We start from the raw sequence: 67,195 nt of genomic DNA, 5'->3' as shown, positions 1-67,195 counted from the left end.
CATAAGTAATGCAGATGATTACTTCTTGAATGCAAGGTTTACTTTCATCATTTATGATTATGATAACTACCTTCAGCAAAAGTCAAACGGTGGCACAGTGGTTAGCACTGCTGCCTCTCAGCACCAGGGATCCAGGTTCAATTCCCAGCTTGGGTCACTGTCTGTGCAGTCTGTATGTTCTCCCGTGTCTGCATGCGTTTCCTCCCACAGTCCAAAAGACGTGCTGGTTAGGTGCATTGGCCATGCTAAATTCTCCCTCAGTAAACCTGAACAGGTGTTGGAGTGTGGTGACTAGGGGATTTTCATTGTAGTGTTAATATAAGCCTACTTGTGACACAAATAAATAAACTTTAATGGATTTTAATTATTTCTTAGTAACCTGCAAAAAGTTTCCAGAATCTATCTATGATGGGAGTCAATGAAAAATAAACTACTTGCTCACTTTGTTGTTATCAGAATTCTTTCATTTGCCTCAAGGACTATCCATTAAGGACTTATGGATTTTTCACTGAAAACACTTACAATCTTAGGTTTTCAAAGCTTGCAGAAGGATTTGGACCAGCTAGAAAAATGGGCTGAAAAATGGCAGATGGAGTTTAATGCAGACAAATGTGAGGTATTGCACTTTGGAAGGACATACCAAGGTAGAACATACAAGGTAAATGGTAGGACACTGAAGAGTGCAGTAGAACAGAGGGATCTGGGAATACAGATACATAATTTCCTAAAAGTGGTGTCACAGGTAGATAGGGTCGTAAAGAGTGCTTTTGGTACATTGGCCTTTATACATCAAAGTATTGAGTATAAGAGTTGGAATGTTATGGTGAGGTTGTATAAGACATTGGTGAGAGCAAATTTAGAGTATTATGTGCAATTTTGGTCACAGGATTACAGGATGGATATTAATAAAATTGAAAGAGTGCAGAGAAGGTTTAATGGATGTTGCCGGGACTTGAGAAACTAAGTTACAGAGAAAGGTTGAATAGGTTAGGACTTTATTCCCTGGAGCATAGAAGAATGAGGGGAGATTTGATAGAGGTGTATAAAATTATGATGGGTATAGATAGAGTGAATGCAAGCAGGCTTTTTCCATTGAGGCTAGGGGAGAAAAAAACTAGAGGACATGGGTTAAGGGTGAAGGGGGAAAAGTTTAAAGGGAATATTAGGTGGGGCTTCTTCACACTGAGAGTGGTGGGAGTGTGTCATGAGCTGCCAGATGAAGTGGTAAATGCGGACTTACTTTTAACATTCAAGAAAAACTTGGACAGGTACATGGGTGAGAGGGGTGTGGAGGGATATGGTCGAGGTGCAGGTCAGTGAGACTAGGCAGAAAAATGGTTCGGCACAGCCAAGAAAGGCCAAAAGACCTGTTTCTGTGCTGTAATGTTCTATGGTTCTATGGTTCTAATCTCTGATCGATACATACAACAGTCTATATAAAAACTGTAATAAACCACTTCCTGTTACAAATTAAAGACCACTCAATCTCAAATTTCTAAGGATTAGAAAGAACAAGGGTTTATGCTTTTGAGAATGGCACATGGAAAAGGATATTGAAAGTATTATTATAAAGGCAACTGACCCAAAATGATGCTGATTCTGCATTATTTTCCTCTTTCATACAAGTACTCAGGATTGGAACAAATGAATTGAACTCCCACCACAACAGACTCCCAAATTCAGTACTTGTTTTGAAAGTTGACAATAAAAAACTTAAAACTTCCTGTTGTATAAAATGGGCAGCAAGCATAAATGGATCATCTTAGTATGGGAAAAGTAATGAGTGGAGTGCCACAGGGATCAATTTACAATCTATATCAATGACTAGGATGAAGGGATCAAACTTTCTAAATTTGCTGATGACATAATGATAGTAGGAAAGTAAGTTGTGAAGAGGAAATAAGGTGTCTGCAAAGTGATATGGAAAGGTTAAGTGGATGTCTATAAATTTGGCAGAAAACGTTCTCAGAATTCTAAGGAAGTTTGGCATGTCCGCCACGACTCTCACCAACTTATGCAGGTGCACCATTGAAAGCATTCTTTCTGGTTGTATCACAGCTTCGTATGGCTCCTGCTCTGTCCAAGACTGCAACAAACTGCAAAGGGTCGTGAATGAAGTCCAATCCATCACATAAACCAGCTTTCCATCCATTGACTCTGTCTATATTTCCTGCTGTCTCAGAAAAGCAGCCAGCATAATTAAGGACCCCATGCACCCTGGACATACTCTCTTCCACCTGCTTCTGTTGGGGAAAAAGATACAAAAGTCTAAGGTCATGTATCAACCACCTCAAGAACACCTTCTTCCCTGCTGCCATCAGATATCCGGATGGACCAATCTTGCACTAAGTTGATCTTTCTCTACATCCTAACAATGACTGCAACTCTACATTCTGCACTGTCCACTTTCCTTCTTTATGAACAGTATGCTTTATCTGTATAGCATACAAGAAACAGTACTTTTCACTGTATACAAATACATGTGACAATAATAATAAATCAAATCAAATCACATCAAAAGATGGAGTATTGTGGGGGAAAATGTGAACTAGTCCACTTTGAAAGAAAGGATTAATAAAAGCATATTATTTAAATGGGAAGATGGGAAGAACTCAGATATAGAAGGATCTGGGCGTCCTAGTACATAAATCACAAAAAGTTAGCATGCAGGTACAGTAAGGAATTAAGAAGGCAAATGGAATGTTGGTGTTTATTGCAAGGGGAAGGAAATATAAAAGTAGAGATATTTTGCGACTGTTGTATAGGATATTGTTGAGACCACATTAGAGCACTGTGTAGAGTTTTGTTTGTCTTATTTAAGAAATTATATAATTGCATTGGAAGCAGTTCAGAGAAATTCACTCGGCTGATTCCTAGGATAAAGGTTGGACAGCTTGGGCCTGTATCCACTGGAATTTGAAAGAATAAGACATAAAGGTGGGATTTTATAGCTTTGCTTGTCCCGAATTTGTAAAATCCCACCCGAGGTCAACGGACCTTTCCATGATCTGCCGCTTGCCTGCTTCCATTCCTGTGGTGGGTGGGACAGTAAATTTCATAACATCCTGAGGGGACTTGACAGGGTGGATGTTGAAAAGAAGTTGCCCCTTGTACAAGGGCTAGAAATAAGGGACACAGTTTTATAAATAAGGATCTCCATTTTAAGATGGAGCTAATAAAAATGTTTTCTCTCAGATGGTCATGAGTCTGTGGACCATTCCTCCTCAAAGAGCAGTGGAGGTAGGATCATTGGATATTTTAAGGCAAGAATAGATTCTTGGATGACACCGGAATCTAAAGATATAGGAGTAAGAAGGAAAGTGAAGTTGAGGCTACAATCAGACCAACTGTGATCTTATTGAATGGCTGAACAAGCTTGAGGGGCTGAATGGCCTACTCCTGCCCCTACTTTGCATGCTTACAATGCCGTTTAAGGGAAGAAAATCTGCTGTCCTTGTCCAATAAAGCCTTTTCATAGCTGGCCTAGAATTTCAGATTATGTACAACTGAGAGCAACTGTAAACAAGTAACAAACAACAGCTTTGCCCATGACTCCCACATCCTGAAAATATATTAATTCCAAAAGACAAATTCATCTGTTTCCATAACAATATGAAACCTGCTCCTTAGGTAGTCCTTCTTTAAGTTGACTGTAAAAATCAGAATGTTAACATTGTGATTAATATCAACAAATGAAGATAGATTCTGGTCAACCTGGGGTCTGAGCCGAGATTCCATTTAAATGAGGATTTGTCACAAAAATCTCAAGTTTGTTAAAGTAGTAGTTTTTAAACACAGAAACAGAGAGAAAATGAATGTTGCATTTTAAGGAGGTTTCCTCTCATGTTTCAAGAGCTACTGAATTAAGAGGTGCAGTTGTAACCCAGTTAGATCTGCCACAATCCTATGAAGTACCGAAATATGGGTTAGGTTCCATTTAGGGAGTAACACAGTTGTTATAGCTCACCTGAATTCAAAACAATGACAATTCAGACAACAGAACTGATACGTCTTTATGAATGCCCCTTATGGGTGGCACAGTGGTTAGCATGGCTGCCTAACAGGGTCATGGGTTTGATTCCATCCTCGGGAAACTGAGTGGAGTTTGCACATTCTCCCCTTGTCTGCGTGGGTTTCCTCTGGATTCTCTGGTTTTCTCCCGTAGTCCGACAGATGTAATGGTTAGATGCACTGACCATGCCAAATTCTCCCTCCATGTACCCAAACAGGCACCGAAGTGTGGCAACTAGGGGATTTTCCAGGTTAGGTTGATTGGCCGTGCTAAATTGACCCTTAATGTCAGGTGATTAGCAGGGTAAATATGTGATGTTACAGGGACAGGGTCTGAGTGGGATTGTTGTCAGTCCAGGCTCGATGGGCCAACTGACCTATGTAGTGATTCTATGATCCTATGCCTTTCCATTAAAGGGTAAAAGAGAAGATCAGATAAATTCAGAAATAGCCACTTATTTCTTTTAACTTATTGATATGTGTATTCTGATTATTAGTGGTAGAATTACAAGAAAGGAACTTTTATACACATAATATTATTAAGGTGATAAAAATAATGGTAATAAAGAGCCAAGGCTCTTATCAGGAGCATTATAAAACCAAATTTGATGTCAAGCTAGAGGAGGAAATATTGGGACAGGTCATCAAAAGCTTTGTCAAAGGGGTAGGTTTTTAGGAGTTTTTTTCAGCTTAAGGAGAGATGCTGGGGGAGAGAGGTGTGGTTGACTGATTAAAATGGGAGATGCTCAAAAGGACAGAATTAAAGGAATGCTAATGTGTCAAGGGATTATAGGACTACAGAGAAGGCCTGAAGATCTATGAAAGCAGCAGTATTTTGGTGACTTGGAGCTATGGGCTGTTGCGGCAAATGTAATCCTTTGGACTGTAGTATTCTGCTCAGCAGGGCCAAAGAGTTGAAGTTGTGCCTGTGTGTGGTGCTGGACAGTAGATTTGAGAATCCAGGGAGACGAGATTGAAACCCTGCAAGGTGGGTGGCTGTTGACACCATTTGAGTTGGAATAACCTGTGGAGAGAATTCCAATGTTATATCTTTTTTTTATTCATTCGTTCATGGGACATGGGCGTCACTGGCTGGGCCAGCATTTATGGTCCATCCCTAGTTGCCCGAGGGCAGTTGAGACTCAACCACGTTGTTGTGGCTCTGGAGTCACATGTAGGCCAGACCAGGTAAGGACGGCAGATTCTCTTCCCTAAAGAACATTAATAAACCAGATGGACTTTTCTGACAATCAAGAATGGTTTCATGGTCATCAGTAGATCCTTAATTCCAGATATTTTTAATTGACCTCAAATTCCACTATCTACCGTGGTAGGATTCGAACCTGAGTCCCCAGGACATTTGCTGAGTTTCTGAATTAGTAGTCTAACGATAATACGACTAGGCCATTGCCTCCCCATTACGATCCCAGCTAAAACTACTGCTGACGAGCCAGGATGTAACCCTGGCTTGATAGAACCTAACCTTTATTTTTTGTTTAGAGACATGGGAAGCAGCTACTGAACAGAGGCACTGGAATGCGGATGAACTTTTAACAGAAGAATACAACATTAATTAAACCAGAAAAGATGAATTATAATGCACTACTCCTTCAGCCCACTGTATGGTTATAGGTATACACAGATTTATAAGGATAACACGTTACAAAATTTATCTTAAATTCTAATGCTCTTAGAAAGTACCAAGTCCATGTTAAACTATGTGTGGAGTTTGCATGTTCTCCCTATGTCTGCATGGGTTTCCTCCGGGTACTCTGGTTTCCTCCCAAAGTCCAAAGACGTGTGGGTTCGGTTGATTGGCCATGCTAAATTAACTCTTACTGTCAGAGAGATTAGCAGACTAAACATAAGAGGTAAAGGGAATAGAGCCTGAGTGGAATTATTGTTGCTGCAGACTTGATGGGCCGAATGGCTTCCTTCTGCACAGTAGGGATTCTATGATTCTAGAAATCATAGAAAGCCTAGAGTACAGAAGGAGGCCATTCAGCCTATTGGGTCTGCACCGACCACCATCCCACCCAGGCCTACCTCCATATCCCTATATACTTTACCCAATAATTCCTCTAACCTATGCATCGCAGGACACTAAGGGGCAATTTTAGCATGGCCAATCAACCGAACCCACACATCTTTGGACAGTGGGAAGAAACCGGAGCACCTAGAGGAAACCCATGCAGACACGAGGAGAATGTGCAAACTCCACACACAGTGACCCGAGCTGGGAATCGAACCCTAACCACCGTGCTACTGTGCCACCCCTAAGCACAGTAACAATTCTAATAGGCAAACTGTGGTCAGACAAACCAAAATCTGAAACCAACTGACAGACACTACCCACAACGTCTATGGATTTTTCATCAATTCCCTCCATATGCTTGGCACACTGAAACTTTTGCCTTCCACACAAAAGTTTCTACTCTCCGCTCTCGAAGAACACATCTTGGAATCTTATTCCAAATGATGCTTTTTCATGGATGTCTTTACCAAAGATCAACTCCAGTGTTTCAACCTTCCCTTCTGGTATTCCTCTGATCACCAAATGCTTTCAAGGTTCCATGCAGTCTGACAGATACCCAGCCACTAATTCACCACTGCTTCATAGGTCCTGTTAAGGTATCCCCAGGCTTTGGGTCACCTCAGATCTTGACTTCCCCTCTGCTTCCATGGGTAGCACAGTGGCACAGTGGTTAGCACTGCTGCCTAACAGGATCAGTGCTAGGTCAGGGAACTGAGTTTGATTCCCGGTTTGTGTCACTCTCTGGTAGTTTGCACATTCTCTCTGTGTGGGTTTCCTCCCACAGTCCAAAGATGTGCAGGTTAGGTGAATTGGTCATGCTAAGTTGTCCCTTAGAGTCAGGTGGACTAGCTACATTAAGTGCATGTGTTTATGAGGATAGGGCTTGGGTGGGATTGTGGTCAGTGCAGACTCAATGGGATAAATGGCCTCCATCTGCACTGTAGGAGTCTATTATTCCTTCAGATTCACTGTTTAACTTGGAGCCTTGCTCCTCACTCTCAACTTCACTGAATTTCCTGATTTCTGTTCTGTGTTCCTTTGACTTCACAATTTTCCTGAAACTCTCTTCTGTCCCATTCCCTGGTTTCTGGGACTTGCTGTTCTTTAGCTTGGGACCTGTTCTCTGTATTTTCTTCTTTTGTCTTGCCTGTTCGATCAGTCTTGTGAGGAGTGCTTCCTCTTGGGTTATCTTCCTTCAACTGAACTAACCACTTCTGCTTTTGTGTGTGGGCCCCTGGCTGCTAAACATCTGCCAAGTTTTTTTTTAATACCCTATGTCTGGGGTTGTAAAAACTTTGTTAAAATGCAGGCATCTAAACAGATCCACAGGCAATTTTTTTCAAAAAATGAATCCAAATTCAAGTCCTTAACCCTTTCATAACACATAATTTAAGCACCACAAATTCAGCTTCAACTTAAAGTCATACCTTACTGTGTACAGTTTTGGTCCTTTTACTTGAGAAAGGATATACTGGCACAGGAGGGTTGCAGAGGGGATTCATTAGGTTGATTCTGGCATTGAGAGGATTAGCTTCTGAGAAGACACTGAGGATATTGGGACCATACTCATTGGCATTTAGAGGAATGGGGGGGATCTTATAGAAACATATAAAATTATGAAGGGAATAGATAAGGTAGAAACAGGGAAGTTGTTTCCACTGGTGGGTGAAACTAGAACTAAGGGGCATAGCCTCAAAATAAAGGGGAGCAGATATAGGACAGAGTTGAGGAGGAACTTCTTCACCCAAAGAATTCCCTGCCCAGTGAAGCAGTTGCGGCTATCTCGTTGAATATTTTTAAGACAAAGTCAGATAGATTTTTGAATAGGAATGGAATGAAGGGTTATGGTGAGTAGGCGGGTAAGTGGAGCTGAGTCCACAAAAAGATCAGTTATGATCTTATTGAATGGCAGAGCAGGCTTGAGGGGCAAAATGGCCTACTCCTGCTCCCAGTTCTTATGTTCTTATTCATAACACCCACAAATACAAATCTAACTTAATTAAAATGATATCATTTTATAACACTTCCAAGATGATGACTGGACTCCCTCATCTAAGAGCATTAGAATTTAAGATAAATTTTGTAACATGTGTTATCCTTATAAATCTGTGTATACCTATAACCATACAGTGGGCTGAAGGAGTAGTGCATTATAATTCATCTTTTCTGGTTTAATTAATGTTGTATTCTTCTGTTAAAAGTTCATCCGCATTCCAGTGCCTCTGTTCAGTAGCTGCTTCCCATGTCTCTAAACAAAAAATAAAGGTTAGGTTCTATCAAGCCAGGGTTACATCCTGGCTCGTCAGCAGTAGTTTTAGCTGGGATCGTAATGGGGAGGCAATGGCCTAGTCGTATTATCGTTAGACTACTAATTCAGAAACTCAGCAAATGTTCTGGGGACTCAGGTTCGAATCCTACCACGGTAAATAGTGGAATTTGAGGTCAATTAAAAATATCTGGAATTAAGGATCTACTGATGACCATGAAACCATTCTTGATTGAATGAGATTGATTGACTCACAATGTTTACTGATGTCTATGTGCTGGTTAAGAAATCCATGGAATCTGTTTTGGTTACGTCTGCCATTTATTTGGTATATTCGACCACAGACCAATTCACATGCACCTCATTTTTTATCCTGAATGTCAGAGACATATTGTAAGTTGTTTTATCTGTCTGACTGTATATCATAAAGATTATTTTTCTTTGTTCAAAATCATGTAGAATCTTGTGGTTTTATTCTCTGAGCAGGTGTCTTGATTCTCAAACTTTGTCTAACCTGATCTTACAGGGAAAAAACTAATATAACCCATTCCATCGTGCACACCAGTCTCCCATCCATTGACACTGTCTACACTTCCCACTGCCTCGGGAAAGCAGCCAGCATAATTGAGGACCCCATGCACCCTGGATATAAGAACATAAGAACTAGGAACAGGAGCAGGCACCTGGCTGCTTGTGTCTGCTCCGCCATTCAATAAGATCATGGCTGATCTTTCCGTGGACTCAGCTCCACTTATCTGCCCGCTCATAGGAACATAGAAGATAGGAGCAGAAGGAGACCATTTGTCCCTTTGAGCCTGCTCCGCCTTTCATCAGGATCCTGGCTGATTATCCAACTCAATAGCCTAATCCTGCTTTCTCCACACAACCTTTGATCCCATTCACCCCAAGTGCTATATCCAGCTGCCTCTTGAATAAATTCAATGTTTTGCATCAACTACTTCCTGTAGTAATGAATTCCACAGGCTCACCACTCTTTGGATGAAGAAGCATCTCCTCACCTCTGTCCTCAATGATCCACCCTGTATCTTCAGACTGTGACCCCTAATTCTGGAATCTTTTATAAGTCTCTATGACATCCCCCCTCATTCGTCTGCACTCAAGCAAAGACAATCCTAACTAGTCAAACTTTCCTCATACATAAGTCCCGCCATCCCTGGAATCAGCCTGATAAACCTTCACTGCACTCCCTCGAGAGCAAGAACATCCTTCCTCAGAAAAGGAGACCAAAACTGCACACAATACTCTAGGTGCGGCCTCACCAAGGCCATGCATAATTCAACAACACATACCTGCTCCTGTATTTGAAACCTCTCGCAATGAAGGCCAACATACCATTTGCCTTCTTTATCGCCTGTTGCACCTCCATGCTTAACTTCAGTGATTGGTGCACAAGAACATCCAGAACCCGCTGCATACTCCCCGCTCCCAATTTACAGCTATTTAGGTAGTAATCTGCCTTCCCGTGTTTTGCTTTCAAAGTGAATTACCTCACATTTATCCAAATTACACTGCATCTGCCATTGATTAGCCCACTCACCCAACCTGTCCTGATTGTTCTGAAGGATCTCTGCATCCTCATCACAGTTCACCTTCCCACCCAACTTGGTATCATCTGCAAGCTTTGAGATGTTACATTTTGTTCTCTCATCCAAATCATTAATATATATTGTGACTAGCTGGGGTCCCAGCACTAATCCCTGTGGCACCCTACTAGTTACTGCCTGCCAATTTGAAAAACACTCATTAATTCCTACTCTTTGTTTCCTCTCTGCCAACCAGTTTTCCATCCATCTCAATACACTTCCCCCAATCCCATGCGTTTTAATCTTGCACAATAATCTCTTGTGCGGGCCTTTGTCAAATGCTTTCTGAAAGTCCAAATATACCACATTTACTGGCCCTCCCTTGTCAACTCTATTAGTTACATCTTCAAAGAATTCCAACAGATTTGTCAAGCCTGATTTCCCTTTCATAAATCCATGCTGATTCTGTCTGATCCTGCCACTGCTTTCTAAATGCTCCGTTATCAAGTTCGTGACAATGGATTTAAGAATTTTCCTCACTGCCGAAGTTAAGCTTACTGGTGTAAAATTCCCTGTTTTCTCTCTATCTCCCTTTTTGAATATTGGAGTGACATGAGCTACCCTCCAATCTGCAGGGACTGTTCCAGAGTCTATAAAATCCTAGAAGATGACCACCAACGCATCCACTGTTTCTAGAGCCACTCCTTGAAGTACTCTGGGATGTAGATTATCAAGTTCTAGAGATTTATCCATCTTCAATCCCATCAATTTTTCCAGCACAATTTCTCCACTAATATTGATCTCGCTCAGTTCTTCCCTCTAACTAAATCTTGCATTCTCCAACATTTCTGGCATTTGATTTGTGTCCTCTTTTGTGAAGACAGAATCAAAGTATGTATTCAGTTGCTTTGCCATTTCTTTGTCTTGTATTTTACATTCCCCCGTTTCTGTCTGTAGGGGGCCTACATTTGTCTTCACCAACCTCTTTCTCTTCACGTATCTAAAGAAACTCTTAGTGTCAGTCTTTATGTTCCCTGCAAACTTACTTTCATACTGTATTTTCCCCTTCTTAATCAATCCCTTGGTCCTTCTTTGCTGAATTGTAAACTGCTCCCAATCCTCAGACCAATTATTTTTCTTGGCCACTCTATATGCCTCTTCTTTAGATCAGATTTTTTTTCTCTAATTTCCTTTGTAAGCCATGATTGGCCCTCTTACATAAGAACATAAGAAATAGGAGCAGGAGTAGGCCATCTAGCCCTCCGAGCCTGCCCCGCCATTCAATAAGATCATGGCTGATCTGAAGTGGATCAGTTTCACTTTCCTGCTTTCCCCCCATAACCCTTAATTCCCTTGTCTATCAGAAATCTACCTACCCGTGACTTAAATACATTCAACGAGGTAGCCTCCACCGTTTCAATGGGTAGAGAATTCCAGAGATTCACCACCCTTTGAGTGAAGAAGTTCCTCCTCAACTCTGTTCTAAACTGCACCCCCCCCCTTACTTTGAGACTGTGTCCTCTAGTTCTGTTTTCCTTTCTAAGCAGGAAGAATCTCTCTACCTCTGCCCTATCTAGCCCCTTCATTATCTTATATGTCTCAATGAGAACTCCCCTCAGGCTTCTAAACTACAACGAGTACAGGCCCAGTCTATTCAATCTCTCTTCATAAGCTAACCCCCTCATCTCCAGTATCAGCCTGGTGAACCTTCTCTGTACTCCCTCCAAGGCCAATATATCCTTTCGCAAATAAGGGAACCAAAACTGCACACAGTACTCCAGTTGCCAGTGCCCTGTACAGTTGCAGCAAGACCTCCCTGCTTTTATATTCTATCCCCTTCGCAATAAAGGCCAACATTCCATTTGCCTTCTTGATCACCTGCTGCACCTGCAGACTGAGTTTTTGTGATTCGTGCACAAGGAGCCCCAGGTCCCTCTGCACTGTAGCATGCTACAGCTTTTCACCCTTTAAATAATAATCCCTCCTACTATTATTTCTACCAAAGTGGATAACCTCACATTTGCTAACGTTATATTCCATCTGCCAGGTCCTCGCCCACTCAGCCTATCCAGATCTCTCTGCAGACTTTCCATGCCCTCTACGCAATTTGCTTTTCCACTCATCTTTGTGTCATCAGCAAATTTTGTTACCCTACATTCAGGCCCCTCCTCCAAATCTTTTATGTAAATTTTGCTTTTGTGTAATTCCTTTGCTGTTCAAAAATCTATCTTTGCCTTAAAAACACTCAAAGTAGTATCAACTGCTTCACTGGGCAGGGGATTCCATAGATTCACAATCCTTTGGGTGAGAAAGTTCTTCCTCAACTCAGTCCTAAATCTGCTCCCCCTTATTTTGAGGCCATGCCCCCCCTAGTTCCAGTTTCACCCACCAATGGAAACAACCACCCTGCTTCTATCTCATCCATTCCCTTCATAATATTATGTGTTTCTATAAGATCTCCCCTCACTCTTCTGAATTCCAATGAGTATAGCCCCAGTCTACTCAGTCTTTCTTCATAAGCCAACCCTCTCAACTCCAGAATCAACATTTCCACCATCTTCAGTCAGGAAAAAGATACAAAAGTCTGAGGGCACATAGAATCATAGAAACCCTACAGTGCAGAAAGAGGCCATCTGGCCCATCGAATCTGCACTGACCACAATTCCACCGAGACCCTACCTCCATATCCCTACATATTTACCTGCTAATCCCTTTAACCTACACATCTCAGGACACTAAAGGCAACATTAGCATGGCCAATCAACCTAACTCGCACATCTTTGGACTGTGGGTAGGAAGAAACCGGAGCATTGGGAGGAAACCCACGCAGACATAGAACATAGAACATAGAACATTACAGCGCAGAACAGGCCCTTCGGCCCACGATGTTGCGCCGACCAGTTACAAAAACAATGACCCACTAGCCTATACCAATCCCTTTTCGTCCATAAACCTATCCAGAGATCTCTTAAACGCCCCCAAACTAGACGCATTTACAACTGCAGCAGGCAGGGCATTCCAATCCCTCACCACCCGCTGGGTAAAGAACCTACCCCTGACATCCGTCCTGTAGCTACCCCCCCTTAATTTAAAGCCATGCCCCCTCGTGCTAGCTTTCTCCATCCGAGGAAAAAGGCTATCACTATCCACCCTATCTAAACCTCTAATCATCTTATATGTTTCAATAAGATCCCCTCTTAGCCGCCTTCTTTCCAACGAAAACAACCCTAGATCCCTCAGTCTCTCCTCATAGGACCTCCCCACCATACCAGGCAACATCCTAGTAAACCTCCTCTGCACCCTCTCCAACGCCTCTACATCCTTCTTGTAATGCGGGGACCAGAACTGCACACAGTACTCCAAGTGCGGCCGCACTAGAGTAGTGTACAGTTGCAACATTACACTGCGACTCCTAAATTCAATCCCCCTACCAATAAACGCCAAGACACCGTACGCCTTCTTGACAACCTTATCTACTTGATTCCCAACTTTCAGGGATCTATGTACACACACACCTAGATCCCTCTGTTCATCCACACTATTCAAAGTCCTCCCGTTAGCCCTATACTCGACACATCTGTTGCTCCTACCAAAGTGAATTACCTCACACTTCTCCGCATTAAATTCCATCCGCCACCTCTCGGCCCAGCTCTGCAACCTATCTAAGTCTCCCTGCAGACTATGACACCCTTCCTCACAATCTACCACACCTCCAACTTTGGTGTCATCAGCAAATTTACTAATCCACCCAACTATACCCTCATCCAGATCATTAATAAAAATTACAAACAACAGTGGCCCCAAAACAGATCCCTGAGGCACACCACTCGTAACTGCACTCCATGATGAATATTTACCATCCACCACCACCCTCTGTCTCCTATCTGATAGCCAATTCCTGATCCAACTTCCTAGATTACCCACAATCCCATACATCTGCATTTTCTGCAGAAGCCTACCATGGTGAACCTTATCGAACGCCTTACTAAAATCCATGTATACCACGTCAACTGCCTTACCCCTATCCACCTCTTTGGTCACCTTCTCAAAAAACTCAATAAGGTTAGTAAGGCACGACCTACCTGCTACAAAACCATGCTGACTATTTCTAATCAATTCATTACACTCCAAATAACTATAAATCCTATCCCTAATAATTTTTTCTAAAACCTTGCCCACAACAGAAGTAAGACTCACCAGTCTATAATTCCCGGCAAAGTCTCTGTTCCCCTTCTTAAACAATGGGACAACATTCGCTATCCTCCAATCCTCCGGGACTACACCAGAGACCAATGACGACCTGAAGATCTGAGCCAGAGGCTCTGCAATCACCTCTCTAGCCTCCCAGAGAATCCTAGGGTAGATCCCATCCGGACCAGGGGACTTATCTATTTTCAGCCCCTCAAGAATTTCCAGCACATCCTCTTTATCAACCGTAATACTGTCTATTTTACACCCCTGCAACCCAATGTCCTCCTCAGCTATATTCATGTCCCCCTGCGTGAACACCGAAGAGAAATATTGGTTCAATACTTCTCCAATCTCCTCCGGTTCCACACACAACTTCCCCCTGCTGTCTGTAACTGGCCCTAATCTTGCCCTGACCAACCTTCTGTTCTTGACATACTTATAGAACGCCTTAGGATTCTCCTTAATCCTATCAGCCAAAGTCTTCTCATGTCCTCTTTTAGCCCTTCTCAACTCACTCTTCAACTCCCTCCTAGCCAATCTAAAGCTTTCTAGTGCACTATCTGAGCCCTCCAATCTCATCCGAACATAAGCCTCCTTTTTCTTTTTAACCATCGACTCAACTCTTTTAGTGCACCACGGTTCCCTAGATCTACCAAATCCACCATGCCTGACAGGGACATACCTATCAAGGACTCGCAGTAGCTGCTCCTTGAAAAAACTCCACATTTCAGACGTTCCCAGTCCCTGTAATCCCCTAATCCAATCCATGCGTCCTAATTCACTCCTGATAGCCTCATAATCGCCCTTACCCCAGCTAAAATTGCTGACCCGAGGTTCATGCCTATCTCTTCCCATCACTAAGGTGAACGTAACCGAATTGTGGTCACTATCACCAAAATGCACACCAACTTCCAAGTCTAGCACCTGGTCTGGCTCATTTCCCAGCACCAAATCCAATATAGCCTCACCTCTAGTTGGCCTGTCTACATACTGAGACAAAAAACCTTCCTGCACGCTTTGTACAAACACTGACCCCTCTAGCGAGCTAGAACTATAGCAACTCCAATCAATATTCGTAAAGTTAAAGTCCCCCATAACAATTACCCTATTACTTTCACTCCTAACCAGGATTGTCTCCGCAATCCTTTCCTCAACCTCTCTAGAACTTTTAGGAGGTCTATAAAAGACTCCCAACAGGGTGACCTCTCCTCTCCTATTTCTAATCTCCGCCCATACTACCTCAACTGACAAGTCCTCATCAAACTTTCTCTCCGACACTGTGATACAGTCCTTGACTAGCAATGCTACCCCACCCCCCCTTCTACCTTCTTCTCTACTCCGACTAAAGCATTTGTACCCCGGAACCTGCAACATCCATTCCTGACCCTGCTCTATCCATGTCTCAGAAATGGCCACAACATCAAAGTCCCAGGTACTGATCCACGCTGCAAGTTCATCCACTTTATTGCGAATACTCCTCGCATTAAAGTACACGCATTTCAAACCCTGCTCCGCCCCACCCCCACTATGCCGTGCCCTGCATTCCCCAACTATGCCCCCCTCACTTTCACCCCCTTTCCTCACTATCCCTCCCCCCCTCCGAATCAGTTTAAACCTTCCTGCATCGCTTTTGCAAATTTACCCCCCAGGATATTGATTCCCCTCTGGTTCAGGTGTAGACCATCCCTCTTATAGAGGTCCCACCTTCCCCAGAATGAGCCCCAATTGCTCAAGTACCTGAACCCCTCCCTCCTGCACCATCCCCTCAGCCACGAGTTCAAACTTTCCCTCTCCCTATTCCTCTCTAAACTATCCCGTGGCACAGGCAAGAGTCCAGATATAACTACTCTTTACATGAAGTGAATGTGCAAACTCCACACAGACAGAGACCCAAGCTGGGAATCAAACCCAGTTCCCTAGAACTGAGAAGCAGCAGTGCTAACCACTGTGCTACCCTGCCGTCCATCACATACCAACCTAGTCAAGAACAGCCTCTTCCCTGCTGTTGTCAGACTTTTGATAGGACCTACTTTGCATTAAGTTGGTCTTTCTCTGCACCCTAGCTCTGGCTGTAACATTACATTTTGCTCACTCTCCTTTCCTTTTCTATGAACGGTATGCTTTTTCTGCTATAGTGTGCCAGAAACAATACGTTTCACTGTATGCTAAATACATGCGATTAAAGTTCTGGTCCAGGATCAGAACAGTTGAGCAACTTAGTTGAGCATCCAACCCTCACTCGGTTCTGCTCGGGCACTGAGTCCTTGCTCGGCGCCGCTCGGATCGGCTACCGGACGCGCGCATGCGCACACTGAAAATAGAGGCGGGGTGATCGGCCGTCGGCGGCGCGCATGCGCACAATGGGAATTGAGGCGGTAGTGATCGGCTGCCGGAGGAACGCATGCGTATGGTAGAACGAGTAGGCAGCGATTGGCTGCCGGATGGGCGCATGCGCACACTGGGAACAGGGGAGGAGGGGCGGATTCGGCTGCCGGAGGCGTGCATGCGCACCTTATGGAGGATTGGGGGTGTCGCGGGTGACGCTCTCGGCTGGATCCAGTTCCGGGTCGTTGGCCGTTAGGGGGCGGGGGGGAGGGGGCTGCTCTGTATGTGAGGCCTGGGCAGCGACAGCACCGGGTGTGGGGGTGATGGGGGGCGGGCAAGTGAGCAGACAAGAGGGGGTGAAAATGTGAGGGGGTGGGGGGGAAGAGAGAGAGAAAAAAAATCACCCACCCGAGTGAGCGAGCCAGGCAGGCAGCCCGCAGCACGGCAGAAGGCGGAGTGAGTATGGAATGAGGGGACGGGCGGGCGGTAAAGCGAGCTGCGGGTCTGGGCGAGAGCAGGGCCGGGCCCGGCCTCCATGTTGTGTGTGAAGTTGGGAAGCAAGTAAGTGCTTGGCTGAGTTGTTAGCGCTCGGACTCCACTCGCTCACACACACGCACACAGGGATAGGCTTCTCCATAAGACAACTTTCACCTCTAGTTTTCTAACAAACTCGCTCTTTTATTTCAGTCACACTTGCAGCCTTGTTTTTTTTTAATTGGTTGTCTCTCTTCACTCCCCCCCCCCCACCTCCTGTCACTTCAATATCCCCCTCCCCATGCCAATTCCTAAGTTAAAAACTGTTTGTTGTTTCGATGTCACTTGTGTCCCCTCCGCATGCTGATACTTTAGTTAAAAGCTGTTGTTTTTGTGCATTTCAATGTCACTTCAATACCCCCCTTCCCATTGCCAATTCCTAAGTTAAAAGCTATTTATTTATTTCGATGTCGCTTCAATGTCCCCTCCGCATGCCAATTCTTTAGTAAAAGCTGTTCGTTTATTCTTTATTTCAATATCCGCTCCGCATGCCAATTCCTAAGTTAAGAGCTGTTTGTTTCAAGTGTTTTCATGCCCGGTGAGAGTTTTGAATTGCAAATCAACGTAACAATCGGTGCGAGTTAAACAACAAAAAGGGATTGTTCATGACGCTCTCTCCTCCTTTATGAGCAAATGTTGACAGCAGTTTGCAATCTGTTTTATTTATATATAAAGCAAACTGTCCCGCGGTTTACAATGGGGGCTGGGTGGATAGGGAAATAAACCACCCGAAAGGTACTCTTCCTTTCGTGCCAGACATGTCCTTCAGGGAAGTTCTCCAGCTCTCTGGTAAAAGCAAATGGTTTAGTCACATCTCCTCGATTACTAGCAGGCTTGTTGGCAATTCTGTTTTAACCTAATGACTTAAAAGTTGCGGAAGGTACTGTGTGGAAGTGAAATGCTAGAACAGTTGCTGACTATGGTGTGTACACGGTCTGGCTGAAATCAAGTCTCCCCCAACTGCTGCCTCCATCTCGTGTTTAAATTAGCTCTTGTGAACACTTTCCCCACACTGTATCCGTAAGACTGACCTTGTAATCCCAGATTACTCAAAACACATGGCCCTTAACAGCTCCGTTTTAAATGAAGGATGGGGTTCGTGGCTGGTAAAAATCATGTAAATACATGCACATTTTTTGTGCTTACGAGGTGAAGGCATGTTTGAGTTTCTTTTTGGCTTCATGCCCAGATTTTGAAAAGATTTTGAGGACATTAGTAGAAAACATCTAATCAAGGTGGGATTCTCAAGTGGCAGTTGCATGAGAAAAACATCATTTTTGCTATTTCGTGTTTATGGGCTAAAATTCACAATGTAGAGATTACAGTGTTAAATTGTGGAAGTACAGATGAGTAAATATGATCACCTCAAAGCAAAATGTGACTTTATTGCTTCCATCCGAAGTGCCTTCACCTTTGACCCCATGTTGAGAAATTCAGTTATTAATTTTTTTATTGTGGACTGAACTGATTTCAGAAAAATCATAAGCTCCCTGTGAACTTAGTGACATTGTTTTGCATTATTCACATAGTTGAACTTTCAGAATTCTGATTAGTACTATAGAATTTTATGGTGTATAACAGGCATTCACCCCATCAAATTTTTGCTGATGTTTTCCTTCACATTACACATCTTGTCTAATTCTGTAGGCCTACACTCTCCTTATAACACAGAATGTGCCCTTTAATTTTTTTCCCCCAATCCTAAAACACAATGCCAGTTGGGTTCTGAACAATTCTAATCAAAATGATAAGACTGAATAGTGCAAATGTTGATGAATTCTGAAATCAGTGATAACTGTGCAGCAGCCCCCATCTTTTACCTGGTAAAATGCAAGTCTGGTTTATATGGTTGAAAACTTGACCTTTTTGATTTACTATTTGCCTATGATCGCACATAATAAATACTGCTGGTTGTAGTTTGAGCCACCATTTTGATTGACTTCAGATGCTAAAGCTATTTAGCCCTGTGCGTAGATCTTTATTGCAAATACTTTAAAAAGGATAATTATAATCCACCCATTTTCAGTACTTTAATAATTTTTTAAAAGTTTTTTGGTTTTATAGGTTTGCCTGCCTTCTACTCCTCCCCCTGCCCTGCTTCTAAGTATGTTCCATCATTCTTTTGCCCTTGAACTTCTAATAGTACATAGCTTTTGCATTCTGGTGAACTGTGGTAGTAAAATTCCACCTTTGACTTTGTTTTGCTGGAGCTGCAGTGTTTTGCTATTTGGAGTTTTAACTTATGAGGTTATGCTCTCAATTTCCCTCTGTCCGCTCCTCATGTTAGTCCTTAATGGTTAGGTGTATGGAGGCTAGTGCTTTTCCATGGTGGGAACATTTGATGTGTCACCACATGCAGGCTGTTCTCTGGCAGCTCCTGACATCAGGTTACAGCACAACATTTGACGGGGATTAAAATGCAGATCATCTACCTATCCATCCACTTACAACATAACTCAGGCAAATCAGAAAGATGGGGAACGTAGAGAGGAAATGAATATGTTGAGATTACAGAACACATAGATTTGTAATTGCATGTTGTAAAAATAAAGCACAGGTGTTCCAGTACACTATACTATATCTTTGTGATTCTCCATGTGTGGTGTTCAAGTCTTCACGTTTCCATAATTTCAGTGACATGGCAGGCGAGACGCAGCTTCCTCGCGGTGAGATAGTATATTGGTGGGCAAGTCACTGTGCTGCCAGTAGGCCAACTTTTAAGAGCAGGATCAGCAAAAACTTAGGAACTGGTTCCTGAAATGTTCTTTTGAGTTGGGAATTGCATTTCTAACTTGAGATGAAACATTTTTTGAGGTTGGTGTTTAACCAAATGCTTCTATTTTCACCATTCTGCCATCAGTTAAATGCTTGGGAAATTTAACATTTGGCTGTGACCTAGAAGCTAGGATGTAAGTATAGGAGTGTCAGAGGCGAAAAGCTTCTGACTGTTCTGTTGAACACTTCTTTGCTAAAGCTGTTCAATCTTCAATCATTCTGAAATACAGAAATAATACCCTGGCTTTCTTTCGTTCAACTCTGCTTAAAGTCCCTTACCACCTCCGTTTCCAACGAGCGCAGAGAACTTTTGGATGTTTTTAGGAGTAACATTGCAACTATTCATTCAAACTTTGCTGTCATTTTCCTCCCTTCCCCTTGCTCATCAGTTAAAGATGATCCAGTTTCTTTCCTTTCTCCACCTGTCCTCTGAGAGATCTTATCCATTATTTCCACTTCAAGCTCTTGATCCTATTCACATTAAATTTTTGACCATCCAACTTTCCTTCTTTTCTAGCCCCTCTGTTAGATGACCCTGTAAACAGGTCTCTTTCTCACCCCTCGGGTACTGGCCCCCTCCCTTTTAAATCCTGTTACTATCTTCTCAAAAAATAAATTCCTGACTTTTCTGTCTTGGCGAGTTATCAACCAGCTCAAATCACTTACCTCTCAGGTCCCTTTTTTTGTAACTCTACATTTAAGATCAGACTTCCACTACTGCTATAATGTTGAAATGGCCCTCAAAAAAGGCACAAATAATGCCCTCCTTGGTCTCTTCAGCCTTTGACATGGCTGGCTTCACAATCTTCTCAAGTGTGCAATATTTTGGCAGTTTATCTGGCATCCTGTACTGGATGTAGGGCAGTTTCTGATTGCTTTCTCCTTCCCAATTGTTGTATCAGACTGAATCGAATTATTTGAAACTTCAGCATTCTCTAAGCTGAGTTTCCAAGAACATGTCTTCAACATCCCAAAGATCACCACCTTCCAATTTTTTTTAACATCTCCTGTCTCCATCTCTTCCCTGCCCATCTGCAGGTGAAATCCTCATAATACGACAGTTTACTCCAGACTCAGCTATTCCAATGCCTGCCCAGTTAGCCTCCCATCTTCCACTCTATAAACTAGAGCACATCCAAAGCTCTGCTGCCTGTGTCCCAACCCACACTTAAGTCCTAATCACCAATAGCCCTGTACACACTGATCTATATGCCACCCATTCCAATAACACTGCAATTTAAAAATCACATGATTGTCTCTCAGTAGCCCCATAACGAAGAAAAGTACAGCGTAGGAACAGTCCCTTTGGCCTTCCAAGCTACGCTGATCATGATGCCTTAACTAAACTTAAAAACCCGCCTTTACTCACGTCGTATCCCTCTATTCCCTCTCTATTCATGTATCCATCCAGATGACTCTTAAATATTGCTAATTTGCCTGCTTTCACCATCTCCTCAGGCAGTGTATTCCAGGCACCCATTCACAACTTCCCCCGCACATCTCCCTTAAACTTTCCCTGCTCACTTTGAACCTCTGCCCCCTTGTAATTGACACTTCCACCCTTGGAAAAAGCCTCTGACTATCCACCCTGTTGATGCCTTCTTGTATTCCTTGGAGGGATACAAGAATTCTTGTATCCCTCCAAGTCTGGCATCTGTCACATCCATCACTAATACAGGCCATGTCTTCAATCAACTGGGTTCTATGTTCTGAAATTCCTTCTGTAAACTCCTCCACCAAGATTATCCTTGCAACCTACTTGTTTCGGTAAGCTTTCAGTGACCCCTCCTAATATTCCCATCTTTGGCTCTGTCACTTCTCTGATACTCCTATGAAGCATGTTCAGATACTTCCCTGTGTTAAAAGTGCCATATGAATCTAAGTCCTCCCATTTGGTATATCATATCAATTTTTGATGCTGGCAATTGCTGACATAATTTTGTCACCCGTATGAGTTACATGATGTCTCTTGTAAATAGGGGAAAATGGATTTCTTGCTGAATTATCAAATCATAAAGGCAGGAGTGCAGCTCAAATAATTTATGTTCATCCTGTACATCCTGAGATTAGATTATTGCCTAAATTCACTGAAGTGTCTGTTACCATTTACTATCTTCAAAGTTGTAAATCTTTTTGGTTATTTTCCTTGATTTTGTGATGCTGTATATTTGCTTTGCTTTCCCATTTAAAGGAACAACATGATTTGGGACAGAAAAGAATGTTGAATTTGGCATAGGGTCTCTTGAAAATGTGCTAAACATGTGATGTAGCACCTAAAGCATTGAAGTGGTGAATAACAGGAAGATTCACAACCTGGGATAAAAATATCACAGGATCTTTCTGAAGTATCTGCAATGTCTTGCGTACGGAAATGAGGTTGAGCCATTATAAGTGAAATTTTGCCATGCAGCAATGTGATGAGGTTAATTATAGCAGTGATGAAGCGTGAAAGGCCTAAGAGTCAAGAACGCCATGGCCCAAGTTTATTTCAGATCTGTTATGCTGTGGTTTTCTTATCAATTTTGATGGCAATTTTTATTCTTAACTGATTTAAAGGAAAGATCCTGATAAGTTTATTTGATATAGTTCATTTCACATTTTCAGGATGTTCCCAAGAGCGTTCGTGGCTTAATGAAGTATAGTCACTCTTTTAGCAAAATTCAGCAATCATTTGGGAAACAGCAAACTCCAACAGATATGATTGAGATAAATAACTAGGCAATTTGTTTTAATTGAAGAATAAATATTATCCAAGTGACCTGGAAATCCTTTGCTCTGTTTGAATTGAGCTGCAGGATCTTTTAGGTCCAGCTAAGAAAGCAGACATCGTTACCTAAAGTCAGCGCAGCAATCTTTCACTGCTGTATTGATCCTTGATTATGTACTCAAGGCTGGAGTGGGATTTGAACTCACAACGACCTTGACCAGTTGAGAGTGCAAACATAGTCGAGATTGGTGTTAACTATGGACGTGCTTATGCAGTGCTGTAATTTTAAGATTGGTGAATTTCACTGCTGCTCACTTGTAAAATGAGTAGTGGAAGCAAATTCATACAGATATACCTTTTGCATTTTACAACACAAGCTTACAACTGAGCTTCCATGGCAGCCAGATGTCCAAAGCTGAGATATTGGACAGGTTGAGAGGGCATAAATCATATGTATTAAACTATGTTGAATGTACTTTTCCATTAGCGAATCTTTAAGTAAACTGTTCCTGGGCCTTCGATAGTCCAGTTAAAAAGTGTGGGAGAGATCAAACAGATTGATGCTCCTGTCTTAGTGGATAGATTTCTATTTGGGGTCTCCTGTTAACAGTTGATCAGTGTTGTGGAGACACCAACATCCTATGACTCTCCAGTGCATCAGAATGATCTATGTACTGTTATTTATTCTTTCATTCTGGGGAGAGCTCTAGACTGGCAGTCAGTGCTTGTGTTTGAATGTAAGCCCAAGATCCGCAATCTGCCATGTGTCGAATCGGATTTAAGCTGTTACCACGCTATAATGAAACAATCTCTTTCCCCACATGTTCCAGATCTTGGTTTTAAATGGCTCTGGTTGTTTTGCTGTTATGGCTTCACAATGTTTTAGGGGAAATGTAATTCAAAGTAGGTTAGGAAATGTTTTCCACTTTGTAAGAGTACCTTTGGTCAGTACACTTCCCTTTATTTGCATTATACTGTTCCCAAGATTGAACCAGTAAGGTTTTTAATACAGCAACAAAACGTAACTAAGCATTGAACTACAAGCCGATAAGACTGAAACTATATCAGATTGGACTGTTTATCCATGATGTTATCAAAAAGATATATAAATGCTGCTATGCTTCCTAGGTTGTCTGAAAAGGAGGAAATGCTGGTTAACTTGTTTACATATTTTCTTCTCATACCTTATATAGGGGAGGTGCAATGACGATAAAATGTAGTAACAGGGTAAGATTGCAGTATGCTTGCCTAAAGGGGAGATATTATCCAGCATGAACAATATCTTTCTATGGGAGCGTAGGGTTCCCCTTTAGTTCATTTATGTGGGCTATAAACTGAAATATTTTCCATGCACATTTGAGCTAATGAACTACAGGGAGTGGGAGTATTTTCTTTGTCTGGCTCACCTGATAGCATTGCTCATTGGGGAGATTAAATATACTAAGACCTGCATTTCATCATGCTGTTTTATAAAGTTCCTGATTCTCTCCAACAACACTTGTGGTGGTATCAAGAAGCAAGGCACAATCTCAATAACGGGTCACCGATTTAAGACAAATGAGAAGAAATTTCTCCTGAGACTTGTGGGCAGAGAATTCCAAAGATTCATGAGAGCTGTGGGGGTTGATATTTCATATACTGAAGGCTGAGATTTGGCAGTTTTTGAAATACAGAGGATTCATAAGTTATGGGAAACAGGTAGGAAGGTGAAGTTGAGACCACGGTCAGATTTGGCTTGAGGGGCTGTATAGAATCAGAAGCTTGCAACATGGAAACACGCCCTTCCGCCCAACTCCGTACAGTCCCGTTTTTAACCACTAAGCTAGTCCTAATTGTCTGCATTTGGCCCATATTACTCTATACCCATCTTACCCATGTAACTGTCTAAATGCTTTTTAAAAGACAATCATACCCACCTCTACTACTGCCTCTGGCAGCTTGTTCCAGACACTACCCTCTGTAGAAAAAAATTGCCCTTCTCAACCCTTTTGTACTTCTCCCCTCAAACCAATGCCCTCTAGTTTTTAAACTCACCTACCTTTGGGAAAAGATGTTGACTAACTAGCTGATCTATGCTCCTCATTATTTTATAGATCTCTATAAGATTGCCCCTAAGCCTCCCACACTCCAGAGGATAAAAGTTCCAGTCTAACCAGCTCTCCTCGTAACTCAAACCATCAAGTCCTGATAGCATCCTAGAAAAGAAAATCTTTCTTTAATAATATCCTTTCTGTATAGGGTGATTAGAATTGCACACAGTATTCCAAGTGTGGCCTTATTAATGTCCTGTACAACTTAAATACAACATTCTAACTCTTCTATTCAGTGTTCTGACCAATGAAACCAAGCATGCTGAATGCCTTTTTCACCACCCTGTCCAGCTGTGACTCCACTTTCAAGGAGCTGTGAACCTGTACTCCTAGATCTTTGTTCTATAACAACCACCACCCCCCCACGTCCTACCATTAACTGCGTAGGTCCTTCCCCGATTCGATCCACTAAAATGCATCACCTCACATTTGTCTAAATTAAACTCCATTTGCCATTCATTGGCCCACTGGCCCATTAATCAGATCCTCTTGCAATCCTAGATCATATTCACTGTCCCCATGCCACCAATCTTGGTGTCAACTGCAACCTTACTAACCATGCTCCATAAATTCTCATCCAAATCATTAATATAAATAATAAATAAGTGGACCTAGCACTGATCCTGGAGGCACATTGCTGGTCACACTCTTCCAGTTAGAGGGTAGTTGTAGAGGGCTGTCTCTCAGTCTTCTGCCATAAACCTGTTGGACTTTAACCTGGTGCTGTGAGACTTCTTATTCTGTCATCAAACCAATTGTGTATCCAGTTTGCCAGCTCATGCTGGATCCCATGAGATTTAACCTTATGCAGCAACCTACCATATCAAAGGCCTTGCTAAAGTCCACATAGACAACATCGACTGCACTTCATCTACCTTCTTCGTTACCCCTTCAAAAAAACTCAGTCAGTTCATGATACATGATTTTCCATTCTCAAAGCCATGTTGACGGTCCCTAATCAGTCCTTGCCTCTCTAAATGCCTGTAGATCTGTCCCTCAGAATGCCTCCTAACGACTTACCCGCTACAGACATTAGGCTCACCGGTTTATAGTTCCCAATCTTTTCCCTGTTGTCCTTATTGAACAAAGCCACAGCATTTGCTACCCTCCAATTTTCAGGCACCTCATCTGTGGTGGTTGATAATTCCAATATCTCTGCTAGGTGACCCGCAATTTCCACCCCAGCCCCCTGCAATACATTTCATCAGGCCTTGGGGATTTATCCACCTTGATTTACTTTAAGACTTCCAGCACCATCTCTGTAATATGTACACTTAAGACAATACTGTTTATTTCCCCAAGTTCCTTAAAGTCCATGCCCTTCTCAACAATAAATTCTGATGAGAAATATTCATTTAGGATCTCACCCATCTCTTGTGGATCTGCATGTAGATGACCTTGTTGATCCTTAAGAGGCCCGACTCTCTCCCTAGTTACTCTTTTGCCCTTTGTGTATTTGGATTCTCCTTTGCCTTATCTGCCAAAGCAATCTCACGTACCCGTTCTGCCCTCCTGATTTCTCTCAACTCTACTCCGATGACTTCTATACTGTGCAGGGGATCCACTGATCCCAGCTGCCTATGCATGTCATATGTCTCCTCCTCCTCCTCTTTGACAGGGCCTCAGTGCCCCGAGTCATCCAGGATTCCTACTTCTACCAGCCTTGCCCTTCACTATAAAAGGAATGTGCTTACCCTGAACCCTGGTTAACACACTTTTGAAAGCCTCCCATTTACCAGATGTCCTTTGTCTGCCAACAGTCTCCCCGACCAACTTTTGAAAGTTCCTATCTAATACCATCATAATTGGCCTTACCCCATTTAGAATTTTTACTTTTTGGCCAGACCTATCATTCTCCATAGCTATCTTAAAACTAATGGAATTATCCTCACTGGTCCCAAAGTGACTCCTCACTAATATTTCTGTCACCTGCCCTTATTTCCCAAGAGGAGGTCAAGTTTTGTCCCCTCTCTCTAGTCAGGCCATCGACATGCTGAATGAGAAATTCCCCCTGAATACACTCAACAAATTTCTCTCCATCCAAGCCCCTAATACTATGGCTGTCCCAGTCAGTGTTGGGAAAATTAAAGTCCCCTACTATTACCACCCTATTTTTCTTGGAGCTATCTGTAATTTCCTTACATATTTGCTCCTCGATTTCTCTCTGACTATTTGGGGGCCTGTCGTACAATCCTATCAAAGTGATCTCTTATTTCTCAGTTCTACCCATATAGACTCGGAGGAGGAACCCTTGGATATATCTCCCCTCTACTGCGGTGATGTTCTCCCTAATCAAAAGTGCAACACACACTCCCCTTTCATCTCCTGTTCTATCTTTTCTATAGCACCTGTACCCTGGAATATTGAGCCTGTCCTGCCCCTCCCTTAGCCACATTTCAGTAGTAGTTATGTCCCAGTCCCATGTACCCATCCTTGGCCGTCAGGCCTCTTGCATTGAAATAAATGCATTTTAATCTAGACTTCCCTTGCTGTCTGCCCTGCTTTCTCAGTCCATTTGTCCTGGCATGTTTTGTACACTCTCCCTATGTTTTATTTCTCTCAGTCACTGAGTTCTCCAGTCTCTTTATTCTGAACTGTGACCCTTTTTTGATTTTTGTCTTTGGTTTCTTTGCCTTCCATTTTTCCTCTTACTGTCTTTTGTTTCTGTCCCCTCTTTACATTCCTCAGACTTCCTGCATTAATTCTCATCCCTCGCCACATTAGTTTAAACCCTCCCCAACAGCACTAGCAAACATTGCCCTTAGGACATTGGTTCCAGTCCTGCCCAGGTTCAGATCGTTTGATTTCTATTGGTCTCACCTCCCCCAGAACCGGTTCCAATGTCCTGGGAATTTGAATCCCTCCCTCTTGTACCATCTCTCAAACCACCCATTCATCTTAGCTATCCTGACATCCCTACTCTGACTAGCATGTAACACTGATAGCAATCCTGAGATTACTGCCTTTGGAGGTAAACCTTTTTAGTTTAATTCTTAACTCCCTAAATTCAGCTGGTAGGACCTCACCCCATTTGTTACCTATACTGTTGGTGCCTATATGCACCATAACAGCTGGCTGTTCACCCTCCCCTCTCCAGAATTTCCTGCAGCTGCTCCCAGACATCCTTGACCCTTGCACCAAGGAGGCACCATACCATCCTAGAGTATTATTTGCATTTGCAGAAATGTCTGTCTATTCCCCTTAGATTTGAGTCCCCTATCACTATAGCTCTGCCAACCTTTTTTCTGCCCTCCTGCACAGCAGAGCCAGCCACAGTGCCATGAAACTGGCTGCTGCCATCTTCCCCTGGTAAGCCATTTCCCCCAATAATATCCAAAATGGTATATCTGTTTTGGAGGGAGATGACCATAGGGCACCCCTGCCCGGCCTTCCTACTCTTAGTCTGGTGGTCACCCATTCCCTATCTCCCTCAGTAATTTTTAACTCATTGACCGTGCTATCCATGATTTCCTCAGTATCGTAGATGCTCCGTCATGCAGCTAGCTGCAGTTGGGCACCTTGCGCATGAAGGAGCCAGGGACACCAGAAGAATCCCTGAATTCCCACATCACACAAGAGGAGCGTGACACAGGTCTGGGATCTCCTGCCATAACTTAACCTATCGCTTGCTCGCACTTCTATTTCAACATTTACAATGGTCCATTGAACTTAAAGTTAACCAAAATTAAATCCAATTTTGAGTTTATAAAACCTCTGGACATCACCCACCCACCACACCACCCCCCCCCCCCCCCCCCCCCATGTACTTGAGTTTAGGGTTAGGGTTTAAGTGGCAAATCTCAGTTTTTCATGTGCATTCGTGTTTTCCTCCACATCGTTGAGGCACTACCAAGTGCTTCAAAACGTGGGGAACTAAATGCCTGTTACATACCTAACAGCTCTTTTCAGATGGCAGCGAGAGAGTCAGGTTGCAGGCAGTGTATTCTGTAAAGTTAAGAATTGATCCTGGCTGAACTAGATTCCATGTACTGTTGTAGCAATGGAGAAGATATTACGCTCGACTACCTTTTGTATGGCTAAACTAAGTAGACCGGGATGATTCCAGCCTTGATCCTGTTCACCACTTGGTCAATTTAATCCCGGCTGAGGCGGTAACAGAAAGGATGCTATAAAATAACTCAGTGGTTCTGGGTAGGGCAAGGGAAAGAGTCAAGATTCAGATTCTTCATGTGCTGCTAAAATTGCATGCATCTGGGACTAGGTGGTGAAAGAATTTCGCTCTGACGTAAACTAGTCTGCTAATGTTTAGTGTTATGAAGAATTTGGCTGAGGTATGCTGTTAGTGAGCTGTCCATCAGTTATTTCACATGAGAACATTGGGAAGCAGAAGGGGAAAATGGATTGGAGTTGTACTCTTTTCTAAAGCAACTGCACATGGCAATTGACAGACATGCCAGTTTTGTTACTGAATATTTTCAACCAGTTTTGTTTTCTTCTCCCCTTTTCCACTAAGTACAGTTTGGACAGGTAGAAGTCATATGGTTTTTCCTTTGTAAGCAGAAATGTGCATCAGGGTTCAATTTGAGTTTAGTGTATATTTTGACAACTAAGACTTGTATTTTGAACATTGGGAAGGCAAGTACATTGCTTTCTACAAGCAATGTTTCACATGACTAAATGTCATGTTTATCTCATGCTGTGTTGCAGACATGACTTGTGCTGCTGCCTAAGTTACATTCCAAGTTTACAGACAAGGCACAACATCGAAGTGTGATAGGAAGATGCCCACAATTTGAATGTTGGAGAGTATTGTGATGTTATTGAAAAAGACAGAATGCTCCCATTTCTCCTTATCGCATCCTTTATTTTGTTTAGTTTTCATCATCCCTTCTGACTTCACCTCAGTGGCTGTGATCTGCCCTTGGCAAAGACCTCAGATTTCCTTACCGCAAATGAATTTTGAGCTCAGTGTGGCTGAGCCCCTCTTCCACTGCCTTCGTCTCCATGTGTGTTTTCCCCAAGTTTCTTTTCTCCCTTTCCCCATCGTGCAGCAGATCCTCTTCAAAATTGTCATTCCTCCTGTACCACTCACATGGCCTTTTACTCAGGATCATTTGATTGGAAACTGGCATAATATCCACTGACACAATTTTTCTACTCCAGTCATTCACACTAAGCTCCATCCCCCTCAGTGTGCAGTATTTTGTTCTCGGGTCTAAATCTAAAATCTTAAATTCGCTGACAAGGGTGGTGGTGGTGTTTGGCAAACGGATGTCTATCAGCCTACTATGTGGAAGCTGAATAGCACTGTTCTGACACTCCCATGTTCTTTCCTAGGACCATGAACCATCACAGGACTTAACTGTCATTGGTCTCATCTCTGGAGATGTCCTCCCATTGGCCTCCATTCTCAAAGCTGTCCAAACCCAAGCAACCCTTCCTTCCTAAAATTCTGCCCTGGTAGTACTGTTTGTGACCCATTATTTCAGCTGTTCTTGCCTCTCAGAACCAATGTTTTTTAACTTTTTTCCACTTACCCAGTCTCTTCCTGCCTACACCTGCGACACTGTCAGTGCCATCCACTACAACTGTTTCCTGGTTTTGATACCTTCATTCACCATGGACATCCAATCCTCTGAAGCTCTGGCCCTCACCAGGACAGTTGAAAGCTGCTTGCTTCCTTGACTGGAGCCTAGTCTTTCTCTATCCACAACCACCCTTCTCCTTCGAATAACTTTTCCTTTCGCTCCATTCATTCCTCAAATAAAAGGTGTTTAACACCTTTTTGGTCCTAACTGCTTTTTGTGGAATATAGGGATTTGTTTCAATCCCATTTAGACCTCTTGCCTCTTTATGGTACGCTAACAAATATCGGTGCAATTTCCAGCTTTCATCCTAAATGGACAAATGCCATCAAATTTATCTACAGTTTCCACCTTTCCTTAGCATCTTTTGGAGTTGACATTTTTATTTGCGGCAAAGACATAAATGAAAGTGAAGTTTTGGTCAGTGCGATGGGTGAGAATACTTCACAATCTTAGTTGCAGATTGTCTGTCTGTCTGTCTGTCTGTGTTTCTCCACCACCCCCCCCCCGCCCCACCACCACCGCCACCACCACCATCTTGTTTTTGTGCATTCTTAAAGCCTGTTGCATTTCTCCCAGTTTTGGTGAAAGCCCATCAATGTGAAAAACTAACTTGGTTTCTTTCTGCACAGATGCTGTTGCACTTAGTGAGACTTCGCAGCATTTTGTGTTTTGCTTCAGATTTCCAACATCTTCAGCGTTTTGTCTTGGCACTGATAAAGGATCCTCTTTAAGGATTGAAACATAGCATTTTCTTGAGCCAATATGTGAAAATGACTACAATGGTGGCATTGTACATCAAGTGAAAAGTGCTCCATGTTTGTGTGGAATGTCAAGCATGCACTGTAATAGTCAGCCTGTGATCTAATCTGTAGTCTTAAGGCTATACAGCCAAGATGCAAGAATACTAATTTAATATAGATTTGCATCCAGGCATGCAAAATGGTACCTTTTTAAAAAATATATAATTAACCATCACGTTTCCATGCTCAGTTTGGAGAGTGGGAAGTTGGGGTGGAAGTGGGTGGCAAGAATCACATAGTTGTTGAAAAGAAGCAATATAACTTGTAAGATGTGTGCCATTATTTTGCTGTTTCATTACTTGCTAAATTTTGGCTGTAGTTGAATTAAACATGTTCATTTTCCAGCCCTTTAAACGATCCAATTCCAGGAAGTGTCAATGAATTGGCACAGAGCTTTAGAATCCTAGAACCTTGCAGTACAGAAAGCAGCCATTCAACCTCGTGCACTGAAAGTACAGTCCAATTTAGTGTCTGACCCCAGCTTTTACCCCCATAACTCTGCATGTTAGTCCTCAATATATAATATATATATGTCCAATTGCCTTTCCAACATTCCTGAAAAATCTGCTTCTTTCTCTCTCTCAGGTGGTGAGTTCCATTCCATAACTGTGTAGAAGTAAATTTTGATCAGCTCCTGTCTAATTCTTCTGCAGATTTTGCAGGTGGCATCTTTTGGAGTTGGTTTTTATTTGCTGCAAAGACGTAAATGAAAGTGAAGTTTTGGTCAGTGCAATGGGTGAGAATACCTCATAATCTTAGTTGCAGATTGTTCTCCTGACAGCATCCTGTGCAGAAAGCAAGTTGACTTGCTCCCCGTGACAGCGCTGATGTAATTTAAGGTGGTGTAGCAAAAGCTGTGGAATTCCTTGGGATTACCAGAGAAATTTTACTTAAAGTAACAAAAGGCCTGTATATTCCAAGGCTATGCACATGAAAGAAAATTACACAGAGGATGGGAAGTAGCAAAAATGCCCATGGCAATACAGATATTGCATCAGACGTCTGCAGTTTCTGGTTGTCAAGACTTTTGGGGCATGTATTTTGTGCCCACACTTAACTTGTTCTACCAACTTTTCCCATTCAGTTTTGCTGAGCTGGTTGTCACAGTACGGTTGTGGGTTCTGATCACCAGATTACTCTTTTTGGTGTTGTTTTCTCACGTTTCTTTCACCTTACCTTCCTTTAAGCTAAGGGCGCATTTTTATAACTGATTGTGGGCAATGCCACTGTTTATTAGCTTGTTTTTTTTAAAAAATACAGCTCATTAGAGAAGATATAGAACACAGCAATGGTGGAAAGTGCGAATTGAGTATGTTTTTCACAAAAGAATATCGTAATGGAATGAGAGGGTGTATGAGGAGATCTACAGATAAGGAAGTAAAATTGAAAAATTGAACAAAGCTAAAAATTGTCATGCTCAAGTGATATACATGCTTAGGATGCTAAGGGAAGTTGAGCACCCCCCTTCAAGCATTTTCATAAACAAAAGTTGTGTCGGAGGCCTGCAGTGTTTCTAATGTAACACCTCTGCTCAAAAAGAGAGATAAATCAGGTAACTTCAGGACACTCGGTCTGCCATGAGTACTTAATGGTAAGCGAGGGGCCAAAAGTGTAGGATACAATGAATGCTCACCTAGAAATGTGGTAGTTAAGGGTGACTATCATAAATTTGACAAAGGGAAGTCACGTTCAACTATTTTAATAGAACTGTTAGAGGAAATGGCAGAGTGCATCGACAAAGGAAATGAAGCAGTCATTTCAAAGGACATTTGATAAGACGAAGCTTGTTTCTTTAAAAAAAATCAGGTGCATGCTTTTTAAGAGAATCCAGCACCAAGATTAAGAAGCTAGTTGAAGGAGAAAGAAGAGTGGTAGCTAATGGACTAGAGGGATTTAAGCTGTTTTCCCCCATTTCCCAGATCACTAGAGAATACTATCATTAGTAAACTAACTGTACTTTGATGCATTTCTTATAGAAAATACAAGTGAGAATGACTAGAGAGAAATGTAAGGTGCTTGAACGTGAAGTGAAATTTGTTGCAGTTAAATATGAATGAAAGCTTTTGGGAGGAAAAGAGGATATGCAGTACGTGGTTAGGCAGTACATGACTCGGGGTTCAGAAACTCCAAATTTTCAATGTAGCAGGGCAAGTGAGCATTTTAAAAATAATGTATAAATGGGACAGAGGAATGCAAAAGCAGAGGCCAATATAAAATCTCCAAGTAATTGTTTGTACCACAGTTAGAATATCGTCCAGTTTTAGGTGCCCTACTTTCAGAAGGATGTCAAGCCCACAGAGAGGGTACTTCACTTATAAGGAAATGCTGGAAAAAAAACTAGGGCTCTTTTCATTGGAACAAGGTTAAGAGGCGACCTGAAAAGTGTTCAAGATTGTGAATAGTTTTGATAAGGTAAATAGGGGAAAGCTGCTTCTACTGGTCAGTGATTTGGTAATTAAATTGCTCATGTTATGCTTGAGCGCTGTGATGTTTCTGTGTTCAAGATCATTACCAAAGGAGAGGCTAGGAGAAAAACTCTTGCACAAAAGGTTGCAAGGAATTGGAAACAGTGGAAAATGGCAGAAGCCGAATGTGCAATGTATTTCAGAAGGGAAGAGGTTAAATATTTGAAAAGAAAAATGTGATTGTATGGGGAATTGGATTGTGTGCAAATCTTTAAGAGTTGGTTTGAGTAGAATGGGCTGAATGCCCTTGTCTTGTGGTGTTAAATCTGATTTTGAGTACCACTAGCACAAAAACATTCATTTTACTGTAAATTTAATTCCTCTTAAATATGCAACAATTCCTCGAAAGCACAGACTTGATGAAAATTATTGGATTGGTGAAAAATTAGCATCGGAACTTGTCTTTTCAACAAAACATAACAAAAGCCTTCTGTCTTGAAACATGGACCTAAAGTTGCATGCTAATCGTGCTGTTTCCACTTCGGTTTCAAGCTGTAGCTCAATCCTGGATTCTCATTTGGAAATTAAATTTTGCATTTCTAAAGACCTTTTGCTCTCTGTGAGCCATTGTTTCATGACAGCAGCTAACACAGTACTTTTTTGTGCCTCTTGTCAAGATGATTATTAATTTACAACAAATAAGAATTCAATATATCTTGCTTTTGTTGGGTGGTTAGAAGCACAGTGGTTAGCACTGCTGCCTCACAGCGCCAGGGACCTGGGTCCGATTCCTGGCCTTGGGTCACTGCCTGTGTGGAGTTTGCATGTTCTCCCCATGTCTGTATGGGTTTCCTCCAGGTGCTCCGGTTCCCTCCCACAGTCCAAAGCTGTATGGGTTAGGTGGATTGGCCATGCTAAATTGACCCTTAGTGTCAGTGGGTGGGGGGGGTGTGGGCACCTAGGGTAAATGCATGAGATTATGGAGATACGGACTGGATGGAATTGCGGTTGGTGCAGACTCAGTGGGCCAAATGGCCTCTTTCTGCACTGTATGATTCTATGAATTGAACTATACAAAAGGCAAATTTACGTGGGCAATGAGTTGTATCAATGGAGAAGCAACACCTTTCGTTCCTGATCAAATCTTTCATGTGATAAATGTAGCAACAAGTAAACTAACAGGTGGAGTGACTTTGATCTAAATGTCTTAAAATATAATTGTACATAAAGATCAACATTTATTTAAATGCAATTTTAATATTTTTTTCTTTATCCTTAACATGCTGGGTAAGGAAACACTAACATTATTAAACAGTGGAGGCACCAATTCCTTACAAGGTGCACCTATTTGTTTTTCCCTCTCCTTAGTCAAGGGGTTTTGAGTCTTACTATAGTACTTTGCAGGTGCTTATGTATTTTCTATTCATTCATAGGATGTTGACCTTGCTGGCTTTCTGTTGCTGCATTCCAAACTGCCCTTGAGAAGGTGGTAATGAACTGCCTTGACCCACTGGAATCATATAGTGTAGGTATACACACACAGTGCTGTGAGGGAGCAAGTTCCAGGATTTTGATCCAATGATATATTCTCAAATCATGGCTTATAGGGGAACTTCTAGGTGGTGGCGTTTCCATGCATCTACTGCCCTTGTCCTTCTCGATGCAGAGGTCGTTGGTTTGGAAGGTGTCGTCTAAGGAACCCTGTTGTGTTCCTTCTCGTGCATCAAAATTCCTAGCCTCTGATCAATTCTTGTAGCCACAGTATTTGTATAGCTAGGCCAGTTCAGTTTTTGGTCAGTGGTAACCTGCCAGGGTGGTGTTAGTGGGAGATTCAGTGATAATGCCATTCAATGTCAATGGCGAAGCTAAGATTCTTTCTTGTTTTAGATGATTGTTGCCTGGCACTTTATGTAGTGCAGATGTTACTTGCCACTTGTCAGCTAAAATTTGGATATTGTGCAGGTCTTGCTGTATTTGGACATGGAGTGCCTCAGTATCTGAGGAATCGCAAGTGATGCAGAACATTGTGCAACTATTGGCGAACATCCACACTTCTGAACTTATGGAGGGAAGGTCATTGATGAAGCAACTGAAGATGGTTGGGCTGTAGACACTACCCTGAGGAACTCCTGTAGTGATGTCGTCTTGTATTAGGTTGGTTTCACCTGTTTCCAGCACTGCAGATTGTATATAGCTGGCTACAAGTTAAATATAAAACTAAACGATGCTTAGAGCATTTAAATGCAAACTGGTTACTTTTTAACTTTAGTTATAAAAATAGAGTTCATTTTCTTCCCAATTTTCTTTTTCCTGCTTGCAAGATGCTGATGTTTTCCACACATTGTTGCTTTTGGTACTTCACCTGAGTGGTCATTCTCTGTCAAGCACGATGAATAAAAATTGGTAGGATGCTTTATTGTGCATCCTGATGTAGGTCAAACCAGCTTGGCTCATCGCCCAAGTTTCATATGTATACTTTCCAATGAGGGACGCTGATAGTTCTTCTTTCTTAGGATGTGGGTTGCTTGGCCATTTCAAAGGGCATTTAAAAGTCAACCTCATTTACCTCACTGCTGTGGGTCTGGAGCCACAGGTAGGCCAGGTAAAGATGGTAGATTTCCTTCCCTGAATGGCTTTTTATTAACAATCAATGATTGTTTCATGATCACAATTGCTGAGACTAGCTTTCAATTCCAGATTTTATTAATTGTTTTTAAATTTCACCAGCTGCCTTGTTGGGATTTGATCGTGTCCCTAGAGCACTAGCCTGGACATCTGAATTACTAGTCTAGTGACAATACCACTATGCTACGTTTTCCACATCGTGATGTGGAGATGTTGCTATTGGATTGAGGTGGGCATAGTAAGAAGTCTCAGAACACCAGGTTAAAGTCCAACAGGTTTTTTTGGTATATTGAGCTTTTGGAGCACTGCTACTTCATCAGATGAGTGATGAAGGAGCAGCACTCCAAAAGCTCGTGATACTGAATAAATCTGTTGGACTTTAACCTGGTGTTCTGAGATTTCTTACTATTTACCATGTCATGAGCAATAAAATTTTAATTAAAATTTGTTTTCCATTTCCTCAGTCCATAGGGACTTGGGCAACTATAACAACCTTAAGCAGTGCTCCATCTGAGATAAACTAATCTGGAACAAAGGTGAGGTCTTGAATGAGGTCTTTTTGACTAGTGTGGCTGACAAGTGCACTTTGTTGAGGCCCACAAAGCTATGGAGAAAGAGCCAAGCTAATATTCCAGTATGTTGCTTAGTGATATGTGCCTCGTGGTACTGTGCTATAAATCTGCTGTATGTGGATTTTACTTCTGTTTAGTGTTCCCATTACTGAGTTATAATCTCAATCAGTCTGTTGGGATGGAAGGGGTGAGGGGAAGGAATTGCTTCCTCAGGAGGACAGGTCAAAGGCATGATTTTGTGGCCAATTGTTAACTGCCTGCCATTTTAAAATGAAGAAAAAAATTGATACCGGAGAAGTTTTTTAAGTGACTTGATGTGCAATATTTGTTCAATTTTATAATTTGTCTGATTTCTCACTTCAGTAAAACAATGGGGATACAAAATACACCCATTCTTAAATTGCAAATTAAACGTGTTTTCTCTGAATGACGACTGGCAGTGGAAGTACTGTATTTTTCTTTGTATAATTTCTGTCCAAGTTATATTTCTAGCATTGGTATTCCAGTTGCTTTAATACTTTTGCTATGCACTGTAAGCTGGTGTAGGAAATACAGGTCTCTAAATTTATTCACCTAATGTTCTGATATTTTATCTGAAGTGTTAAAGACTTGAGTTAAAGTGTTAACTATCTCTTTGGCTACAGCTTACCTGGGGAAGTATTAACTATTGGAAAAGTTATTCCTGATTTAGTTTCAGTACAATTATATTGCTTCAGTTTGGACATTTGATGTATCTAAGTTGCTGACAATACAAAGCTAGTTAAGAATATAAAGGAGAGCACAGCGGCTACAAACGGATGAGGACAAGTCAAGTGAGTGGACAACAAGGTGACAGATGGAGTGTAATATGAGGAGTCATAGAGGTTTACAGCATGGAAACAGGCCCAGTGTATTCATGCTGCCTAGTTTTTACCATTAAGCTAGCCCCAATTGCCCACCTTTGGCCCATATCCCTCTATACCAGTCTTACCCATGTGATTGTCTAAATGCTTTTTAAAAGACAAAATTGTACCCACCTCTGCTGCTACCTCCAGCAACTCTTTCCAGACATACTCAACCTTCTGAAAATATTGCCCCTCTGGACCCTTTTGTGTATCTCCCCTCACCTTAAACTTATGCCTTTTAATTTAGCAAAGTGTAAAGTTATTCAATTTCATCTTAATAAAAAAGTAGAAAATTTTTAAAAGACATGAAACTTGGAAATATTGTTGTTTGGCATGACTTGGATTGTTCAAGGGACTCAAAAGTTAGGATGAGGTACAGTGAGCAGTTAGGAAGACACATATGGCAAGGTGGTCTTTGGAGTGCCAGGGTAAGGAAGCTTAGCTACAATTATACAAATCTTTGGTGAGACCACATCTGGCATACTCTGCTCAGAGTTTTGGCCTCCATATCTGAGGAATGATATATACTTGCCTTAAAGCTGGTATAGCAAAGGTTCAGTAGATTGGCTCTTAAGATGCGAGGGTTGCTCAAATATGAGGGTTGTCATAAGGTGAGAGACTGAGTAAATTGGGCCTGCACTGACTGGAGTTAGCAGAATGAGCCACCATCTCATTGAAACATATAGGATTCGGAAGAGGCTTGGCAGGGTAGACAAGAGGTTGTTTCCCAAGTTGTGGAATCTAGATCACAGTTTCCAAATAAAGGACTGATCATATACTGAAATGAGAAATCTCTTCAGGCAAAAGGTTATGAATCTTTGGAATTCTGTACCCGAGAGGATTTGGGATGCGCCATCATTGAATATTTTTAAATCTAATGTAGACAGCACTTTGCATCTTCAGGGAATCGAGGCTATGGGAAGCAGGTGAAAGATGGAGTTGAGGCAGAAGTTCAGCTGTGATTGTATTGAATGGTGGAGCAGGCATGAGGGGCTGTCACGTCTACTGCTGCCCAATTTCTCATGTTCTTATATGGAATAAATTTACTGAGATGGTACCAAGGATGAGACTTGAATTCCATGAACATACTGGAGAAGAGTTTCTTATGTGAGGTTGATTGATTTTCTGGATATTAATGAGATTAAGGAGCATGGGGCTACTGGGGAAAATTAAATTGAGGTCGAAGGTCAACTGTAACATGTTGATTGGTGGAGCAGGCACGAAGGGCTGCGTAGTTTACTCTTATGAACTGTCGTCTTGACCTTTTGGTCGTTGTTCACTTCTCCGGTTGATTTTGTTGAAGGAATTTTTTTTTACGTTTCTCAGATTAAGCCTGTCCTGAGAATAACCTCAAACTTGAAACACTGCAATGAATAAAAGCTTTCCAAAAGGGAACATTTTCTAGATGGTACAGATTTGGCCTGGGAACATGTATGGTCAAAGCTGAAATTACTGTACTTAATTTGGAAAAGCTGCCGCCAGGCAGTTGCAAATTGATTTGAGATTGCCTGGTGCTATTTCACTAGGGCCCTGACTGCTGAAGTGTGACATTTTTCCCCTCAGTCTAGATGTATTCCTGTTAGCTGACACCTTGCACAATGTAATCTTTGTACTTCCCATCCTGAATGGTAAACTTTCAGAAATGAGCTATACAAGTGAATATTTTTTATTTGCTAGGGGAACGATGTAAAACATTTTGCTGCAGTCGATCAGTGCACAGCCTTAAAATAGTGCTGCTTTAGCAGTGAAGATTTCCCTAAGGCCCTGGTACCTCCTGTTAGATTTTTAAGTGTGCTGTTCCTGGAGTGCTGGTGTGATGCTAATAGAAACCATGCCATAGAGTTCATTTTGTATTTTGCGCTCCTTTGCTGTAGCAGAGTTTTTTGTGGTGCTACATTAATGTTTAGTTGAATTAATCAGACTCTGTCTTAGACCGCACAGGAATAATAGCCAAAAACCATGTAAAAGATGGCTCACTTTCCCAACTACTTCGCACAAAAAATATTTCCCTGGCTTTATTTCTTTTCAGGCTTTATTTCCTTTCAATTGAGGTTTGTCTCAACACCTTTAAAAGTACAGGAATCTGATGTTATTTGTGTTAAATAATGTTGCAGAAAACAAGTTAAGCTGTTCCTGATATTAAAAGAGCCAAAATTTGCATACTTAATTTCTTGCGCCACTGCTTGAAGTGTCAAATTGCTTGTGTGACAGTGGCAAGGCTAATTTGTACCATGCTATATATAGCTCAGAAATTATTTGCAGCATTGTAAATATTCCGAACGCTTCACTTCAATATCCAAAATTTTGATTTGGGAAGTGGGCAAAAAGAATTGACTGACAAAAATAGTCAATGTTCACTTGCAAAGATTAGCTTCATTTTGGTGCTAAACAGACTGCTGAAAAACAAGGAGGGAATAAGAGTAAATTGTTTTACTTGTGTGTTAGGAATGGAATATGGATCTAAAGTCTCTGAAAAAGTAATGTTTCAATTCAGCTTTCTTCCTAGTTTTGTGCCCGATCTTCATTGGCATTTGTTAGTTGCTTTTAAGTACATTTTATGCAGTTTTGTACATGTTTTGCAGTTTGCTGCATAACATGTTTCCTCACGTTCCAAAGAAGTAATCTTGGACTCAATGTTTCTTCTTTTACAGATGCTGCCAGTGTGGCTGAGTTTTTCCAGCACTCTTTTTAGGTCAGATCTCCAGCACCCACAGTGTTTTGTTTCTATTTTTAATCAAGCTTTAGTCTTTGTTTGGCCCCTTCATCCTTGTAATACAGTTCCTTCCCAGATACATTGGGTGGGATTCTCTGGCTGTTTGCTGGTGGCGGGACTCTCTGATCCTGCTGGCAGCACACCCCCGCCTGCGGGTATTCCAGTGGCATGTGGTGGCTTCAGTAGGAAATCCCATTGACAGTGACGGGATCAGAGAATCCTGTTGCTCACGGACACCATGTCACCACCTGCTAAGAAACATGTGGCTAGGAGGCCAGAGAGTCCCATCCATTGCCTTTTCTTTGGTACAAAGAACAGTACAGCACTCCAGCCCTCCAAGCCTGTGCCGATCATGATGCCTGCCTAAACTAAAACCGCATGCATTTATGGAGTTCGTATCCTTCCATTCCTATCCTAATTCATGTATTCGTCTACTTGGCCCTTAAATGCTGTTATCATACCTGCTGCCACCACCTCCCTGGGCAGCACGTTCCAAACATTCACCACCTTCTGTTTAAAAAAAATCTTGCCTCGCACATCTGCTCAACTTCTTCCCATACATCTTAAATCTAGGTCCCCTAGTACTTGACTTTTCTATTCCAGGGAAGAGAATCTGACTCTCCACTCTGCCTTAAATAAGGTTAAGCCACTCATAATCTTGTTAACGTCCAGGTTGCCCCTCAATCCCTATACAAATTCCAATTGTGTGGGATTTATTGGAGCTGAGTGGTTAGTTTGCATGAATGGCATACAATTGTGTACCTTTTGATCTTTTGTCATTACTGCAGTGAAGTCACATGCTCTATGTGTAACTAATTTCCATTCAGTACAAGATAAGTATCTGAAATTCTTTCCTATAAGGATTGGTTATATTTGTTTCATTTTGTGACCCTCACAGGTTTTCAAGATTGCCCATAGAAGAAATGGATAACGGTGGTTATATCCAGTTTGATGTGCCTGAGTACAGCAACTGTGTTCTGAGCCAACTTAATGAGCTACGCTTACAAGGAAAGTTATGTGACATTATAGTTCACATTCAGGGCCAGCCATTCAGGGCCCACAAGGCTGTCCTCGCTGCCAGCTCCCCCTATTTCCGTGATCATTCAGCACTGAGCACCATGAGTGGTTTATCAATATCAGTTATTAAAAATCCAGATGTATTTGAACAGTTACTTTCATTTTGTTACACTGGAAGACTATCGTTGCACTTGAAAGATGTTGTTAGCTTTCTTACTGCTGCAAGTTTTCTGCAGATGCAGTGCATAATTGACAAATGTACTCAGATCTTGGAGAGCATTCACTCAAAATTCAGTATTGTGAGTATTGACTCTGTAGTTGTCAGTACTGAAGATAATCAGGGAAATCGCAATGGGGTTAGGGAGAGCAATAGCCGCTTCTTGAACCCAGTTGAAATCTCTCCGCCATATTATGGCCAAGTACGGCAGACGACGATTGCTAACGAGGCGCGTATGGAGGTCACACCAAACCGAGGTTTTCAGAATCGGACTATGGAAGAGCGGCACTCTGATCCTGGAAGCAGTGGTAGCATTTCTGAGCACGAAATCCAAATCGAGGGGGATCCGGAGCAAGCAGAGTTAATCGTGAGGGAGAGCAATCCAGTCGGTGCTCAGATTACAGAGGTCAAGATCAAAATGGAAAAATCTGACCGGCCAAGTTGCTCTGATAGTTCGTCAGTGGGTGACGACGGTTATCACACAGAAATGGTGGATGGGGATCATGTGGACAGAATGGTGGCTGTGAATGTCAGCTCATACGGACCAGTATTACAGCAAGCTTTCTCACTGTCTCAACCGGCCTCTCAGTCAGCTGGCTTATCAACCACCTACGGCTGCCTCACAAATTCAAGCCCCTCTAGATCTATGCTTAGTAATTTTAGAGGTCGTGGCCGACTGAAACGGAACATACAAATACAGAATGAAGGGCAAAATGTGATTAGTCAATCCTCTGATGGCGACAGTGGGCCAACCAGGCAAAGTTTTGAGAGTAATCCCCATGACCACGAAGCAAGGGAACACTGGTTTCCGTACAATCAAAGGTTAATCTGTATCTACTGTGGAAAGTCCTTCAACCAGAAAGGCAGCCTCGACCGACACATGCGGCTCCACATGGGAATAACTCCTTTTGTCTGCCGCTTCTGTGGGAAAAAATATACGCGGAAAGACCAACTTGAGTATCACATTCGGGGACACACAGATGACAAGCCATACCGCTGTGAAATCTGCGGTAAATGTTTCCCTTTCCAAGGCACTCTGAACCAACATTTGAGGAAAAACCATCCTGGCGCAGCCGAGATTAAGGGTCGAGTTGAGTCACCTGACCGAACAGACACACACACAGAACAAAAAGAAGGTGATGAACCTTCTCCCTCAGAAGAAACCAACATGGAGACTGCAGTGCAGGATGTTCTTCCATTGTCTCATATTTCTGAATGAGTAGCTTAGGCGTAACAAAGCCAGAAGCACACAAACCTAGAAATGATGCTACAATATTAGTATTTTGTTTTTGTTTTGTAGCACCGTATTCAACATTTATATAATGTTTCTGGTTATGAAACTACTATTTTTCCCCAATCAAGTTCTATTTTTTCCTTGTATCAATTTTCCCTGAAAGTTGATGATTTTGAATACTTCAGAAAAGATAGTGTTGGCCTGATTAAGGTACATACAGTGTATAATATAAATATGAAAATAAATAAATGATCGTATTCAGGAGAAGGATCAGGATAATTAGTTACGGTAACAAGTAATGTGTGTGATAATACAATTATGCACGACCACAATAACTAAAGATCAATGTGGCAACCCTAAACATCCATTCATGCTTCACACAGCAGTGAGAAATAATATTCCAGTCCAGTGATTTATTTCATGAATGGTCTCATCGTTGAAGGTTAAGACATTTTATTTTGCCTGTCCTAATGGTGTAATGGTATAAAGTTTGAATTGAACTCTTCAATGGACAGCATGGAAGCCTGGCAGAGATCAGGTTTTAAAGTTATATTATGCTATTTGTGATGAGTTTGGGGTTTTTAACCAGCAACTTGGTAAATGTTAATTGGATGATCCCAGCCTCTGAAGTGTCTTGACATATTATGAGCACCCTCTACTGTTCAGTCCATGTGTAACATTCTTCCAGAAATATCCCAAAGCTTTTTCTCGGGTCAGACCTCTTCTACCTGTACTTGAGGGTGTAGTTACATGGCTGTCTAGCAAGACTTTATTATGCAATTATCTTGTTTCAGCCTGCACCCCTAAATTGCACACCTCTTATCCATTTTCACTTTGATCAGTGTTAGTTTCATACTGCTGTGTGGAATAATCTGAATGCTTAAGGGCTGTATTTATTAGTTTCAGTGATAAATAATTAAACTATATCTATTTTAAAATAATTTCACTTGCTCATACAAGAGACCTACATACATATTTTTGACTAATATTAAGAAAACCCCACAGACCTTTTTAATCAAATTCATCCAGGTCAAATGAGTGCAATCTTCAGTGTACATTAGGAATGGACTTGCATCATATTCCCAGTTCTGATCATATTTTGTCAGGCACCCGAGCATCTTCAGGGAAATGACATTTGTCAAATGGACAACAATTCTTTTCACTCATGGTAAGGCCTGGTGAACGTGCAGGATTGCTGCCTCCTCCCTTTGTGTGCTCTATAAAATCTTCCGAAAATATGGTAACTTACCCTATGAAACAGGGTTATTTTGTTAGCAGCTTTTACCCTTAACTTAGCTAAAAAGAAATGCTCCTTTTAATCCTCAAATTTGAAGATTGGAATTTATGCTGAAAAAATCAGATTTAGTGAAGTAGATGTTTATTTTGCAGACCAACACTTCATTTGATGAAGTCAAATAATTATCCTGTCGGTAGGCACACTTCAGATTTTGTACTAAATTCAATACAGTGTCACATTTGTCAGTTGAGAAGTTTGTGGGGAGGAGAAATTAAGTCAGTATTGAAAATACTAAGTAAATAGCAGGAATAGTAATTAACCATTGTTTTATCTATACAAATTAAAATGCCCAATACCAGAAAATTGGTATGGGGTATATTGCAGGAAAGCTTGTTTCAAAAACAATTCAAGCAACTTTTAATTGTGTTTCAACACTTCCAATCTCAACCAAAGCCTATGTGCCCCTCTTCCCTGCACATGCTCTCTTTAAAAAAAACTAGCCTCATATAAAGTTTTACTAAAGGAAGCACATGATATCTAACGTTTATTAATTTAATGTTTGCATACTATATCTTGTGCTAGTAGTGGCCCCAGTCTACCACTTGTATATAACTGGCAAAATATGCCTGTTGTACAAAGATTAATTTTTGAAGTCTTTGACTTTTGGTCATTGAAGAGTGCAGTGGATTTGAAACACTTGGAATTCAAACCAGCATGTCGCCCTTTGAAAGTTGACTGCCAGCTATTCTAATGCGAGTAGGGAGGTTTCCAAGTTTTTGTGTTAAATTTAATACCACATTACTCAGTTAAAGTTTTGGGGCAAAAATAAAGCCAATTAGTATTTAAAATAAGTAAATACATGATTTGCATAGACTTTATAATAATTACAATTCATGTAAAGTCATAGTGGTGCAACTATTTTAGAAAAAGATGACCCTTCTCGCCCTGCAAACCCCTCTTCCACCCAGTCTCTCTGAAAGAAGTGTTTTGGAAAATATTGTCTATATGCAATTTACTAAATTAACTGTGATTTAGGACTATTTGATTCAGAATATAAATGCATATATTTCCAATGCTGTCTATGAAATGAGTACCTTGAAGCTTCTGATGTATGTTTTTAGAGGAAAAAATAGTACAGCTTAACTGTACATTATTTCAAAGTTGGTACTAATTGGAACAGTCATTTAAAAGTTTTTTGAAAAAGTTATTTTACTTCCAACGTGAAAGATTTTTCCGCCAGCTTTAGTGTTCATTGTGAGATTTCACAAGGAAGAGTTGGAGCATTACATTGCATCATGTGCTCAGCAAGTGCTGGAGAAATCTACTGGTCCCATAATTCATTCCAGATTTTTGGATCCACCCATATTTGGATCTGTGGTTTTTTTTAAAAATCCTGTGGAATCCAGAAGTTCAACTAACCATTTGTTATAATAATTGTCAGTTCAGAAATGTGCTCCCTGCATCCTTTTTTAACCCACTAACTACAGTGATGAACTCAGGTACTCCAGATTTTGGCAACCCTGAGCAAATAATTGCCTGTATTAGGGACACGTGTTAGAAATGAATAGGGGACAGTAGATTTTTTCTGCCTTGAAATAGGAAAGTTACTGTTGGTGTGTAATACTCTATGTAATCCATTTTACTTGTACGAGCCAGGTGAATCGCGTTATCTAAGAATCATGTCCACTCTCAAAGACCATGTTACATGCTGTGATGTCCTAGTTTTTTTAAAAAAACTAGCAGTACTACTAAACTCAAACAATTTAATTGTTGCCTGGTTATAGACCAATCCCTTTTTGGTATTCAAATTGCAGTTGTATATTGGAAATTTATGTACTCCACTGTGGTCATTATGATTACCACCAATCTTGGATCAGTGGACACTTACCATGCAGATTTTCAGGTTATTAGATTTGAAGAGGATACAAACTGCAAAAGGGACATGGTTGTGTATGGCTTCACCTACCTTTCTTTAGGGTATTTGCCCTCAAATGGTGCTGTTAGATCAGGTTAGAATTATTTATTGAACCAGCATTAACAATTTTATATATAAATAATATTGGGTGCGTACTGTTTCAAATTTTTTGTTTATATAAATTCTTTATATGAACCCTGTAATATAATCAATCTGGAATTCTAGTCAACTCCAAAGTATTGATGGAATGATTGAAGTTGATGTTTTCTGGAATGCATGTAATCTTTTAAGGAAACCTATAGAGTTTTAATCTTTTGATCTATTTGTTTAAAATTCAGCTAACCATTATAATTTAATAGAACAAACTGATTTGACACTGTTTGGATCAATCAAGAGCTAAACTGATGATGTCATTTTGTCTCTTAGATTATCCCTCAGATTTCTTTTCCTGAAGAAGCTAGCAATTATGACAATTTCTAAAACAAAAGCAGCATATTAACCAAGATTAAGCACAAATCTTACACATTAAAATATTGTTTTCTGACTAGTATATTTTGTGCATGGCTAAAATTTCATGAGCCTAGCCTGATCTGCTATTTTGAATTTCTCAGACTCTGAGCTACAATGCCAAATGGGCACCCTATTGCACTTTGCTTGAATTCAGACAGAATTGCTTGCTGAACTCAGCAGTTACAGGACAGGCATTATAAAAACGGTACATCATTGCAAAACAGTGATGAATTCCCAATCACCACCTCGCTCCCTCTCACTTGAAGGGAACTCAAAAGACAACTTTTGAAATGTTCCATGGGAGCTAATTTTGTGCTAAATAAATTTGGCTGTAATACTGTCGGTGAAATCGGAGAAAAGCAGGAGCATATTTCATGCTCCCCTGCATTACTTACTTAAACTTCAGGATCTGAGTTCAGAGACACAGGTACTGATTGTATAGAATAGTGCAAGACACAAATCTAGATTGGTGGACAGGAAGGTAATTAGAATAGCTGCAGGTAAGCATTTAAAAGGTGCTTGTGTGTATATAATATATATAAAAGATTTTTAACAAAGCCTGTCTTGGACATCTACCTAACACTGTTTCCTAAACACCCTGACTCAGACTTGACCTTAGTGCAATAAACACTCATCCACAATAGACACACAACAGTTTTAAATAAGCTATTTTCAAACCATATAGTGCATTTTTTTACTTTTGATATTTACTATGTATAATCTGTTTAGGACCACCGTGTCATAAGCAACCAAAAATGTATTCCACTGTTTTATCAAGCAGTATATCTCAAGCTTTTGTTTATTCTTCTATGCAGCAATTGCAGAAGTTAGAACAGAGCTTTTTGAGAAGGACTTAACAAGACTATATAAGGGAAATGATTTGACATCATCAGAGCAGGTTTCAGTTTGTAGGCAGAGCCATTAACTTTCTAGGCACTGTCTATATGATCGTAAAAGAACCACAAAATGGCTGCTAGATTGTCAGTATCGAGAGAGGACATTGACTTACAGTTCACTTATTAAAACTCTGGAGATTTTCTTTAGCAGGCCATAATCCATGAGTGAGTGAAAATAATGAAGCTATGTAAAGCTGATGCTCTGACAGTTCATAACTAGCCATTATGGATGTATTTTCTAGCATGAATGCAATCAATATTTATTCAAAAGTATATGTTTTTCTCTTATCCTATTAGCTGTGTCAGTGATCAATTAATATTTCAGTGCTGCTTAATTATTGTTTTGATCCTTTTTTTCTGTATTTCCATTTTGTTGCTTGTAAACAGCTTTTGTATTGTTTGAAGAGTAATAAATGGAAAGTTTGTTTTTGTAAATAAATCTTTTGCTGTTATAGAACCCCAACAGTTTGGTTTCTGTTTAGATTCTAATGTGATAAGTTGAATGTTTGATACCCATAACTCATTTTGCTCAAGATAATTTTTCTTCCGCTAAAATAAGGCCTGAAGCAAAGTCACTAAATTGGTTCCATCCCTAATTTTTATAAAGTTACACATTTAGTGAAGACATATGTTGAAAAAAGCAGAATGGGAGCCACTGGTGTTTGGATGTTGGAGGTGGTTGTAATGTGCATTTGTCTGTGGGTTGGTGCACAGTCTTTAGATTGAGGGAGACAAAAGACAGTGTGAAAATGTGTGTTTTTAACTACAGGAAAACAATACGAGACTCCCTATGTAGGCAGTACACTGGCATTAGTTTCCTATTTCTTTGCAGCATGTTGGGAACGGCAGGATGCAGTTCCAGTTCATGCTGTTTTATTGAACAAGAAAGGTGTGTAATGGATTAAGTAGGTCTGCCCTTATACACTGCCAAGCCCTCAGCTCCACCCCATGATGCAGTGCCTCACTTCGCCAAGTAGAGGATGAGCAAAGTTCAAAGCAAGTTTCAACAAAAGTTCAGATTGGTAACATGATTTGAAGAAACTCGCTTATCATTTGACTTTTGATCTTATGAACAATGTGGTTCTGTAATAACGGGATAAAGAAATAGGTAGAATCTTTACTGTGCAGAAGAGACCATTTGGCCCATCAGGCCTGCACCGACTCCACCCCAGGCTCACTCCCATGCCCTATCCCCATAATCCCGCACATTTATCATGGCTAATCCCACCTGACGGCACATCTTTGGACCGTGGGAGGAAACTGGAGCACTCGGAGGAAACCCACACAGACACAAGGTGAACATGCAAACTCCACACCAAGAATAGAATTGAACCTGGGTCCCTGGAGCTGTGATGCAGCATCGCTAACCACCGTGCCACCCCCAGATACAATTTGGGGCCTGAACCCATGATTCTGAGATAAGGGGTGTCTCGCTCTACCGTCTGAGCTAGATTTTGAGCATTTAAAGATTAATAACTGCACTTCGTATCTGAGGTTATGTAGAGGCTTGTGTGGATATAAAAATGATACAATATCTCTAATACTGGTTCATCGTAATTCTCTGGAAGATTTGTATTTCCCTCATATTTAACACCTGAACTGCGTAATTGAAGTTGGTTATATTCTCAGTCTCAGGGCCTTTTTAATGATACTGTAAAATAATTCAGCTAAGAAATTGAGTTTGTCATTTTTCCTTTCTAGTGTTTCAGATATTTGAGTTTGGAGTTGTTTCCCAGAAAGAAATTTATTCAAGCATGATTTGTATGGCATTACAATTTACACCGGAAACTTGTGAATTCTTTTATCCAGAGGATTAGAGAAATTATCTAAATCTATAGCCGCCTGTTTGAATTTCCTGAGTTGATCTTGGAGAAATAACATATTATTGTCAGAGAATACATCTTGGTGGAATGGTATTATTGTTCTAGTAATGTTGGTATGTGTTGTGCTTTGTATCAGATATTTCCATCATTCTGATGCTCTTCCAAGAGAACAGGAAGGGGACAACCATGCTCACTGCACCTGTCCAGTATTCAGAGTAGTAGGTGGCTTTATCAGCCCGACACCAAGCCTTGCTTGCCCATCATTGCACTGCTGGCTGCACTACATCGCATCCTGGTATACCAACACTTCTCTAATTTAAAATGATCAACCTTTTGTTTCAATGCTTTCGGGCCCTTACTGCTCCCAATCTGTCACCACATCTTGTTCCAACCCACTGCAATAGCTCTGGCCGCTTGTGCAGCCCACACACTCTCTGTTTATCCCATCATTAGAGTTTGAACCTTCTGCCATCTTGTCCCCTCTGTTTGGAATAACCTTCGTCAACTCTGCTGTCATGCCACTTCCTGGTCCTTAAAAGCCACCCCTTCAGTCAGGTTTTCAGTCATCTCTTATTGTCATCTTTGATTTGGTATCCTTTCATTCAGCACAGTTTTAAAAATATCTAATTCACAAAGTTAGAAAATTTAAAGTTGTGGACTAGTATTGTAGCTCAGTGATGAATGTTGTTTTGGTACCTGACCCTTCTGGGCACTGAGGCTAATTAGTTCAACTGGCTAAAACAGCTCTAACCCAATGAAATTTATTGGGACTGCTTCAAGTCAAACACTTTATTGGTTTGTTTATTAGTGTCACAAGTAGGCTTGCTTTAATACTGCAATGAAGTTTGTGAAAATCCCCTAGTTGCCACATGTCTCCAGGTACACAGGAAGAATTTGGCATAGCCAATGCACCTAACCAGTAAATCTTTCAGATTATGGGAGGAAACTGGTGCTAATCACTTTGCCACCGTGCTGCCCAGAGGGGATTAATCGTTCAATCCCTTTCCCACAAAGCATGTCTAGACGTTATCTGGCACAGAACAACTTATGTTAATAGAGGCTTGACCATCAGCATGTTGCGTGTGTGTGACCTAAAGTTAGCCCACCTGTAGCCACAACATCCACTTGTTGGAAAGATGCACAAAGAACAATGCTAAGCTACTTATTTAGTAATCATGGATTAAAATTAAATCCTTTTGGAGTAGTGTTGACGCAATATATGTTGTGCAAATAGATGATTCAAGCTTGCCTTTGTTAGTCCATGAAAATTATGTAAACAAATTGGTTGGTGCTCCTTACAAGTTATCATAGAATCCCTACGGTGCAAAAGGAAGCCATCTGGCCCATCAAGTCTGTACTGACCACAATCCCACCCAGACCCTATTCCCATACCTACCACCCCCCCCCCCCCCCACCCTGTAAACCCCAAAAAAAAAACAGTAGGGTCAAATTAGCATGGCCAATGTACCTAACCAACATGTCTTTCAAACTGTGGGAGGAAACCAATGCAGACATGGGAGAACATGCAACCTCCACACAGACAGTGACCTGAGGCTGCAATTGAATCTGGGTCCCTGGCGCTGTAAGGCAGCAGTGCCAACCACTGTGCTGCCTTGCTGTTGAGTTCCATGCAACTTATTCTGTGCAAGTTGATTCTGAAATAAATCTGCAGCCACACCTGAGATGATTTACACCCTCTGTTCCCATTTTGTTCATGATGAATTTTAGCATGCTTCTTTTGACTTTGTTACAGGAAATGTGAGGTTCAGAGATCAATCAAATAAAGCAGGTAAGGAAATCCAAAAATGCATTTAGAGGAGGAGTGTGCCTAATGGGTAAAGATTACTTAGTGATTAGGATTGCAATCGACAACTGAGAATGGCTCCCTAAATGCTTCAGGGAGATAAAAGTACAGGGTTAGCAGATCTCAGCAAGGGCAATAATGAGTGTCGCTATTTAAAAAGGATTTGCATTTAGATAATGCCTTTCGCAACCTCAAGACGTTCCCATAATGTTTTACAGCCAAAGGAACATTTTTAAAACATTGTCAGAATTGTTAAGTAGGAAACAGACTATGTGCAACAATGTCCCACACAGCATTATGATAACTAAATCATATTTTACACCAATGCTGGGCAGGGAGAACTTAACTGTTGGAAAAAATGCTGGAAAATCTCAGCAGACCTGGCAGCATCTGTAAGGAGAGAAAACAGTTGACATTTCGAGTCAGGATGACCCTTTTATAAAAGCTGGACTCAAAACCCCAGCTCTTTTCTTTCCTTACAGATGCTGCCAGACCTGCTGAGGTTGTCCAGCATTTTCTCTTTTGGTTTCAGATTCCAGCATCCACAGTAATTTGCTTTTATGCACAACTTACCTGTTATTCAATTTCTTTTCAAGTTCATTCATGAAACGTGGATGTCGCTGGCTAGACATAAGAGGAGCGTTTGAAGACTCTGGGTCTGTACCCGATGGAATTTAGAAGATTGAGGGGAGAATCTTATTGAAACTTGCAGAATACTGGAAGACCTGGATAGTGTTGACGTGGGGAAGATGTTTCCATTAGTAGGAGAGACTAGGACCCGAGGGCACAGCCTCAGAGTAAAGGGACAATCCTTCAGAACTGAGATCAGGAGAAACTTCAACCAGAAGGTGGTGCATCTATGGAATTCATTGACACAGAAGGCTGTGGAGGCCAGGTCATTGAGTGTATTTAAAACAGAGGTAGGTTCTTGATTGGTAAGGGGATCAAAGGTTATTGGGAAAAGGTGGGAGAGTGGAGTTAAGAAACTTATCTGCCAAGATTGGCAGAGCAGACTGGATGGGATGAATGTCTAATCTTATGGTCTTAGGTCAGCATTTATTGTCTATACCTACTTACCCTCAAGAGGTGAGCTGCCACCTTGAACTACTGCAGTTCATGTGCTGTAGCCATGGTGTTGTTAGGGAGGGAGGCCTTTTATGGGGCCTTTTATGGTCATTTGAAAGGGCAGATGGCCTCAGTGTAAAGTTTCATCTGAAAGCTAGCACCCCTGACTGTGCAGTACTCCCTCTGGAATGTGGCCAGAGCTGCATGCTGTCTGTTGATCCTTGCGCGTTTTTGGACACAGACGGACGGGAGCAGGCAGCAACCTAATGTTCCTGGTGGTCAAATAATGTGCCGTTAACTGTTGAAGATTGTATGTGAATAAAAACAAATTGGGAAGGATGCAGCATCTTGCCTCAGCTAGGAGTCAGCTGCAGGGGAAAGGGGATAACTGGTCAAAAAATATTGACTTTGTACAAATGAAAATGCAACAGTCTGAAATTCAAAATGTTTATATAAAACTTCCAACCAATACAAAGTTTTGGAACAATCTGCTGTAATTTAAATCATTGTAATGAATGGAAATACAACCACGTCAACTTTTGTAAGTTATGGATTGTGTTGTAACTCAGTGGTGAATGTTGTCAGATATTTGACCTTCTCAGATTCTGAAGTGAATTCGAACACTCCTACCACTGCCCAGGCTGATATTACTAACCAAAATTCATTTTATGGTGACCTTTTTGATTATGTTCTCTGGACAAGTGCTCAGCAAGTATTTAATTCTGCAGGTTGTGTAGGAACTGTGAACTATTTTGTAACTAGAAACTGCTCAATATAGTGAGGCTTTCTTCATATGATGCCAAGTCAAATAAGAACATAAATAGGAGCAGGAGTAGGCCATCTAGCCCTTCGAGCCTGCCCCGCCATTCAATAAGATCATGGCTGATCTGTCGTGGCTCAGTTCCACTTTCCCGCCCTCTCCCCATAACCCTTAATCCCCTCTCTTATCAAAAACCCATCAACCCGCGTCTTAAAAATATTTAGCGAGGCAGCCTCCACCACTTCAACGGGCAGAGAATTCCAGAGATTCACCACCCTTTGAGTGAAGAAGTTCCTCCTCAACTCCGTTCTAAACCGCCCCCCCTTTATCTTGAGGCTGTGCCCCCTAGTCCTACTGTCTTTTTTGAGCGGGAAGAGTCTCTCCACCTCTATCCTATCCATCCCATTCATCAATATGTAAAATGTTAAAATTAAAAATGAACAATTATCCATATTTTTCTTACAATATTCTAATTTAAATAGGAAAAGGCCTTGGACTTCAATGGAACTGTTCCACCCACTAGTGCTGTTTACAGATATGTAAACCCGTTTTCTTTCTAGAAATCTATGCAGTCATCTTTTGAATCTTTTTATTTGACCTGCCTCAAATGCCTTACTGATTAACGTTCTCCAACTCCGTTCCTCTTTGATAATAAATTTGACTTCTCTTCAGGTTATTAACCTGCCTCCCAAAGAGGAGGAATCCATTTTTAATTACACTGCTGATTTAATATACACAAGGCGCATTTAAGCAACTATAGTCAATGAGCAAAAGTAAAAACTCGAAGCTGCTGGGGATACACAGCAGGTGAGTTGGCATTTGTGGGAGAAGGACATTATTTTGGACGTGTTTCATTGATCAGGCAAGTTTTTGGTCATCTGCCCTAATATCTCCTTATGTGGCTCAGTATCACATTTTGTTCCATAAAGTCTCTGAAATGATCTGGGATGTCTTTGTGGTATTAAATGTGCTATATAAATGCAAATTGTTGTGAAAGGCTCACTTGCTGAAGTGCTGGAACCTGCTTTTCTCCAATGTTCACTGACCTCTTTTATCTAGCCAATGTTTTCGCTTTCTATTTAAAATTTCTTGTGTTTGTAAATTTTCTTTTACTTTAAAGGTTGATTACTAACTATCTTCAGCAAATCTCAAGTGAGCTGTAGCATTTTTAGGGGCAGCGTGGTGCCACAGTGGTTAGCACTGCTGCCTCACAACGCCAAGGACCCAGATGCAATTCCAGTCTTGGTTGACTGTGCGTAGTCTGCATGCTCTCTGCATGTCTGTGTGGGTTTCCTCCAGGTGCTCCACTTTCTTCCCCCAGTCCAAAGATGTGCGAGTTATGTTGATTGGCCATGCTAAATTGTTCCTTAGTGTCAGGGGATTAGGAGGGTAAATACGTGGGGTTATGACCTGGTTGGGATTGTTGCTGGTGTAGGCTTGAAGGGCTACATGACCGCCTTCTGCACTGTAGGAATTCTAGTACATCTGTTAATAATGATTCATTGGTTAACTGGTACATTCTCCATGGCAATGCCTCTACCAATCTTGCCAACTAGTCAGCATACCCTTCTCATGAAGTATAAACTTTTCCTTTTAGATTTGACATTCTTGTGAATATCATGAGTGCAAGATGAAAAGTTTCAGTATCACTTTTTTTCAGTGATACTTATTGCAAATATTTAAATATGATGCAGGGGCTTACTGCTACAAGCTGGTTTGGTTATTTGCAGCATTGGGTGGAATACCAATGAACAATCTCTCACTCTTTGTAATTGAGCAGAAGCATCCATGTTACAAAGGCGCGCACACTTTTTTAGTTAATTTTAGGTTGGCTTGGCCTTTGCCTCCAATGCTGAATTCACAATTCTAAGTTTGAGTCCTAGACTTGACCAATGTTTTCCCTCCACATGAAGCTTAGTTTCATCAGCCTTGGATAGACACTGGGTGGAAGAGAATTCTGTAGCTGGCGGAATTGCTTTAGGCACCCATAGCTTGACTCATGGAAGGTCAACTGGAAAATAGCGATGACTGAGATTGTGTAGACACATGTGGGTATAATTAGCATAAATATATCAAGGAATTTGGAGTGGGCAAGGTGATGTTCACATTTTTAAAAAGATTAACATCAACTGAACTATCAGAAATGGTAACTATTTGCACAGTGCCTTAACGTATGGATTGGGGTAGCTAACCAAAGAACTTTTATTTTAGTGCAGCAAGGACCTTTTTTAAGTCTTTCATCTTCCTTGTATCCATTTCCAAATCTTATGCTTGCAACACAAACGGGTCCATGCCTGTGTTTATGCTCCAAACTTTCTTCCCTTCCTACCAATGTATCCTATTCCTTTCCTGTGCTTATCCAACTTCCTCCTCTGCTATTTGCCTCAACTACTTTTTGTGGTGGCAAGTTCCACATTCTAATCTTTCTGGGTAAGGAAGTTTCGACTGAATTCACTATCAGGTTTGTTCCCCGCTCAATAGCTGATGTTTATGATTCTGGTTCAGATCTGCGCAAGTGACAACATCTCTACACTTACCCTATCAGATAATTCATAATATTAAAGATCTCTATCAAGTCAACTCTTCCCTTTACTAGAGAAAGGGGCCCGACCTATGCAATCCTTCCTGAAAGGATAATTGCTCAGGTGTGATATAATTTGAGTAAATCTTTTTTGCCCTCACCAGTGTCTGTATGCTTTTTATAGTGTAGAGACCAGAGCTGTTCATTGTACTCCCAAACGTGGTCTAATTGAGGTTCTGAATAAGGTTAATATTTCTTTGCTTTTTGATTCTATCTCCCTAGACTTGAACACCAACTGTTTGCTTTCTCCTGGCCTTATGAAGCTGTATAACTACTCATAGCATGCTCACAAATTTGAGTATCCATGTGCCCAGTCTCCCCAGGGTGCTGGGGATGAATTTGTGGCCAAATTTGAGAATCGGCTACTGTGCTTTCACAATCGTGGTTTGAGGACTGGGTGTTTTGAATCCCATGGAGCACATTTCTTCGAGGCCTGGGGTCAGTCGAAGACTCCGACCACTGGTCTTACATTATCTTGTTTTCTGTGTTCGTTGCAACATATCTGCACCCTCTGGGCTAGGTTTCTTGTTGGAGCCACAACGAGTTACCTTCCACTTTACTACAACTCTCATGAGAGGTTGCAGCGTGCAGGTAGAGGGAGAAAAGTGATCATTGAAGCCAAGGAGAAGCAGATAGAAATCCTTTAATCAGGAGGACTGAGCTATTTGTATGAGAAGTTGAGTGCTGGGAGCAATATATTGAAAGGGTGCATTATTTCTTTGTGGCAAACAAGATCACGGTGGAGATACTACTCAGCCAAAGGTGATACTACTCAGTCTTTGGCCTATAAACGTACAATTTACTGAGGAGCCTCATCTGATGCTCCAGACACACTTTGATCAGATAGTGGAATTGGTCAAACATCACTTTAACCCTGACCCCCAATCATCATGTTGAGGTACAAGTTTCCTTCTGCCATGAGGGAGCTAGGGGAGAGAGTGTCTCGTTCATGGACAGATTGAGAAGGTTAGCAGAGCACTCTGCATTTGGCCCAACTTTGGGGGAAGATGTTAAGAGACCATTTGGTCTGTGGGATCAACAGTCTCATAATACAAAAGAGCTTCTGGCTGAGGCTAAAATGTCTTTGGAAAAAGCTGTAGAGATGGTTCAGGTGATTGAATGTGCTGAGCAGGATGCAAGTGCATTGCAAGGCATGCCTGAGGAGGTGAACTGTTGTGTGATGGGAAATGGCTGCTGTCAGAATGGCCACATTCATATTTGAGCAAGCATTCAAATACCCTCAAAGACCTGCAAACCTTGATTCAGTAGTTCAGAAGCCATTTTGTGAGAGAGACGCTGAAGACAGTCAGGTCAGTTGCATTTAACGGTATCTTACAGGACCCAAGCAGCACAGTTACCAGTTCTAAAGGGTCACAGACTTTGTCTTGTGGATCAAGACTGTTGAAGATATTGAATGTTAGCGATGAAGGTTTTCACAAGCTCGTGCAAAAGGGGCTAAAGCCAAATTTATTTGAATTCCAAGGCTACGCCAACAATCTTTTGAGCCTGGCCAATACCTATTGTACTACTTCATAAATTCGAAGTGGAGTTAGGAAGATTGGAAAACTTGGATGTCAAAGAACATGTACAGTTCTCTGAATGGGCTGTGCTTATAGTCCCTATTCTGAAGTCAGATCTGTAAGAATCTGCAGAGACTAAAAGTTAACTGTAAACCAAAGAGCCCAGATCGATCGATACCCCGTTCTAAGGATAGAGGACTTCTGTGCAAAATTAGCAAGGGGCCTAAAGTACACCAATTTAGATCTGAATCACAATACCAGCAGCTGAAGACTCCCAAATGTTGGTTACCATTAACACCCACAAAGGCTTATCAATTCACACACTTGCAATATGAAGCCTCAGCAGCCTGTGCCATTTTCCACCATATGATAGAAAGTACAGTGTAGAGTATTCACAAAATGATTGTGAACTTGGGTAATGACCTAATTACCGGAGTGCTCCCCTCCTTCCCCCCACCCACCCCTGGAGAACCATAGGGCAAATCTAGAAGAGGTCCTAAAAAGATTTAAAGAAACAGGAATCTAGCATCCACTTATGAGAAATAATTTTCCAGCTGGATGCAGTTACGTACGTTAGTTTTAAGATGTACGCCAAGGGTCTACATCCCTTAAGAGAACAAGGTGAAAGCAATGAAAAAAGTACCCCAACCTAAGAATGTGATGGAGTTAAAATCTAGGCATGATAAATTACTGTGGGAGATTCCTGCTAAAGATGACATTAGCCTCATCATACTAGCTTCTGAAGAAGCATCAACAATGAAAATGGGGAAAGGCACAACAAGAGGCACGTGCTAAAGTAAAGCGAGCCTTACGTTTATTGACACTGCTCATACATTTTGAGCTGTTGTTGGGATTATTCCAGGTGGCAGTATGATAAGTCAGAGCAAATCAGACCCTATCTACAGCATAGGTGAGGATAGTGTGCATATTGTGGGGGCTAGTGTTATATCCCATCTCAAGGACAAAGTTTTTTATTATAGGACATTTAAAGTTAGTGTCACAAGTGAGCCTACATTTACACTGCAATGAAATTACTGTAAAAAATCTCCTTGACGCCACAGTCTGGCACCTGTTCAGGTACACCTGAGGAGAATTTAGCATGGCCAATGCACATAACCAGCACGTCTTTAGCTCTGCGAGGGGGAACCGGAGTACCCGGAGGAAACCCACGCAGACATGGGGAGAATGTGCAAACTCCACACAGTGACCCAAGACAGAAATCAAACCAACTGTGCCACCGTGAATTGCATGATGTACACCCTAGACAAAGGTGGGGGAGGCAGGTGGACCCTCAGTTGCAGCCAGGAAGATGGAGAGTAGACTTGTGTATTCTGTCAGACCCTTATCTTGTACATATTTATTACAGTTAATAAACCATTTCTTGTTGGGACCATCATCTTCCAATTTACTACAAAGCTGAACCAACTGTACTGTATTTCTGTCTCTTCCTACATGTGCTAGTTTGAAAATGATCTTGCTGCACTGTTCAAGTTTTGAGAGTTTGTTGCTTAATTTATTAAAAATGAAAAAAATCTTCAATAAGAAGATTTAAAAAAAATTAAATGCTGGAAGAGTCATCCAGCTGATGCTAGAGGAAGAGTCTTGAAAAGCAAACCTCACTGAAAGACTGCAAGTTACCAGGCTGAGAAAAAAACAGGAATAGACTCAGATAAGAATCACTTTGGATGATTTTGAGAAAACTGAATGTGTATGTGAAGGACAATGTAAGTTATAGAATAGAATCCCTACATGGCAGAAGGAGGCCACTCGTCCCATTGAGTCTGTTCCGATTCTCCGAAAGAGCATCTCACTCAGGCCCTTTCCCCATAACTCCTAATTATTCCACTAATCCCCTATCCTACAAATCTTGGGACACTAAGGGGCAATTTTACATGGCTAACCAACCTAACCTGCACAACTTTGGGCTGTGGGAGGAAACCAGAGCACCTGGAGGAAACCCATGCAGACATCGGGAAAATGTACAGGCCCAACACACAGTTCCCCAAGGCTGGAATCGAATCTGGGTCCCTGGCACTGTGAGGTAGCAAAGCTAACTGCTGTGCTACCGGTTATATCTGTTAAGTGTGTTTTTTTTTTGTTGGACAAAGAATGAGAAGGGGAAATTCTATTTTGTGATATAAGTTCCCACTGAAATTGTTTGTTTAGTGCTTTTAATCACTTGTTACAGTAAATGTTTTTCAAAGTTTGCTTTAACTATATATTGAAAGTTCAAATTTCTTTTTGAAAGTTATTAATTTCTCTGGGAATAATATGACACATTTTACATCTACTACATTACTTAGAATAATTCAATAAGGTTATTTTTTTAAAAAAAACATTCTCTTTTGGAATCTATGTTTTCTGTTTCTAGATGTTTTTCTATTAAGTATTTCTCCTATAGCAGACGTTATTTCAAAATGGTTATAGTTCACTAGACTCCCTTTTAATTGAGAAATCTTGTTAGCCCGCAGCCAGTCTTCTGGTAGTCTTCCCTTTTCTAATAAATTTTGAGTATCTATTCATTGAGTTTGCTATATCTCCCAATTTATTTTAATATGCAGGGATATAGTTGCCTCATGTCAGTCGCGAGTTCAATTCTGGCCTTGAGTGGGTGACGCTCTGGTTTTCTCCCACATTCCAAAGATGTGCTGATTAGATTGATTGGCTATGCTAAATTGCCCCTCAGTGTCAGGAGGGGTTAGCAGGTTAATACCTGGGGTTAGGGGGATACAGCGGGATTGTTGTGCAGGTTTGATGGACCAAATGGCCGCCTCTGCACTGTGGGGATTCTATGATTGTATGATCAGCCTAAATAATGTGGGCTACAGAAAGCATCACAGAGGACTGATCCTTTCCTCCACGTAAAGTCACCCTTACAACATCAGACCCTGGGCAAGCAGCTTCCATTTTGAATACGTCATGAATATTGCTTGGATATATAATATAGGAGATATCCCATTCCATTTCTTGGATTCCAGTTGGTTGCTGATTTTTTTTGACCATGGTGCAATGTGGCAGTAGTTTGGTGTGTGAGGTGATAAGATATTGATGGGAACTCTCAGTTTTGATCTGTTAAACTATTCTGATGTGCACCAGTTGGAAAGTACACTATTGCCACTTCAGTGATGAAATGAGTACTATATAAGCCAAAAAATTCCAAACAAGGAAATAGTGCTTAGAATTTGAAAACAATGGATGAAGAACACCCTAGATGTTGGACAGATGAAAATCATTTTGCTCGTCAACGTTGCTTGTTGACTTCTAAGATTGGCATTTAATGTGTTTGTTTGTAGCCTACACACCTTTTTATCTCGAAGCAAAACCAAATTATAATAACCACTGCACAGGACAAATACATCAAGGGACACAACAATATCATGACAATACTATGCCTTTAAGAAATGTATTTTAATCATGTTTTCCTGCAGGATGTTTCTAGCAATCCCTGCATTTTGTCGGAGTCGTGTTGTCTGCAGCCGGTGCCTCTATTGTTACTGAAGCAGTATAATTGACATCATGTTTGTTTTTAATCTGAACTAATGTGGCATTCTGTTTTAATGTTCCTATGGGATTGCAGAGTAGAGCTTGATTGGGATAATTGGTAGGCCAGTTCATATGTCTGGGGACGGCTATGTTTCCACAGAGAAGTCCAGCTTAGTTTGTCAGATGCTGTCTTGGAAGCTGCAGAGAGAGAGACTTATTATTTTCTGTCTCTGGATCTGAAGATTGGAAGCTGCGAGAGACTAGGCTTTGCTATCATAAGGATGTATCCTTCTCTGAAAATAGATACTTGGATTTCTGCCTATAGTTGTTAAATTCTCTCTCTCTTAGCTTTTAGGTTTATGTAAATCTTCCCTCCTCAGTGGCCTAGTTTAAAATCCCTACAATGCATAAGCAGGCCATTCAGCCCATTGAGCCTGCACCAACTCTCCAACAGAACATCCCACTTAGATCTGTAACCCCACATATTTACTCCACTAATCCCCTTAATCTTCACATCCTGGGACACTAAGGAACAATTTAGCATGGCCAAGCGACCAAGCCTGCATGTCTTTGGGACTGTGGGAAGAAAGCGAAGCATCAGGAGGAAACTCATGCAGACACAGGGAGAACATATAAAAGAAGCTTTATACAGAATGAAGGATCAGGCAGAGTGACAGTAAAACCACCCAAAAAGGCGAGAGGGTTTGAAGTTAGTTTGCTGGCCTATACTCATGTGGCGGTCTTTAGCTGCTATAGCAATTTGTCTGAGTGGCTGTGCGATCAAGTAGAATAATCAGCCAAGGCTCCTACTCCCTGGTGAATTTTATTGGAAGTGAGAGCATCTGACTGCACACTTACAAAAGGCTTCCCCTTCTTGCTTAGAATTGGAGAAACAAAGCCTGAGGGTCAGGCAGGCGTGCAGATAAACAAGCAAGTGATATTGCTTTCAACAAAAAAAGGAGCTACAGGTGGATTTCAGTCATTAGGTCCCAAGGTGATGGGGCACTGAGACTCAAGTTTATTAATGCCACTCTAAGACTATTGATTAAATCACTTGTCACTGAACTCTGAATGAAATACATCAAGACAATTGTCTTTATGTGCATTCTAGGAAAGCTCTGTATACTAAATTTGTTCTGTTTTTTAATGGATCACTTTCCAAATGCCAAATGGATATCTGGAATGTAATTGCAATTGCTGTGGGTTTAGTGAAAAGTTCACATAACATCACAAATAATGAGAGTAAATCTCATGTGGGGAAGCAATGACTTCTTGGTATTATTGCTAGACTACTAATCCAGAAACTCAACTAATGTTCTGGGGACCTGGGTTTGAATCCTGCCATGGCAGGTGGTGGAATTTGAATTCATTAAAAAATACCTGGAATTAAGAATCTACTGATGACCATGAAACCATTGTTAATTGTTGTGAAAACCCATCTGGTTCACTAATGTCCCTTTAGGGAAGGAAATCTACCGTCCTTACCTGGTCTGGCCTACGTGATTCCAGAACCACAGCAGTGTGGTTGACTCAACTTGCCTCCAAGGGCAACTAGGCTTGGGCAATAAATGCTGGCCCACGTCTCACAAATGAATTTTTAAAAAATCAAAAGCAGGGTTACTGAAATAAAATGACCTGCCCAGAGTTGAGCCACCTGAAGGGCACCATTGGACAAGTATCCTTCACTTGTAAAGCAGATCAGATTCAACGTAAAAGGTGATTGTATTTCAGACATCCCTTGGGAGCAATGGGCCCTTATTTTTTTAAAAATGTGATGCATTCATGACTTATACAATGACTGTTTGCCTTGCAAGTTGTAATGAAAGCATGTCTTATACTGTAACAGCTGGAAAGTTAATATTTCAATTGTGAATGTATATTTAAGTTTATTTATTAGTGTCACAAGTAGGCTTACTGTGAAAATCCCCTGGTCACCGCACTGCGGCACCTGTTCAAGTACACAGGGAGAATTTAGCACGGCCAATGCACCTAACCAGCACGTCTTTTGGACTGTGGGAGGAAACCAGAGCACCTGGAGGAAACCCACGCAGACACGGGGAGAATGTGCAGACTCCACACAGATGGTCACCCAAGCCGGGAATCGAACCCGGGTCCCTGGCGCTGAGAGGCAGCAGTGCTAACCGCTGTGCCATTGTGTATATAGGCCCCAATCCAAATCAATAAGCAGTCATGCAATTATTGTTGTGGCTTTTCATGAGAAATGAGAAAGCGTTCGTCCTTATATGCACCGAGACCTTTAATCAGCCAGCTGTGACTGCTGGTAAAACTGCCTATAATTTCAGCAGTCGGATTCAACCTACTGAAAATTAGCGAGATGTTGAACCACAGTCTCGGTTCAGAGAAAGAACAGAAGAAACCACAGTTTGCTAATTTTCTATCAAGTGTGTGTGGTATGTTTTTGTCAAAACAAGACTGTGTTCCTCAGTACTGCCCTCTAGTCAGGCTAGGCAAGATTACAACTGTATTTCGATTTATTTTTGCTGCCGTGATGTGATGTGACTACTTGAAAATCATTTGGGTTTTGTTTCACTGAAAGGAAGTAAATAGCAAAGCATTGATGAGCTCAGAAGCTCCCAGATGTGTATTTAAGACAAAATACAGTGAAAAACAATGATTAAGAAGTGCTGCAGGCAGAGAATCTGATGTTCCAGTTGACAATTTTAAGCTGAAAAGAAGCATTCGGCCTTGAATTAAGCAAACACTGATAGTGTTTCTCACTGTGAGCCACGGTGAAAGGACTTTAACCTGTTGTGAGACTTCTTACTGTGTTTGCCCCAGACGAACGCTGGCATCTCCGCATCATGAAAGGATAATGGGGCATGGGTTCATGCTGGTAGGAGTCAGGAGGTAAATTAGTGTGCATGAAAACCTGGATATTGGGATAGACTTCCAGTTTGCTAAAAGCCCCAGATCCATTTAAGAAATGGTGGGGTGTTGCGGCTAAGCAGAAAGAGGAGAAAAAGAATAACTGTAGGCTTTATCTCGGTGAATGAGTTACGATAAGCTCATTAGTTTCCCTCGTCCATGTTTATCTTATGCAAAAACTGCAGTATCAGAAGGGAAAAGGCAACTGATTGGAAATTGAGCGCAAGCAATGTGGGTATTTCATGTATGACTCAGTGAAGGGGAAGTGGCCCCTCACCCACAACACTCGGAGTTTGCACATTACATGATGGTTGCTTTGTTGCTGAAGTGTGTATGAGTGCACTCAGCTGAGTGGAACTCTTCTTACTGTGCAGCTTTCCAATGCAGCAGTGTCTGTTCACACTTTGCTTACTTCCTCTTCTTGTTGTCAAGACTACAATGTAGTGAAATCCATCTCTCGCTCTTCAAGATATAACATTGCTCTACATTGTTACCTGCCATTTCCATGCAATTTCTTTCCATCTAAACCCCAAATATTCTAAATTAAAGTCTCTCAACTGTATGACAGGTAGTACAGTGGTTAGCACTGCTGCCCCACAGCGCCAGGGACCCAGATTCAATTCCAGCGTTGGGTGACTGTCTGTGTGGAGTTTGTATATTCTCCGGGTCTTCGTGGGTTTCTTCCAGCTGCCCCAGTTTCCTCCCACAGTCCAAAGATGTGCAGGTCAGGTTCGTTAACCATGCAAAATTGACCTTAGTGTTAGGGGGACTAGCAGGGTAAATATGTGGGGTTGTGGAGTTAGGGCTTTGGTGTGATTGTTTTTGCTGTAGGCTCAATGGGCTGAATGGCCTCTTTCTGCACTAAGGATTCTATGATCTCCTATGATTCCACTTGATGGATGAATGGTGTCTGCAGACTGATTGTGGAGGGAACGATGGACGTAAGCCTGAGCCCTACTGTTTCAATGCAATAGAATAAAGGCATCTGTTTTCATTCTCTTCACAACATTCGTATAACTTCAAAATAAAACTTCTCCTCGCTCTCAGAATTTTTTTTTGCAGTGCTGTTCCAGCTGTTTTATAAACTCATTTAATTGCATGGCTTGTCAAATCTCAAACCTGAGTGGCAAATTGAGTACAATAATGAGGCATGTAGAGTGAAAAAAGTCAATGGTTGACTTTATTTTGCTCAGCAATTTTCTGACTCTCTCCCTATTAAGGCTACTTTGCATTCTATTTACCAACAATATGCAGCACCATTGAAACAGTTATGCAGGCTTTCAATTTAGTATGCGGAATGATCTTGTCACTGTACTAGTAATCCAGAGATCCAGGATAATGCTCTGGGGACCCAGGTTCACATTTCACCACAGCAGATGGTGAAATTTGAATTCAATAGAAAAAAATCTGGAATTAATAGTCTAATGATGAACATGATCTAATAATGACCATGAAACAGTTGTCTATTGATGTAAAAACCCATCTGGTTCACTAATGTCTCTATAGAGAAGGAAATCTGCAGTCCTTACCTGGTTTGGGCTAATTGTGACTCTGGATCATATACTTGGTCTACTGTGGGCAATTTTGGTGTCCTATGGAAGGATGTCCTTGCTATAGAAGGACTACAAGTTTTAAAGGTTTACCAGGCTGATTCCTGAATGATCCTGAACTGTTCCAAAGAGACTCAAAGCAAGCTCGCAGAACAACACATCTTTCAATTAGTTGCAGCCATCCAGACTCAACACTGGAATTCAATAATTTTGGATAATAATTTCTGCCTCCATTTTGTTTCCCGTTTTTTTTTTGCTGGTTTTCCCTTGATTGTTATCTGGTTTCGCTGTCAGATGGCACATTCTGCCACGCGCACCTCCTGTAGATATATATTTTGGTTCTTGTCCCATTTGTTCATTCGGCAGTAAGAATCCCCAGTAGTAGCAAGCGATAATTTAAAAAAACCTTCACAAAGTAAAGGTTTAATAAAAGCCCTTCGTTACACAATCACTTGGGCCATTCCATGGGCTACAAACGCTTCCCCCACATCCCTATTTTCTTCCTATTTCTTCTAGGTCAGCTGACCAGCACAGCATGTTGCTATTGGTAACATCGTTCCCACTTCCTTTGGTCTGACATCACTAACCAACCCGTTTGTCATTTTATCTCTCCTTGTCTTCCAACCAATTGTTTTTTTAAATTCATTCCAGGGTGTCACTGGCCAGCATTTATTGTCCATCCCTGGTTGCCTGAGGCCATTTGACAGTCAACCACATTGCTGTGGCTCTGGAGTCACAAGTAGGCCAGACTAGGTAAGGACGGCAGATTTCCTTCCCTAAAGGATATGTGAACCAGGTGGGTTTTTACAACAATCGTTTCATGGTCATCAGTAGATTTAGTTCCAGAATTTTTTTGAATTCCAATTTCACCATCTGTCGTGACGAAATTCGAACCCGGGTCCCCAGAACATTAGCTGAATTTCTGAATTAATAGTCTAGTGATAATACCACTCGACCATTGCCTCTCCTATTGAGTTGGGCGATCAGCCACGATTGTGGTGAATGGTGGAGCAGGCTGGAAGGGCCAAATGGCCTCCTGCTCCTATCTTCTATGCTTATGTTATATCACCACCTCCGCTTTCATTTCAAACTGACTTCATCTTTTCACTTTCCCCAGTTCTGATCAAAGGTTATTGTTCCTCACTCCACAGATGCTGCCTGACCTGCTCCAGTATTTCCAGACTTTTCTGTTTGTTTCACATTTCCAGGTTTTGCAGAATCTTGCTCTCTACTTGGACATGTTTGTTTGCACTTGTATATAAAGCAAGCTTTGCACAGTCGTAAGCACGTTCACTGGAGCAGGCAGACTGGTTCCTGCACATGTTTGAAAATCTCTATTGGGTTGATTCAGTATGAGTCTTTCACAGATGCACAAGCACACCCCTCAGCCCTTCGCACTATAATGTTAATCAGATCTTATCTACTCATGTCTAATTGACACTTCGCAATGCACAAGGTAGGATTTCGGCTGGAACTCTGCCTTGCCTGACATGGAATCGGCATGGGCAAGGGGCCAGCAAGGGGAATCTCCATTAACCTCGGGTAGGAATTTCCGGTCTTGCCTGAGCGAGGCCGGAAAATCCCGACTATCGACTCCAAGAAGCAGTGGGACCTGAACTCTTTGAGAAGTTTTGCATCATCATAGAAATGAGACAGCATAGAAGGGGGCCATTCAGCCTATCTTGACCATGCTGACCTGAAGAAACCCAGGTGCCCTTTCTAACCCCATCTTCCTGCACATGGTCCACACCCTGCAGGTTACGGCACTTAAGGTGCAGGTTCAGGTACTTAAGTGAGTTTAGAGTCTCTGCCTCTACCTCCAACTCAGGCAGCCAATTCCAGACACCCACCACACTCTGCGTAAAAAGGTTTTTCCTCATGTCCCTTAAGATTATACCCTTAGGGATCATTTCTATAGTGTTTTCCTAGAGAAATGTGTTTCTAAGGTATTTGGCCTCAAACCACAAGGACAATTTATAGTATTCTCTTCTGAGCAGGAAGCAGGTATTGTGTTGCTTTTAGCAACTGATCTATGCTGTTGATGGGTATTCCTTCTCTCTCTTTTGGAGATGGAGGATACGTTCTAATTCTTCTGCCACTTTGCTTGAATCTGAGATCCCTGTTTTGCGAAGGGAAACAAGTCTACTCTCTCGCTACCCCTCACAACTTTGTACAACTCAATCGCATCATCACCTCGGCCTTCTTTGTTCCAAAGAAAACAGCTTGGAGCACTCCAATCTCTCCTCGTAGCCACAATTCTCTACTTGCTGTTGGTATCTCAACTTTCCTCTAATCTTAACCACTTTTCTCCTTTCTATCCGAATTGTTCCCACCAGGCCTGTGCTTCATTTCACCAGCAGCCAATTAAGCCTGTGGTGAGTTTAGGATCTGCTTGTAAATTTGTTTTGTCGAAACAGCTTGTCCTCAAACCTACAGTCTCTACACTCCCGTGCTGAATGGTGAACAGTCACACTGCAGCAGATGTAGCGGCAGTGTGATTTTTCACCAACTGCAACCAGCACAATGGTGCTTTATATAACAGGCTGAAACATAACAAGCCCAGCGAGAGACAACACGTTGAACTGTTCCACTTTCACCACTCCTAGCTGATGCACAGTATCCAGTTGCTGCAACAGCAGCTCCATACAAATACCCGCAGTCGGACTGATCG

At 41.5% G+C, this 67,195-nt stretch overlaps 1 protein-coding gene and 1 pseudogene across 5 annotated transcripts; both read left to right on the top strand.

Moving 5' to 3' along the window:
- The first annotated feature begins 16,771 nt into the window (after positions 1-16,771).
- On the top strand, positions 16,772-47,509 carry zbtb34 (zinc finger and BTB domain containing 34). Of its 5 annotated transcripts, XM_080212041.1 has the most exons (4): positions 16,852-16,933; positions 34,666-34,757; positions 35,195-35,386; positions 40,925-47,509. In XM_080212041.1, exons 3-4 carry the CDS (start codon positions 35,370-35,372, stop codon positions 42,477-42,479), a joined length of 1,572 nt encoding a protein of 523 aa, XP_080068167.1. In that variant the 5' UTR covers positions 16,852-16,933; positions 34,666-34,757; positions 35,195-35,369; the 3' UTR covers positions 42,480-47,509. The 5 variants fall into 5 exon arrangements, with proteins under 5 accessions (XP_080068170.1, XP_080068169.1, XP_080068166.1 ...); XM_080212043.1 differs by lacking the exons at positions 16,852-16,933; positions 34,666-34,757 and adding an exon at positions 16,813-16,828; XM_080212042.1 differs by lacking the exon at positions 34,666-34,757 and having other exon boundaries at positions 16,853-16,933.
- An 18,902-nt stretch (positions 47,510-66,411) lies between these two features.
- Positions 66,412-66,611, top strand: LOC145358460 (small nucleolar RNA U3; annotated as a pseudogene).
- Positions 66,612-67,195: the final 584 nt, after the last annotated feature.

This window comes from Carcharhinus amblyrhynchos, chromosome 25, assembly GCF_965287045.1.
Source record: "Carcharhinus amblyrhynchos chromosome 25, sCarAmb.v2.hapA, whole genome shotgun sequence".
Classification (NCBI taxonomy): Eukaryota; Metazoa; Chordata; class Chondrichthyes; order Carcharhiniformes; family Carcharhinidae; genus Carcharhinus; species Carcharhinus amblyrhynchos.
This window is presented reverse-complemented; position numbering and strand designations above follow the sequence as displayed.

Bases quoted from the DNA above. Each gene is read 5' to 3' on its own strand.
- zbtb34 (XM_080212040.1), top strand. From the start codon at position 16,908: ATGTTGTGTGTGAAGTTGGGAAGCAA. The intron at 16,934-40,924 runs GTAAGTGCTTGG...TGACCCTCACAG, and splicing joins TGTGTGAAGTTGGGAAGCAA to GTTTTCAAGATTGCCCATAG.